We start from the raw sequence: 72089 nt of genomic DNA, 5'->3' as shown, positions 1-72089 counted from the left end.
AAAGCTCAAGACTAGTCTGCATCCTCCTCTGATCATAAGAGAAAGAGATAAGGTCATGTAAGACAATGAAATATGTGGGCTCAAAAGATGTAAGGCTCTGATAAGATGGGTGCAAGTATAACGATGTCCAATGTAGGATGGATGGGTGTGTAACAAAGATAAGTGAATGTCCAAATCAAACTAGGTATGCTGAGAAGACTGAGCCCAGGGTGCCAATGACTCCATGATCTATCGAGAGCAGCAATCATAAACAGGAAGTGGAGTCTCAATGTCAAAATCAACAAGGTGGCTATGCCCCAGTATGAATGCATCATCTCAGAATGGGTAAGCTCTCAGTGCAGAATGATCTTTGGGAAGTATGTGTCTGGCAAAAACTGTCATCTCACAAAATCATCATCGAGACGAGTGGGCTATGCCCCAGTGTAAGCATCTCCAAATCAACCGTCCATGAGAAGAGTACAACCAATCATGCATCATTTGATCAAAATGAATCTCCACTCCTCAAAGTCATCGTGGTAATGTGAAGAGAGTATCTGACCTCCTCTAAAGAAAGAGCATGTCCCAATGTGTACTGGCATCTCTAAGATCAACCGCCAATGAAAGGGTTATGCCCTAGTATAGGGCAAACCCTGAGATGACTAAACTCCACTATATGCTCTCATAAGTGTCTGTCCTGATCCAATCATCTCAAAAATACGTCAACAATGATGAGAAGGCTATGCTCGTGTGATCACATCAAAGAAAACATCCGGTCATATCTCGTACTCTAATGTGAAATGAATCTAATCGCCTCCAAGGAACAGCTATGCCTAAAAACCATCATCGACCGAAAGGGGTATGCCCCTGTGTAAAATACACCAGATGAAATGCACCAATCATGTCTCATGCTCCAATGTGAAAAAGAACATCTGATACCCTCCGAGGAATGGACATGGCTCAAAAATCCGTCATCGACTGAGAAGAGTATGTCTCGACATAATGGTCATCCGATAAAAAACTCTCTAAGATGGCTATGCCCCAGTGTAGGGATCATACCATAACTCCGGGTCCATCACAATCAGAATGCTCTCGAACCAATCCCAAGTATCGCTCACATAAGAGCTATCAAACACAATGTGTGATGTCATGGCCTCAGGGTGGTCTTCAGACTCAGGACGTAACGAAGGCTAGGGTGATAGGGTGATAGAAATGAAGGGAAACTAGGCCCAAATACCCAATGATCAAAACCCGTGCCCTCATGTATAAAAGCAACATGTATAAAAAATCTCATGAGCCATGGACCTGAGGATGCCTAACGTGAATATGATGTCGATAAGGAGACAAATGAAGCAAAATGAACTGATAGTGATATGTGGAATGATGATGCGAAGTGAGTATCAAACCCGAGATGGGTTGCTGTAAGAAGAGAATAAGACGTGAAGTGAATGAGATGGATCACAAGCAATGATAAGAATGACAGCGAAATAATGAATATGTGAAGAAAGATAGTGATCGACTCAGATCAAACATGGAGTGAAGTCACATCAATAATGAATGTGATGATGGAAAGGACAATGACTCAGAGTCTTCAGGAGAAGGTCACTCATCTCTCTCACAAAATAGATATGACAAAGTAATAGAAATAATCATGGGATCCCAGAGAGCTCATATACGAACTCCCAATAACGAACATACTCGATAAAAATGACCCCCAACATCAATATACATACTCAATGATCGAGAACACTATGCACATACACACATGTGCTAATAATAATAATAATTTTTTTTTTTTTTTTTTACATATATACAAATACACGTACCCTGAATGTGAACAAATGAACCCCAAAGATGATATCAATAACAAATGGACACACTCCCAAGTGCTAAGGTAACAAACAAACTCTCTCTAACAAGATGACCTTCTCAAACTAAGGATCTCTAAACTAGTGTCTGCGAGATAGATGGTGGAAATGATGTGACTATCCTCCATGTGATGAACTGAGGAGGATCAACACTCAAGGTGAAGAGAAATATGAAACAAACAAGTAGTAGATAGGATAAGGAAGAAGAGATGAGGAACACAACCAACGAGATGAGATGAAAATGCAGAGGTACAGTGACAGGAAAAGATAATGAGAAAAACGTGCCTCTAGGTCCGAGGCTCATGAAACTCCCAAACAATGCATGCATACATTAAAAGGCCCCTATCCCGGTGTGAAAATGTGAGCAAGGCGATAAGAAAGAAAGGCTATAATGCGCATACGAGGCTCAATGGGCTAGAAACGGACTATGATGTCAATAAAGGTAATAAGGTATGAGCTAACCGAAATGAAGGCCACCCATCCTGCAACCACGGTCTCAAACATCATGCTCTCAAGCCCTCAGATGATCGATACCTAAGATCGATGTCCATATGATATAACCATGTCAACCCTCTAGAATCATGCACCAACCGTACTCCAAATGCTCCATAATAATCTCAAGGACGATCCTCTCAAAGCAAAGTAAACAGTGATCTCATCAGGCACGGCCGCCCATCACAAGCCATCTCTCATCATACAAGATCAATCTCTATACTCACGACAAAATAAGTGACAATCTCATCAAGCAATCGATCAATCCTCACATCGTAAACCACCCAAAGATCATAAGTTAACCCTCATCATGCAAGATCAACCCTGGGCTCAAACTCCTCGCACTCTACCTGGTCGAATTAGAGAAGGGATGTGAAAAGCTAGAAAAGTCGAGGATGGGAAGGTCATATAATGGTCTCAAAGGTGATGTTGTGCAAAGCTCACAATGGATGGATGTAGGTCAAAACAAAGGCAAGGTGTGGGAAGTGAGCAAGGTACTGCTATGATCATAAAAAGATGTGTCACAGTCTTGAACTCCCTAGGTCAAATCTCTGATCCTAGGCTAATAGGCTCAATATCCTCCATGATAGGTCAAGCCTCGAGACCACAATGCGCAAGTGAAGAGATGCCTCAAGTAAAAAAATACAACACATCATATCACAAAATACAAGCATATGTCCATAAAGAAAATGCATCCAATGGGATAACCCGATGAGTACATCATGCAAAAGAAGGATAACAAAGACAATACTCAAGAATCGATTTATAGTCTCTAAAAGTAAAAAGCAAAACAAGACTAAACAAACAAAACAAAAACAGTGACTGGTCCTGTCATCACATCTCTGGCCACAGAAGGAACAAAATCTAAGCACCACTGTACCAAGGAAAGCCAATCATGATACAATAAAACCCAATACATGACAGGGTGTGATACACAATCGTATGGTGACAATCAGAATTTGGATATACAATAGAATCTCTAGAGTCACATGAGTGTCTAGTGTGAGACAACTACAAATATGACTAAAGAAACTCTATCGATGATCCAGAAAAATGATCGAGGTGTGAAAGAAATGAATGGGGTGTGGGGAACAACACTATCACGAGATCGATACTCAATCTAGACCAAAATATCCTTGAAACCTTCAACTCGAGCTCCATAAGAGAGAAAATGATAAGGTGATTGATTCGTTCCCAATTGGTGTCTCAGCTGATTCATGTCCAGTTGGTGCTCTTTGATTGAGAGAGTAATCAACAAAATTTATGACCTATATCACCATGCATTAGGATAGCTTAGCTAATATAGCATAGTGGCTCTAGGATCGTTCACTGGGAAAGGTTTTCAACTCTCAACTGATACCAATTCAAAGTTAAATTGGTGTTTTTTCATTTCAAGGTTAGCTTAAGAAATAAAACACAAACTTTGTTTAAATGAGGTTTTGTTTAAAGCTAACTAAAAAGAAAGTAATGGAAATTTCTTATGAAGAAAAACATTCCTTGGAGGTTTAGGTTCACAAGGGAGGTTCCTTATGCAAAAACAGAGCCCTGGTCATTTGGTTCATTTCCTCGCATTAGAGAATTCACATATAGTCAATTCTCTAACCGGTGCTGTACAGATGTATCCTTTAAATGGATTTCAACTCTAATTCCCTCTAACTGATGCAACTTGTAATGGCTCGTGCCTCTCACTTAGCATTTGCCATTCAAGGTGATCTTTAACTTTGGACTTCCCTTCTCAAGCTCGCAAGAGATAACTAATGGATGTTTCCTTGGAGTCCAAAAGCTTACCTAGTGTTGGCAATTCTAGAAAATCCTACCTCCAAGTTACTTCCCAAAAGCTCGCAAGAGATAAACAAGTGCATCTCCATGGACGGAGATCACGTGCCTTACCAAATGTTGGCTCAAGTGACTTGAAGGTGTTTTAAGTTAACTAAAAACATAGAAATCATTAAAGGATCACACTTTCTCTTCATTAATGATTGAAACCACAAAGCTACTAATTTTTTCACTTGGAACCTTTCCCTGCAACCTTAACTCCAAGGAACTAAAAGTCTAGCCACTCATTCTCTGAGGAAACTTCCTCAGAGCTTGTTTGGCTAGTAAGAAAACTAATCGAGAAAACAAATATATGCAGGAAAAACAGAGCAAGTGCTCTGTGAAATATATTTCTTTCTTCCGCTGATTACATAATCGATCCATCCCCTTGTAAAGAAAATTACAAACTATATATATGAGGTTATTCACCCTTTTTTACTTACTTAAAGACTAAGGAATCCTATGATAAGTGGATTACAAGGAGAGTTTGGGGATTTAGACAACAAATATCTAAAGCAAAATATCACAAAATGTCGGTCGGAAATATCAAGAAGCTTCAGGAAAACACTGTCACACTGTATACTGAGAGAAAAACTCTCCTGGTAAGCGCTATCAGTGGATCCGGGTATGCCTGACCGGAGAAGTTGAAGCATCCTCCTCTCTCATCCGGTTGTGAGATATCCGGATGTAAAATGTCGACGCATGGAATTCCGGATGTGAAATGTCGGCGCACGGAATTCTTCCCCGGGTGGACTGAGCTATGCTGCGCAAGAGGGACCGTCTGCGTGTGCAAGGTGTAGGGACCCCTCTCCCGGATGACACGGAGTGCGCAAAGCTATCCGGATCAACTCCATCCAGATTTCCCAAGAGGACATGCGGCGCTCGTGAACATCACACCCGGACGATAGCATATCCTATCCGGATATGTTGTCCGGATCATTGACTTCCGCCGCCATCCTGTCCGGACGCCCTGTCCAGACATCTTTTACTCCTTGCATTCCGGATTTGCTTATGGCAAAGGACTTCAAAGCTTTGGTTCTTCATGTTTCTGAGCTTTCCATTGCTTTGCCATGGATTCCAAAGAACTCTCCTCAATCATGGATTGCTTTGGTGATCAAAAAGCTATCAAAACACCAAAACTTAACACAATTTGATTAGAATTGATTGCAAGGGTCCTTAATATGTTAATTGGGTTAAAAGGTGATAACTACTACTCAAAAGTGTTTAAAAGAGTTTATTACAAGCTATCAAATAGTACTTTTTGAGTAGTAATCAGTGATCAAGGCGAATCTCTCGAAAAATGTGTGAATATGAAAATGTGTCTTTCACCTTTCTATAATGAAAATACGAGCATCGAGTCGAAAATCAAACTAAGGATCAAACAAAGAATGAGGTACTGAGCCCGTGATAGGTGTGTAGTGTAAAAAGATGGTCAATGAACATATCCCAAAGTATCGAGTAAGTGACAACAAAGTGAAGGGGTGTGTCGAGCCAAGAAATGAGAACGAAAACCCTAGGGAGAAAACATGCTAAACTCATCAAGTGAAAAACACAAACTAAGGCAATAAGACGAAAGATGATCCAACCGATACTCAAACTCAAACTGATCTCCGAGCACTCAACTGAAGACTAAAAAGAGGGAGTGTCGAATCCAAACTATGACCTCAGAGGCTTTGAAAGCCCTCAGATGCACCCACGTGTAGGGAGGAAGTCATAATCGAAGGATCTACGACTCAACCTATGAGGTCAAGGTGGCTCTAAATGGATATGGGTGGACTTTAAAGATACCTAGCAGAAGCGATCATACCCTCCGACGGTATGCAACCCTCTGCACGCCTCCAAAGAGACGAGGCGCTTCCATGCAAGGTGGTCATCACCTCCACACATGCACTACCTCGCATCCCAGGGGGCTCCTATAGTGAAAGCTCTCACACTCTCAACACTCAATAGTCAACTAAAGTGCACAGTGGACGGTGTGGGTGCATCCGAAAACCCTAAGAATCTATAGCAGAAAAGGAAACACACTGGTCGCACAAATATCCATGAAACCTAGCTCGGGGCTATACAGGTCTTCAATGATCGGACTCCAATCGACATCGATATGTCGGTCTCCTCCAGAATGCTCCCGTACATCGATATAGCCTGTCGCTAGACCCTACTCCTAATCTCTGGCTCGGTCAGAGAGCAAGCACACAGAAGGTCTCACACTTGCAATAGTGAGAACCGAGATGAAAGGAATGACTGAAACCAAGAGATTTGGAGGTAGGGGGATAGAAGTGCGACCCACATAGACAAGCAGCATGCAATCAAGCAGAAGAAGGGTAGTCATGCAACACGCAATCAGGCAAAACTCAGATATATCATCATGTACACACAAGATAAGCGAGAATACGACAATCAAGATGAATAGTGATACGAACATCATGCACAAAGACGGTCAAGATAATATACAATCCAGACAATTGACATGTCAAATCAAACGATGTATAACAATGAATCCATATGTGCAAGGCGATCAAAACAATCATGGCAAATACCAAAATCACTATGCTAAGCGAATCAAGATAGGCAATCAATGCAATCAACATGTCAATATCTCCAACGAATATGGCAATGAAGCATAGAGAAAATACCTATCTCAAAATCCTCTATCAAGACGAATCAATCATCATAATCAGCATGTCAAATATCTCAAACAAATATATCAATGAAGCATGAAGAAACGGGCTATATCAGAATCCCCAACCAAAATAATCAATCAACATGATCAACCAACATGATCAGCATGTCAAATGTCCCAAAGTGAAAACTCGGGAACTCTCAATGTGCAATCAAGAGATGAGTACCCACTGATCGACTCACCAAATGCCACGTTTGCTTCACTTTAAGTTCAAGCTTGACCCTCTAAAAGATCCCCAGCGGAGTCGCCATTTTGTGGACCCCGCATTTCGGCTCAATGCGTTTCCCACTCAATGGCGAGCTCGATTTTCATTTAAAAATGATTTTTATTGATTAAGAAAAATGACTTGGAGTCGCCACTTATTTTTGTTTTATTTTTAAACGGTAAACAAAATAAGAAAGAAAAACCCTAAGTGTGACTCCTTATTTTGGAAAAGGTGGTCTACGAAAAACCGGATCAGGGTCGGGGGTCAGGTTGCTTATCGGGAAGGTACGGTAAAGACCGTAGCACCCTTCTAAGTCCCTAAAGTCAGGTCTCTACTAATAAAATGAAGTAATCATGGCAATGAGTGAGTAAATCAATGAGTACCTGGAACTATCATGCACATATGAGAATCAAAGCATACATATAGAAAGACCAGAATGGGATTAGATGCGTTCCTGGGCAACAAGCCGTTATGCGCTATCAAGAGAGGGGGTTAGTGCACAATTAAGAAATAATTTCGAGCATGTCATAGAGCAGAATAAGATCAATCATGCATGGCAATTTGATTACTACCCAAAAAGTGCTATTTTGCACCTTTAATTCATTATGTTTTAAGCACTTTTGTGTAGTAGTTCTCCATCTTTATTCCAATTGGCATGTTAAGGACCTAGCAATGACTTCTAATCATTTTTGTGGCTAGTTTTAGTGTTTTGACAGCTTTTTGGATCATTAAGACAAGCCAAGTAAAGGAGGGAAGCAAAGAGGAAAAACAAACAGAATGAAGAAAACAGAGGACAGCAGCTGCAGTCTTCCTTCACACTTTTGGAGCACTTCCCGAAGTCCATTTTCTACATGCTATATACCATTTCAAAGCTCAGGAAGTCAAGAATCCAACACTTCAAACCGTGTACAATTTGGAGCTGAAATGAGGAAGATATGGCCTTCGAAAGACAACTGCTCCAAGCTTGTGCGAAATTCGCACAACACCTTCCGGTTGTGCGAAATTCACACAACACCTCTCCTTGTGCGAATTTCGCACAACACCTCTCCTTGTGCGAATTTCACACCAGCCCATGCTTGGTGCGAATTCTCCTCTGTTCTGCCGATTCCACTTTAGATCTTTTCTTTTGTATTTTTTGATGTAAATTCCTTTCTTATCCTTGTATTTAGCCAATCACAGGCTTTGCTTTTGTAAAGACTATATAAGGGGTGGAAATCACCTCTCGAAGAGGACAGGCACATTGTATATTTGACACTTAGTGAAATACAGGGCTCTCTTTGCTTTCCTTTTCTCTCTACTATTTTCTTTTTCTTGGAAGCCAAACAACCTCTGAGGATGTTTTCCCAGAGGATGAGAGGCTAAACTTTTGGTTTCTTGGAGTGAAGGAAGCTAGGTGAAAAGTCCAAATGCAAAGGTGGAAAACTCTCGTGCATTAAATACAGGTAGTTGGAGTTCATAAATGGCTTTTAAATCTAAAGTTTTGCTTTAAATCCCTTAGAATCACTTTGAATGGCCAATACATGGTAAGCTTCAGGTCTTTGTGGATACTTATTGCTAGATCTATATCAGTCCATTAGTTATCATGTACGAGCCATTGGAAAGTGGCTCAAGGTGAAGACCCACAGTGTCTAAAGCCATTAATGGAACTTGACTACCATTTCTATTGACTTTTTATGGATTAAATCTTCATTGTTAAACCTATACCGGTTCGGGAAACAACCATCCTTTATGTTGTTGTCCCCAATGCGAGAAGAAAAATCCAGAATTTCCCACTTTGCATTCTGAATTTGACCCTAGCAACCCTTAGCTCCGGGAAACTTTCTTTCTTCCATTTTTACTTAGTTTTATGTTAGTTTAGTTTCAAACACCTTTCAAAACAAATTTTATTTTCTTTTAAACTTTAAGTTTTTGACAAAGGAACTCATCAGACTCAATTTCTAATCTTGAGTATATCACTGGTAGAATGAAAACCCATCCCAGAGTTCGACCCTAGAGCCACTATGCTATAGTAGCTTTGCAATGCTAGTATGAGGTCATAGGTTTTATAAATGTCTTTTATTAAAAGACCCGACTGGATTAAAATGGATCACAATTAAATTAATTAATCAATTAATTATAAAGTCACTTATGTGGGGCCCCCACCAAAGCCTGTTTATTTTTGCATGAATTAATTCCATAAACTCCATTATTCGGAATTACGGGATTGAATCTATGCTTATTTTAAAACATTTAAAAAAAAACAGGAGAGTTGTGAAAATTGCTTGGAAGAAAGAAAGATGACAGCAAAATTTCATTGGAAATGGGACTCTTGGGTGATCTTAAAAATTCTAAGGATGAAAGATAGGATGCTTTGAAATGGTTTAAAAAAGGAAGTTATAAAACAAGGATCCGGACATGTCTGACGGGGGAAGTTGAATCGCCCCCCTCTCCCATCCGGCGTCATGCGTCGGATGTGAGATATCCAGAGAAGGTGGAACGTCGGTCGGATAGAATTCCAGATGTGAGATATCCGGGTGGAATGTCGGCGGAGAAGAATTCCGGATGTGATATACCAGGATGGAATGTCGACGGAGAAGAATTCCGGATGTGAGACATCCGGAGAAGGTGGGACTTTGGCGGACAGAATTCCGGATGTGAGACATCCGGGGAAAATGGAACGTCGGCGGACAGAATTCCGGATGTGAGACATCCGGAGAAGATGGGACTTTGGCCGGATAGAATTCCGGATGTGAGACATCCGGAGAAGGTGGGACTTTGGCCGGATAGAATTCCGAATGTGAGACATCCGGAGAAGGTGGGACGCGCTTGCATGAGAATAGAGATAGGGGTCATGCAGAGTGAAGACATGTGCATGGACATAAACACAATGGGCAGGCCACCAGCAGACGTGCCTCCACGTCTAGCCGACGAATATGCCTGGTAGCATGCAACCTTGGGTGTTTGCTGACTGTGAAAGCTTGGAGAAAACTGAAAAGACCTATTCTCATCATCATTGAAGACCCAGATTCTAGTCACAAGGTTAAAAGCCTTGAAGCTTCACGGAAAGCAGCTGAGACTTTGGAGCCTTGAGTATGCACTCAAGGAGGAAAAGAAAACAAGGGGATAACAGGATAGCAACAAGAAGAAGAACATGAAGACTTTGACCCGCATATCGGACCCATTTCATCGTATCATCCATGGTCCAACATCCAGTGAGTTAAGATGGAAAAATACTCGTCAGAATAAGGTATAAAACACAGCAGACTCTTCCAATACTTAATCAGCAGTCACCAAAACAGAACAACCCAACAAGTAGATATGAAAAATCATTGAGAACCCGACCTGGACAGTCTGAAAAAAACGGAAAATATACAAAAAAAAAAACAAATGGACATACCTAGAAATCTCCCTTCTCAGCTCGGTGTCTTGATCCCCCAGCAACTCCACACTCCTCCGTTCTTAGCCCTCCCTTCAAGTTCCCACCAATACTCATTCCCTTCTTACTCTTCCCCCCTTTCTTTTCTCTTTTTCTCTAAACCACTCTTCTGCACCTCTCTTCACCGGTCAGCAAGCATGGCTTTTTCAACCACTCTCCCTCTATTCCTCTACAATGCTGTCCCCTTAAACGATTTCTACAACAGCCACCTTTCCTGCCACACTCCTTCTACAGCCACCTTTCCTTCTCTCTCATCTGCGCCCCTTGACAGCCTACGGGACCCCCTTTCTAGAGAGTTCCTCCACGTGTCAAAGTTCTACTGCAGCTTCAAAAAGCGAGGTCGATTCCTTATGGCCACTAAGGATGTGACACGTGGCCCGTTGGAATAGTGACACCTGGCTAAAAATGAGTTGTTGAAAAACGAGCCCCAAATGGGGGTCTACAGATATATATATATATATTATTTCAACATTTTACAACAAAAATTAAGAAAAAAATAAAATGTTAAAAATAATAATTGTAAGAAAAATTCCATGGTACCGGTTCGATTATCATAGTAAATTCTAAATTCAATCTTTCATGTGTATAGTTAAATCTAGATTCTTAAACAAAAATATGACCAAGATACTAAGAAATAGGACCTAAATGCAAAGAAATTGTATCTAGGTATAAAGAAATAAGACTTGTATAAGCTTATAAAATAAAATAAAATAAATAAAAGCTCTTTGTTATCACATGGTCATTTTTTATTAGAGTTTTTCAATACCCAAGAATAACATAGGAACAGTTTTCAACAAGTGAAGGCTTTTAAGTGTTCATCATTGACCTTGGATCTACAAAGTAACACTGTCAAAGGGTCTAGAGTTGATTGTAGTCATAGTGATTTTGGTTTCACCACAATTACCAATCAAAACCCTTTATTGCCATCACCAAAAAGATCCAAAAACTGATCATTGTTCCCTCAACCAATCACTATTGTTGCCTTTATCATGAATCAATATTTTCACTAGCTCACCAAAATTTGAAGTCAACACAACTATGAAGACCTAATGGAATTACAGTACTACTACCATAAACCATCTTTTGTCACATCTATACAAAGAGGATTTTTTTTTTCTACTCTTTATCATTTCTCTACAATGTAGTCTAAATGTAGGGTGATAAAAAATAGAGGAGATTATGAGATTATAGGTTAAAGAGAAAATGTTAGGCCTTATGTGCTTAGTATTTGTCCAATTATGTGTCAAATATAGGTTTGGGCTTAGGCTTGTGGACTACATGGTGTGTTAGGCCCCTTGTTTCTTAGAGCCTTGATTTGTATGTAATCTATATTGATTGAAGCTAAAATGATATTTTCTTAAGGAAAAAGCATATAGATTACCTTCTTTAGCCTCTATTTATTTTAGTTCCTCTTTTGGATTTGATATTGGGAATTAGTAAGTAAACGTGTAGTGTTGAGATATTTTCAAGTCCTAACATCAAATCAAGGGAAGTAAGCAACAAAAAATGAAGATCAATGAGCAACTAGTAAGGATTTGCGCTTGAAATAAGGCATTTCGATACCTCATTTGGCATAAAAATGAGGAATTGATACTTTTTGATAGAGTGGAGGAGGCATCTTTGTTGAAATTCATTTCAATATAGGAGATGTTGTATCAAAATATTGAAGCTTGATGACAAATCAATACACCTGTGAAGTACCGAATTACCATTCCGATATCTATTCTTGATGTAGATAAGATACCAAATTTATTAGTGATCTAAGAAGCAATAGGTTCCTTATCAAAAGCTCATTTTGATACTTAGCGGTGGAAAAGTATGGTGTCAAGCTTTATTGAATGCTATCGGATGTTAATTTGATATGTCTACAAAGTCACTAGAAGAGATTAGGCATTAATTCGATATAAGAAGATATACCAATTTTGGCACCAAGAGCTATTGAGATGTATCAAATTGGTATTTTTAAGATTTAAAGTACTAAAAACGCTCCTCAAAATCACTGTGAAATATTGCACTCTTAGAGTTCGTTTGATAGTAATTTTAGGAAACGTTTTTAATATTTTTAATACTTAATTTTTTATTTTTTATTTTTTTGTCATTGAAGTGTTAAAAATTGTAAAAACACTTTCTAGAATCACTTTCAAGCGCATTTTTAAAATCCTAAGACAGTCATGGAAGGCCCAATAAGATGTGACACTTATTGAGGATTTATTAATCTATGGCCTTCATATGTAATAAAAGTTTTATATATTTTGTTTTGCTTTTGAAAATTATAATTTTGACATCATCTACAACTTTGAAAGAAGTAAAGAAGAGAAGAATGACTGAAGAAAAAGAAAAATCAGTCCAAATGGGCCATATAGTAAATTGAAGAATCATGTGTGAGAATTTACCTAAGAAAGCAAAAAGTAAATTGAAGAATCATGTGTGACCAAAATGGGGGAAAATTCCAGAGCACAAGGGTGATTAAAATGAGGACATATCTGTTATATGGTTGATGATATTTGGAAGATAGTATTAACTCTAGCTCCAACATTCTTTTAAAATATATATAGAGAGAGGATAAGTAAAAGAAAATAAAAAATGAAGGAAAATAAAAAATAGATTCAAATACAATGAATTATTTTTAAATACTTCTTCAAACTCATTTAACTCACCTTCCTCTATTATATAAAGATTAAATAATTTTAAAACATACAAATTTTTAATTAATTTTAATTATATTTTATTTTCTTTTATATTTTCAATAATAAAACCAAACATGAAAAAACTATTTTTCTTTCTTTCCTTAGTACTTTCTGTAAACTAAATATAGCCTAAACGGTTTCTTTGTCTAGTTATCCTTTCTTTATCTAATATGAATATCACCAATTATTTTTATTTAAATAATATACTATAATTTTTAAAATTTTTAATATTAAATTTATAATTTTATAATTTTATTTAGATATATAATTAGTTGTGATATCAAAAAAAAAAAAAAAACTATTAGCACACACTTCACAGGTTCCACAAAATTTAATTGTTCTTATGAAAATTTTGTTAAAATGTTGAAAGAATTACTGATTTTGAGATTACTTTTTCCAAAATGAATTAATTCCTTTTGTATATCCAACTTCAAAAAAATGAGATTAAATAATTATGATATGTTTGATAACTATTTTCAAAAGCAATTCTAAAAAATAGTTTTTGGAGATGTTTTATAAAATAAAAATCTGTTTGGAAATTTAAAATATTTTTAACTTATTTTTAATATTTTAAAATATATTTAAAAAATAATTTATATATGTAGTGTTTTACTTTTTAATATATTTATATAATTATTGTTTAAAATAGCTTTCAAAAAACTGAGTGAAAATAACAGAAAAAAGTAAAAGATGTTCTATAAAAACATCATATTTGTTTGTTATTAAGAACAAAAAATAGAAAACATATGAAGGTTAGGACATGGGTAAATAAAAGAAAAATACATGCCTCCATTTTTGTGTATTTATATTCCTTTTAAACATCCTTTCTACCTATATATTCTTGAATTGTTTTTTTTTTTTAAAAAAACCAAAAATTGTACATCCCCACCCGCACATGCTATACTCTCCGGATAAATAAATACCAAGAACCTATTTGGTAATTATTTTAAAAAATAGTACTTAAAAATGTCTTTTGAGAATAATTTTTGAAAACTGTTTTCTAATATTTTATAAAACAAAAATTCATTTGAAAATCAAAAATACTTTTAACATGTTTTTAATATTTTTAAATATATTTTAGAAATAAATTTTATGTCTAGTGTCTTATTTTTAATAATTATACGTGTTTACATAATTATTTTTTTAAAACAATTATTAGAAACAAATAAAAATAATTAAAAACAATTAAATTTATTTTTAGAAAACACTCTGTTATTATTTTTTTTTTTTGTTCTAAAAAAACTGAAAACTGTTATAAAAAACAGTTTGCAATCAGCCTCAAACTCTTGTTTCCGTCCTTGGAAAACCGGATCGGGAGTTGCGATTGTTTTTGTATTTTTATTGATATATTTTAGAACTCTAATTGGGCCAAGGACGGAGTAAGATGAGGCCTCCGGACGAGGATCAAGGCTTGGCCTGGAGGTTATAGACCGTTAATAACGGTCAATTCTCCATAAAAGAATCATTTCCACCTCTTTTTCTCCGGAATTTCCCCCAATCACTATCACCCCTCTCAATTAAACAAAAAAAAAAAAAAAATGAAATCAATGGAATTAAATTAAAGGAACTTTTCTCTCATATATCAAAAAAAAATCTTCATACATATACGTACATTTTTTTTTTTTTTAATTCTTGGAGAATATTGGTGAAGAATTAACCAGAAAGCTGAAGGAGATCTCAGTAAGTTCATTCTATTTTTCTTTATCTTTTTCCTTTTAATTGAATGCATATTATAAAAATCATACATTGTTCTTAATCGAGAAGCGTTTGCATGTGATTTTTTCTTATATTTTCTATGTCTATCTCATCAATTGTTGGGTTCAAATTCTTTTGTTTTGGGTGTTTCTTGAAAGAGATGTTTTTATTTGACGATGGAAAGGAATGGATTAGGGTTTATGAAGGTCTGAATGTATTTAAAGAGGCACATTGTGATTAATGTTTTGAATGATGTTACTGTGAGCCAAATTGTGTGAAAGAAGATAGAATCAATTTCCTGGTTTGGAAAATACAGCAGTATTATTGAAAAAAAAAAAAAAAGGGTTTTGTTGCCCTAATGATGCATTTCTCTTAGGCTATGTTTGGTTCCGGAAAATTTGAGGGAAAATGTGAGGGAAAGAAAATAGAAAGGAAAAGTGGAAGGGAAAAAAAATGAAGGAAAATATAAAATAGATTAAAAATTATTTTTATATGCCGCTTTAAACTCATTTAACTTTTTTTTTCCATTGTATTAAGATTAAATAATTTCAAATTGCATAAATTTCTAATTAATTTTAATTACATTTGTTTTTTTTTTTTTCGTATTTTTCATAGTAAAACCAAATATAAGAAAAGTATTCCGGAAACCAAACCTAACCTTAGAAAACCCAAAACATAATGCTTTGTTAGGGAAGAATGAATGTTAAGTATTATAAGAATTTTGGTGAAAATATAGGGTTTAGGTCAAATTTACAAAAAAAAAAAAAAATCTGAGTATGATCTTGGTGAAAATATCGGGTTTTAACAGGATATATATTGGTAAAATGGGAATGGATAATTTTGATATTGAGTGTGTAATGAACTTTAGCCCTTGTTTGCTTGCTGTTATTTAATTATCACAGTGAAATTTTTAGTCATTATTAGTAATTTACGTATATATATCATATTTAAATGTTATTGGGATATAAATTTTGTTGATTCTTATGATATTTCATTACAATTAATTATTTAAAAATTAAATTATTTCTTCCATTTTTCTTATAGTGATTGTAATGAGGTTCACAATATTAAATAAATAAATAAAAACACAACCCTTTTTGAAACTCAGAGAGTGCCTGTCTCCTGGACTTGGAATTGCATGGCTAAACTCTGCTCCAAGAACATGAATAAAATATCTGTCATTTCTTTAATGGCCTTCTTTGTCTTTGCTCCTCATATTAAGGCTATTAGATATTACGCTACATTTTTGCTTTCCTCAAGGATGTATGATTAGTTTAACAACCATAGTAGTTCAAGTATTATCATATATTTTGCTAGGGAATTCTGGTGGTATTACCGGATATGTTTCATTTGCATTGCTGGAACTCTTACTGATGATAATTTATGTTCAGACAAGCCGGTTCAAGTCTTGACTAGATTCTTAACTTCAAATTGTGCAGAGTATCCCAGCTTTGTCATTTAACCTCAAGTCTATTATCTATGTTCTCAATTTCACAAAATGTTCGATTGTGGTTACAAGTCACAGTATATTGGTGGCCAAAGAGAGAAATTTGTAAGGTATAAAAATGTGTTGTATTTTGGTCATTATTTGCTACCAAATTATTTGTTTTCCATTTATCTTTTTCTTGTATTTACATTTATAGAGTGGACTGTGATATTAAAATCAGCTGTGACGTTGACTCAAAAAATTTGGTGATCTCATATGAGTGACTTTAAAGTTATTGTAAATCTCTATATACCACATAGAGAGACTGACAGACAATGTGCCAAGAACTCGAATGAGTCCTCTTGTTAATCAGAGCCCTGATACCATTTTGAGCAACCAATCTTCCTAAAAGATTAAGTTGTTAAATAATGTGTATGTCGTGCTCTAATTGGGTTATTGGATTCCATCACTCTGTGTTTCTCAGGATTGGTCATTGGATTAGATGTTTGCTGTTACAAAACTGGAGAGTTCCTGCTTTCTTCGCAGATCAACTTTTAGTTTCAATTGATGAATTTCTTATCTATATACTAATTAACAGAGTTATGCATTTTTGGGCTACGTTCTTTTAAGGAAATGGTGGTTGAACCATCTCCAAGTTGCATTATTCCTTATTTCCTTTTGGACACTATCCTGTTAAGAGTAGTAGAAAAGTTGAAATTTTTATCAACATTCGTTTTATTCATTTAATTTACAAACTTGAAATTATGATTAATCTTTTTAATTGCTTCCTATTTTTGTAAGAAAAATGGAAGAGGTGAATGGACAAGAGGTGAATGGACGTGTGCTCGAGATAAGAACAATATCATGGCAATATATTTTTAGGATTTAATGGTGAGTCATTTAATTGACTTCTCCCATGTGTTTTAGAATAAAGCGTTGCTTTATTGTGTATGCATAGCAAGACTGGACTTAAGATGAAATTGTTTGAGTTTTGTTTCACTGTCAATATTTTCTTTATACTAAACCTCCTGTAATTTGACAAAGCTCCCGTATTTTGTTTCAGTTTAGATTAAAAATAAAATGTGTGGTTCAGTATCTCAGATTGGATTGACACTCAAATATGTACCTAAGATTTACCAAAAATTATAGAGAAAGATATTTGTTGGCATTTGAAACCTATCAAGTTATATACAGCTAGTTCCACAATGAGCCAGTAGAGTCAGTGCTGTGAATGCAAGAAAACTGCTCCATATTCTGTGGCATTATGTCGATAATAAACTTTCTAGTGTATGTGTTTGTTATCTCAATGGCATTGTTTGTTAATCTTCTAAATTCCAACTGATGGAAATACTGCAAGATGCCTAGTTTTATTTTTGAATACTGCTTCCATTTTAGAATGTTTTGGAGTGAAATGGCACCTAATTTTGGTATATACTGGCTTCTGTTTATATTATAGGTTGGATGACCTGGATTCAACATTGTCAGTGCCGTCTGACGGTATGAATAGATGTGCATTTAGTTTAGCAGGACTGACCCCTTGGGGTCGTCCTAACCGCCATTCCTCCAAATCCTTCAGAATAGGAGTGAAAAGGGGTTCTGAAGGGCTCAGGCATATTGGTCGACAACTTAGATCTGAAATAACGAAGGCAATGTTCCCGGAAGATCTTAAAGTATCTGAGAAAAAGATATTTGACCCTCAAGACAAATCCCTCCTACTCTGGAATAGGCTTTTCGTCATATCATGTATTCTTGCTGTATCTGTGGATCCTTTGTTCTTTTATCTTCCTATTGTCGATCACCAATCAAGTTGCCTTGGCATAGATCCCAACTTAGCTGTCACAACTACAACTGTTCGTACGATAATTGATGCTTTCTACCTTATTCGCATGGCTTTCCAATTTCGCACAGCTTATATTGCACCATCATCTAGAGTTTTTGGAAGGGGAGAACTTGTGATAGATCCTGCGGAAATAGCTAAGCGATATTTACAGCGGTTTTTCTTCATTGATTTTCTTGCTGTGTTTCCCCTGCCACAGGTTTGACAAACTATACTTGTATTTTTTGCTTTACTTGTCACATGCCTTTTTGGTTCCTCATACTGTTTTACTCAAATATGAAATTATGTTGCATTTTGAGCTTTTCCTTATATCATCTCATTTGCTTTAGAATTGTTTTCTATTAACTGCAACAATCATATGCTTGAACATGCCTCCTATTTTGCTGCATTGTTTTCCATGGTTCTAGAACAGATTTCATATTTTCCCTAATTTTTTTTGGGCTTTATTTGATTTCTTTGTTCCCTGAATTTCACATGCTTTTGTTGTTGAATATTCTGCTTTTGCAAGAATATTTAGCCACAACAATTGAAAAACTTTATGATATTTAAATGGGCATATAGTACACCCTATCAGTAAGATTTACCAATTGCATTGGACATTGAAATTTTGATGGGATGATAAAGTAATTCATTCTAAGTTATAATAACCTATAATTATTTAAGATAAAAGCTCATTGCCTTATGATGCACTTACTAAGAGGTGAAATCAATTTTTAGGTTTGAAGAAAGTTGAAGAAAGCTTTTGAATTTTTCTTCAACTTTTCTAAATAAGTACAATACTTTAAATAGTACAATATAGTTTGACTCAGTAGAGTTAAATGAAGAAAAAAACTAGTCTATCCTAATTATATTATGATTTCTAGGAGTACATTACAAAAATATATACATTTAATTCTCATTTATAGTCGTAATTAGCATAATTTTCTTAATAGAATTAGCATAATATCCTCCACAAGGTTGGTGGAAACTTCAAAATATTTGAAATATACCCACAAATAAAATAGATGCCTATAGGGCCTATTGTGCATCATTAGGGATTTTTTTAAAAAAGCCCGATGCAGGTTTGGGTATTTGAGAATTAATTTTCTATTATTTTATATGCGTTAACGAGGGCATTTTCTCCTATTTAACACATATAAAATAATAAAAAATTAATTCTCAAACAAAATAAGTTACATAAATTTATAATATTTATTCATAATATATTTATTTTAATATAACTAAAAAAATTAAATAGAAAATTTTAAAATTTTAAAAAATAAATAGGGCAGAGAGGTTTGGGAAATTCTCATACCTACCCTACCCCTCCCTGTTTAAATTCTTTATTGGGACGAGGATGGGAATAGGTTTATACAATGGGACAAGGTCGTGATGGGGGCAACCATCACGAACCTACCCCGTTGCCATCCTTTTGCATCAAAAAATGCCGTTACATTGAAGTTCAGAATTTATTGCTTCTCTCCAACTTTAGGCATCTGTTCTTGGCTTCAGAGCTGGTTGATTAGAGCTTAGTTAATCTTAGACAGTGTTGTAGCTAGTCAACTAGGGTTTGCTTTTTGCACTATCACTCCTCATACAAGAAAAAGGAATCTGAACAGAAACATCATCAGATGTTCCACTACATGACAACCAAAATGAGATTAATCAGGTGGTGAGACAAGTTGGGAACTTGACCCAATGATAAGCCCCTACTTTAAAATCCAGTTCATAATGAAATCTTTGAATTGGGTGATGTATTTGACATTCCATTTCATAATCAGGTGTCCAATCTTTTGGATGATTGATAGTATGGGTGGTCAAATCTAAAAATTAAATTCCAAAATTCCATGGTAAAGAGAAGTTTCAACTAAGAGGAAATTCCCATTGACAATAGTGTTAATAATTGTCAAAGCTTGGTAGGAGCAATCAAACTTAACAAGGCAATGAAGTGGAGAGGCAAGCATTAAAAATTGGGAAAAGATGAAGATAAAGCTGAGAGATAACTTCTTCCCCTTCAATTATGTTCAAACAATGTACAATCAAGGAAACAAGTTGGTTTATGAGCAAGCAAATGAGTTTCATCAACGGGTGGCTTAAATATGATTTCTTAGAGTAATATTAACTAGTAGAACATTTTCCTGGGCATATTGCAAGGTATTCATGAGGTCCTGCTTTTGTCTCTGGTTATTTTCAAAGGCTTTTTAGAAGTTTTCTTTGTTGAAAACCAGTAAAACTTAACTATTTAGACAGCTATAAATGTTTCTAGCTGGACACACTTCAATTTTGGAGATGATCATGAAGCACCAAGTGTTGAAACTGATACCTGAGAAACTGGGCAGCATATTACTCAAAACTTTGAGAGGACCAGCAGCCAAAGCTGGAAATAGCTCAGCAGTAACTAGGAATCAAAGTAATATTGGCTTTAGGTTCTTTAAGTGTGCAAAACAGGACTTCAGAGTATTAATGGATCACACTCTAGTGGATGGGATGCCAAGGTTGTTGTTAGTGTTAGAACCTCAACTAGCTATTTTGTAGTTTTCTTTAAGAAGGTACACCCAACATACATCATCTATAAAAGTAAGAAACAACTTCATCTCTGACGCATTAATTTCACATGAAAGACCCAAAATATCACTATGTACAAGTGAAAAAGGTTGAAATTTTTTATAGGTTTAGACAGGAACATGGGCATGATGGTATTTGGACAATTCACACACTTCACATTGAAAATTAGAAAACTTTTGTTCTTAAATAAATTCAGGTGCAAAACTTTCAAATGCGAAGAAATTGGATGTCCTAATCCATGATATCACAATTCAATTTCATTCTCATGAGTCAAAAATGTACTAACATGAGTAGTCTGAGACAAACATCCCCAAACAGCAAGGCCATTCTCAAAGTAATAGAGTCCATCCACCTCGCTAGCACTGCTAATGTTCTTCCCTATACAAAGGCCTTGAAATTCAGAATGAGTAGGAAAAAAATTAAGCCACACAGTTAAGATCCTTAGTCAATTTGCTAATTGGAAGAAAATTACAAGCTAGCTCAGGAACATGCAACACTGAATTTAGGACTGCATGCTCAAAAATAGTAATAGAACTCTTTCTACTGACTAAAGAAAAGACTCATCAACAATCTTAACTTTTTACGTACTTAAAAAGTGAAACAAGTAGGAAACAAACTTGATATACAAGTTGTAATTAGTTGCCCCTAAATATATGAACTAAGGGACGGAATTTCTTTACGTAGCATTAAAATCAATTAAAAAGCTACTTATTTAGGCTAGGTTAGATGGGGAAGAAAGGTTAGAATGAAAGTGTTTTTGACTGATAAATCTACTTTGTTGGTCCATTGTTCTTTGGTAAAGAGATTTGATCCAAGTTTTCTTGTATTAGCAGTAGAAACATTTTGAGAATATTTTATTGCAGCACGCAATCTGCTACTATTATGTCCAGCAAAATTGTTGCATTTCCCTCAATTCTATGGCTTGCCATGAAGTTTTTAGCATGTAACCTTTGTTTATCTTAGCTTACGGCAGTATTCACACAACAGTTTATGTTTCTCATCTCTCTTTTTATCGGTATTTTTGTTGCCCACTTGCCAAGGAACTGAAGCAGAAGAAGTCAAGGTTGGATTCTCAAAATTCAATCCTCCCATCATCACCCCTTCTCTACTTTCCTCCTTTCTAACAATAGTACAAACGTCCCTCAGCATCGAAGAGGCTCTTTGCTAAGAACTTGTCGACATACTTGACTAGCTAGAAATTCAAAAACACTTCTGTTTCCCACATCTCCTTGAATTTGGTGGCATCTCACTACTGCATTTCTAAGCTTCATCATAATAGGAATCCATTTCTTGCAATAACTGATTCATCTCATTATGGTATACAATCACCATATTTCCAACTTGTTTGGTCTCGTGTTCGACATTTACTATCATACAACCAAGTTACATTCCCAGATTCGAATAGGTCTCAGTAATAGCCATCCATACTTCTTGAGCAGTGGACAAAAAGAGAACCCTGACAAATGTCTGGCTCAATTAAATTAATATGCCAAGAGATAAATCACATAACCTTAGCTTTCTTAGCATTTGAAGCTTTGTATGCAAGATCATCAGTCTTTGGTGCACTCATTAAGGTATACAGATACCCAACCTTTCCTTTACTGTCATAGAAAGCTTCATAGATTATGACCACTACAAGACATTTTGGTCATTCAGTTTATATGTGGTTATCTGTAGCAAAGGATTGTCTGTAACACCCTGAGTCTATAATTGACTGGTGGGCAGGCCAGAGCTAACATTGTGAGTGATCTCTGACATTTCTCTATTAAATAATTAATCAAGGATACAGAAATATCAAGGTTAACAATGACCTATGTTAGCAACGAAGGCCAATTAATAAGGTCAACAATGATGGTAGAAGATAACACAGAATTATACCTGTGATTTACTCTAAAAAAAGTTTCTGATAAGAGAATACCGAAAAATCTTGAGTGGGTTTTGGTACCATTTCCAAATTCTGAATATATTTCTATTTCATCTTTCAAAACTGTATAATATGTTACAATGTGCAATGGGATCAACCTGGGAAAGGACGATTTACAGCTATAAAATTTTTAAACTAAAATCAGGAAATCTAGGATAAATAGCTACACAAAAACAAGAAAATGGGCATACTAGAAGACAATCTAAATATATCTACCAATTAGTCCAGAATCAAATAAACAGACCAAAATCTAAAGGTTGACTTTCTGTAAGCCCAATGCACAAAGTTTGACACGGGCAATGCCCTTGAGACATGGCTCAAGTGGTAAAGGGTTGAGGAGGGTTTGTGGGAGGTTCCAGGTTCAAGTCCCAATGGGAAAAAAATTTACCTATTAAAAAAAAGGCTGGAGAGGGGCAACAAAATCTAAACTTCATTACTGTTTAAATTAAATAAGCTCTACTCCATCCAACCACAAACCCTAGAGAGATAGAATGTAATTGGCCTGGCAAGACCTAAGACACCTCTTTGCGGACTATCGTCCATTTTCAAGAAAATTTGTTAGAAAAGTTAGTATAAATTATCAATAAAAATTTATGTGTATCCATTAGATAAGTAAATCCCACCATCAAGGTGTCCCAATGTAATTAAATCCCTTATTAGAATAAGACTTACATAACAGGAACATGTAGTGCGAACAAACAAGAGCCGCCATACCGAATCCCCCAATGCCATCAGGGACTGTGTGGTAAGCCCATAATCTGCAGGGGAAGGGATAACTCATTCTTCTATTGGGATTCCACCTCCTACCTACTGTTTAGGAGGCACCAGCAAGTTCCAGCTAAAGTAAGGAACTTCATGTCATAGTTGCTCCTGCTTTAAGCCCTTTGCAACAGCATGTGTAGGCCATCATATTTATCTTTGTATCATTGGCCTGAAGGGCATGTTGAATCATAAGTTACCCATATGTTATTAAATGATCATCTCAACAGCGTAGCTTACAGTAGATATTTCCAAAGTATTTCAAATGTTTAGTTCTGTTTCCTTAGAAGCATGGTAATAACTGATATCAAGAGTATATCATTATATGCAGATTATAGTTTGGAAATTTCTCCGCAAGGGAGAAGGCTTGGAGGTGTTGGAAACTAAACAGCAGCTACTTGTTGTTGTCTTTCTTCAATATATTCCCAGATTTGTCCGGTTTATACCTCTAACTTCAGAACTAAAAAGGACTGCAGGTGTCTTTGCTGAAACTGCTTGGGCTGGTGCTGCATACTACTTGCTGTGGTACATGCTTGCCAGTCATGTAAGTAGCTATATGATCCTATTAACATATAAATTATTAGAAACCGAGTGATGATTTTAAGTGCTAGCAATATCATGATTAACTCATTTTTAATCCTACTTAGAAACAAAATGGAATGATCTAAATCCCATGCCATTAACATACAAATGTCAAATCTTTTTCCTACACATCTCTTTCCCAGCAACATTAGCCAAAATATTTAAAGATGTCCTTGGAACAATTTTTTGACCAATATTAGATGGAATATTTCAGATTCTTGGAGCTTTTTGGTACTTATTTGCTGTAGAACGCTATGATGCATGCTGGCATAAAGCCTGTGTTGAGAGTGGGAAATGTGAGGTTAATTTTTTGTACTGTGGGAATCAGCATATGAAAGGTTATGGTGCTTGGCAAAATATCAGCAAGACTGTTATTGGTATGATGTGTTCCCTTAATGATGACAATCCACCATTCAATTATGGAATCTACACCCAGGCTCTAAGTTCCGATATTATTGCCTCTGAGAGTTTCTTTACTAAATATTGTTACTGTTTATGGTGGGGCCTACAAAATTTGAGGTAAACTTCTTCTTCTTGTTTGATACAGGTTTTCAATAGCATATGTTCTACCTTTCTTTTTTTCCTTCTGTTGGCTTAGATTGGTTACCACAGTTATAGTATGCCAAGTCATTGGGAAGCTGCTACTGCCATTTCAAATTGATGCTAATTTCTGGAGTAAGAGAAAACATAACCCAACTGACATTGGCTTTTCTCCAACATTATGATTGGAAAAAAAAAAAAAAAAATTCCCTCATACAAAAGACTTAGGTTATGTTTAGTTCCCAAAAAATACTAAAAAAGGAAAAAAAATGTAAATGAAAATAATTTTCTCATATTTGGTTGTTTATGAAAAATATCAAATATAATTAAAACTAGTTAGAAACTTATATAATTTTAAATTATTTAATCTTTCTATCGATGAATTGAAATAGGTAAAATGAGTTTGAAGAAACAAGTAAAAATAATTTATCAACTTTTAATCTATTTTTTCTTTCACTTTTTCTTTCCTTTTACTTTTCCTTTATGTTTTCTTTCCCTTGTATTTTTTGCAGGAACCAAACATAACCTTAGAAATACTTACTCTTCTCAGTATTTAATGATATATTAAATTAAAATAGATGAAAGTATAGCAGTATTTTCGAACCATATAAAATATATGATGAGGTATCTTAATAGGGGTTTGGATAGAACTATTAAGAGAGAATTACCATAGCAGGGTGTGATAATGACCATGAAAGGTCATCTAATTTCATAAGTATTCAAAAGTCTCAAAATACAAAAAATCAAATGTACCCTCACACTTTTCATTTAAAGTCAAGCATATCTCTACTTTGTCCTTTCTCTATTATTATTATTATTATTATTATTATTATTATTGTTATTATTATCAATAACCTATCAAATAAGAATAATATTAATACTAATACATATAAATAATATAATTATTAATCATAAATTATTTCCATTATAATAATATAATATTATTATTATTAATCATAAATAATATACTAATACATATGAATACTTTATATTTTTATTAAATAGACTTTAGAAATTTTAAGTTATTTAACATTATAATATAACTATTAAGAAAATATTATAATTAAAAAATGTTTTTATAATTGTTAAAAAATGAAATTAAGGTATGTTGTAATGTATTTAGTATACTTGTGTTGTAAGTTCAATACATAAGTGACACCTACCATTCATGTCTTTTTCTTTTCTAATCATCATTAACATCATCGTCATCAATAACATATCAAATAAGAATAATATTAATAATAATACATATAAGTAATATAATAATTTATTATAAATTATTATCTCATTAATTATTATTTTAAAAATATTATAAATGATTTATCCTAAATAATAATAATAATAATAATATATAATAGAATAATTCTACAAATTATTTTTACATTCCAATAATTAAAAATATAAAATTATTATATTATTTATTATGCAGATTTCATTAATTTTGCAATATAACTATTGAGAAAATGTTACAATAAAAAATTATGTTTATAATTATTAAAAAGCGAAATTAAGGCATGTCGTAATGTATCGTACTTTTAATGTATTTATATTGTAAGTTCAATACATGTCCATATTTCAGCATGAAACTGGGTATCGATCTCTTGCTTGTTTCTTGTTTTGTTTGGCATCAGCAATTGCTCTTTCTTCTTTTGTAGTTTTTCCCTCCTTAACAAATGATGTTTCCTATCAAAAAAGAACCTGAAGTCAACTCATGCTTGTTCAATAGAGCTTCATCAGATGCATTAAGCATGGCCTCCATTATAATGATAGGACAATTTTAATTTGAACAGTTTGTCCTAATTTTTTCAACCAATAATACCTAAAAAGTCAGTTTGGTTTGGTTGGTGCATCATGCAGTTCTTTTCACCTCTGCAATAAGCTCTTCCTGAGCTTTCTCTTCATTGCTAGCTAAGATGTTAAGTCATCTAAGCGCCTTTGAGTTCTGAGAGTTTCATTGATTAATTACATTGGTATTTTACTCTCTACAGTACACTTGGACAGGGGCTACAAACCAGTACTTATGCTGGAGAGGTTTTGTTTTCAATAACACTAGCTATTTTGGGGCTTATCCTTATGGCACTACTGATTGGAAACATGCAGGTAGTTTCAAAAACTTCAACCATGCATATTGATTTGAGTTTAGGGTCTGAGTGGGCCTTTTAAGGTTAATTTTGGTTTTGGTAAATTCTGGTATGCATCCTGTGAAATGGGTTGCCTTGCAACTGAAACAGACCTATCTTCAATCCCTGACTGTTCGGCTGGAGGAGATGAGGATTAAAAGGCGCGACTCGGAGCAGTGGATGCATCATCGCATGCTTCCTCAAGGGTTGAGGGAACGAGTAAGACGGTATGATCAATACAAGTGGTTGGAAACAAGGGGAGTGGATGAGGAGAGCTTGGTCCAGACTCTACCCAAAGACCTCAGGAGGGATATTAAACGCCATCTCTGTCTCAACTTGGTTAGAAGGGTACGTAGTCTATACTTTGGATGCCTATGGATTCATTCCTTCCTTTGATAAAAAATCTTATTAGTATATACATATGCAAGGTTCCTCTGTTTGCAAATATGGATGAAAGATTGCTTGATGCCATTTGTGAGAGGCTGCAACCGAGTTTATTCACGGAAAAAACTTACATAGTGCGGGAAGGGGACCCAGTAGACGAGATGCTCTTCATCATACGCGGTCGCCTTGAGAGTGTGACTACAGATGGTGGGAGGAGTGGGTTTTTTAACCGAGGCCTACTGAAAGAAGGGGACTTCTGCGGAGAGGAGCTTCTAACTTGGGCTCTGGACCCTAAATCTTCTTCCAACTTACCATCATCCACCCGCACGGTGAAGGCTTTGACTGAGGTCGAGGCTTTTGCCTTAACAGCAGAGGAGTTGAAGTTTGTTGCAGGTCAGTTTAGGCGTCTCCATAGTAGACAGGTTCAACAGACCTTCCGTTTCTACTCACAGCAATGGAGGACTTGGGCTGCCTGCTTTATCCAAGCTGCATGGCGTAGGTATTCCCGCAGGAAAATGGCAGAACTCCGGCGTAAAGAAGAAGTGGAGGAATATGAAGAAGAAGAAGAATATGGTGAAGAAGACAAAGAAGCAAGGAGGTTAGTTGGGGATGGTGGTGGTTCATCCACCCTTGGTGCAACCATCTTAGCTTCCCGGTTTGCAGCTAATGCTCTTCGTGGCATCCAGAGGTTCCGGAGCAGCAGTTCTACAGAGTTGTTTAAACTGCAGAAGCCTCCAGAACCTGACTTCACCATTGAAGACACTGACTGATTAATCACGCTTTATATCAGCCCTCATTTTACCTACTTACCTTCCCATGCCTCTACCCAATGTTTATGCATATATATACCATCCATCCCAACCCCCAATTGTAAATTCTGTGTTTTAGTCACAACGGTTTATCTAATTTCGTTAAGTCTATCTATAAAAACCCAACTCTGTTTGGCAGACAGGAAACTGTACTCCCCTTCTAGCCACTTTGTTTAGGAGGAAAAATATCTGAGGCTCCACTCCACATCATGAAAAAGAGGGAACTAAACTTGAAGGATGCAAATTTTTCGTTCCTTGTATATTTATTACTTTTACCACATCTGTAAACCTTTGCCAAGAGATATAATTGCAATCAATTTACCAGTATCTTCTCAATTGTTGCTGCTCAGAAAAAAAAAACAAACTATTTTTAGTTCTAACAAACAGGCCTACTGTTTTCAATAACAAATACCAAACAGGCCTCAAGTCTTTTGCAATCTGTTTTAGCATAGATTTTCAATTCTGTTGGATTTATTTTTCCTGCTTAAACATTTTCTAATATGCCATTAACATGTTGTGACCTCAGCCATGAGAAGGAAAGTCGGAAGAGGAGGTTGAGGGAAAAGGTGAAGATTCTTATCATTCAATCAGCATTAAGGCTGCGGATATACAACATCATCAATCAATAAACTGCATTGGAGTAAGGGAAAAGGATTACATTACAGTGGGAACTTGCACCAAAAAAATTTGTTGCATGCTAAGCCTTTACTTTCTTTGAGGCTGAATAGCCCCAGTGATAGGGGTGAAGGAGAGTTGTCTAGTTGGTAGTCCAAATCAATTGGAACTGCTAACCCTCTCTTTAACTGTTTTGCTGCTGCTGCTCAGCTCCGCCATGCAGAAGATGATTCCAATTCAACATCTTCTTCCCACCAAGTGGAGGACTGCAAATATTATGTCACAAAAATTAGTACACTGGCTTTTCAACTCATTCATCATCATTAATAAAAACATTTTGCATTTAACTTATGATTTAAGGATCAACCTGATACTCTGCCACTATCCTATAAGGCTATAGCGACATTTGATTCACCAATTCATGTGAACTGAACAATAATGTGGTTAGTGTGAGTCATTCTCTATCAACAGGCTTTAGATTGTTATCCTAATTAAAAATAATAATAGTACAAGTCATCTATTCACAGGCCATTATAACTCGAGCCAAAATGGTTTTCCTGGTCATTTGTCAAAAACAATGCAGGACAGCTGTTCAAAAATGAAAGCAGAAACCTTGTAGCCCCTTCGAAGAAATTCCAGTGAGCTTCCTTCTTCCTCTTGTAGTCCCAGGACTCTCAACAGTTCTTCCTTGGTCTGAAGTACGAAAGAATCCAGATAATGAGTCTAATGGTAACAAATTATCAGATAAAACCAAACCAATAGGAGGAAGCAACTGGTTTTGAGAACTAAGAAAAACTATTTACTTCACCCAGCGTGAAGCGGGTTGCACTCTCAGCTACACAAGCATAAGAACCATCCGCTTGTTTAAGCATCACCTGCCAGGGCCCTGAACGAACACCAAGTAGGATAAGGGCACATGAGTAAAATGTTTCCCCAATCTACCAGTTATATATTGATATTGTGAAGAAATCAGTGAATTTTTTTGGAATAAGAACCAAACACCCAAAGAAGAGATCAGTGATACATCAGTAGGAGAATTTTAATGTGTCAAAGGAGCTGTTTGGATGTCTTGCAAAAATGACATTATTTTATAGCATTTTACAAATCATAGTTCATGATGGAATTAGGACAAGATGTTACTAGTTCATTTTAATGGGGCTTCCAACCAGTCTCTAAAAGGACAATCTAAAGGTCAAGCCAGACAAGGATCCATCCTTGTTTCCTGTGCTCAACCCCCTTGGACAGCCATCAGCATCACCAATACCACCACCACCCCATCCATTCTGTAGGTAGGGGAACACTACTACATATTTCCAGCTCTAATGGGAACCGACACACAGAATAAGAAATAGTGATTGATGACAAAGTAGAATCCTAGGACATGGATGGTGATTTAACTGTTAATGAAGATTGCTCCTTCCCAATTAAAGACACCAAAAGCAAAAGAATAATCTGAGACAATTCAACTAATGGCAGTTGAACGTGAACCATGAAAAAGTAGTATCCTCTCCTGTTTTCAAACAATTGAAACTGTTGGTATTTGAACACAAATTGTGAATGGAAGTTTCTCTATTGTAACCACCACCTTCCCACAGTAACTACCTTCTCTCCCACTCATCAGCCAGCAACCATCACTGCCATACAGTATCTACCTTCCCTCCCCTACTTATCAGCATGCCACCCTCAAGTTAATCATACAACAGAAGCTGCCAAGCGACAACTTACAATTGGTTTTCCAAATACCCAATTAAAAGCAAATGAATGTCTGGTCCCATTTATTATTTATCTAGTACTATAAGACTCCTCAATCATCCCACACCATAAGAGATCTAGTTTCTAGCACTTAATGACAGGATAATTGTTGCTTCCAAGAACATGCCCATCGACAACCGTACCATTGAACTGATTTAACTCTATATTCTTTTCTCCTCATTCTTTGAGGATGCTGTGATAGACATCCAGTGCGTTTGACATATGCTAGGCAAGCCAAAAATAATCAGTGAACAGCCTTTATCTTTCTTTTATGGTAATTTTGTTGCTTTTTGTTAGTTGTGCTGAGCTGGATTTGGTTAGACTGCATTGGGGTCTTTTGGGCTGAGTTAGTGAGGATGGAGAATAAAAAAAAAAAAAGAGGAAGAAAGAGAAACAGGGAGGAGAACAGGGAAAAAGTTACTAAGTTGGGCTGTGGGGAGAGTTTGCAGACGTCACGAATGTCTGCTACCCAATCTTTGTAATTTTTTCTTTCGATCAATGCAATTTTCTTGATTGTTGGCTCTTTCTTCCATTGCTAATAGAATTCTGTTGTGAGTGTGTGGTGTGAATCCTAACATGTTGCTGGATGGGAAGTTGAAGGATTCTGACTGGAAAACTTAAAAAGTTTTTTGAAGAAACTGAGAATCATTCAATTGTATATTCAATTGTATGGTTTTTACATAATAAGGTCCATGTTTAACATATACATAGAGAGCAAAATATGGAAAAAATAAAAATATGAAAAAATAAAATCACACAAATCACCACAATATCTACCACAATTGTGGCCTCAATCTTAATCTTTTACCACAATATCCTACAAATCACCCCTCAAATCATACTTGATTTCCACACTCCCCCTCAAGTTGGATCATAGATATTAATCATGTCCAACTTGCAAATAAAATTTTCAAAGCTTGATTTCTGTAACCCCTTGGTGAATATATCTGTCAATTGTTCCCTTGTAGGGATATAAGTCATGCAAATAGTCCCCTTCTCAATTTTCTCCTTTATGAAGTGTCTATCCACTTCTATATGTTTGGTCTTGTCGTGCTAAACAAGATTATGAGAAATACTAATGGCAGCTTTGTTGTCGCAATAGAGTTTGATGGGGAACTCTACTGTAATGTGTAGTTCTTCCAACAGTTTCTGCAGTCATAGTCCTTCACACATACCTTGTGCAACTGCTCTGAATTCAGTATCAGCACTGCTTTTGGCTACTACACTCTGCTTCTTACTTCTCCATGTTACTAGATTCCCCCAGACATAGGTACAGTAGCCGGTAGTAAACTTTTTGTCTTCTGTTGATCCTGCCCAATCCGCATCTGTATAGATCTCTACCTTCTTACTGTCACCCTTCTTAAATAATAGTCCTCTCCCTAGAGAACCCTTTAGATATCTGAGGATCTTATATACTGCTTACAGGTGACATTGCTTTGGTGAATGCATGTACTGACTAACCACGCTTACGGCAAAAGTAATGTCTGGTCTAGTGTGAGAAAGGTAGATTAGTCTACCTACTAGTCGTTGATATCTCTCTCTATCCACGGGTTTTCCGTCGCTTTCCGTCCTTTTTCTTGCCTTGATAGGGGTATCGCTTAGCTTGCAACCAAGCATGCCAATCTCAGTCAACAAGTCAAGTACATACTTTCTCTGGGAAATACTAATTCCCTTCCTTGATCTGGCGACCTCCATTCCTAGGAAATACTGCATTTGACCCAGATCTTTTACATCAAACTCTATGGCTAAGACCTTCTTCAACCTCTCCACTTCTCCTGTGTTATCTCCAGTGAGAATGATGTCATCGACATACACGATTAGGATGGTCATCCTTCCATCGTTGGACTGTTTGAAGAACATAGTATGATCCGACTATCCCTGTCGGTATCCTTGGTTCTTAATCACCTTTGCAAATCTATTGAACCATGCTCTCGGTGATTGCTTGAGACCATACAGAGATTTCTTCAATTTGCATACCTTGGTTTCTTCTTCTTCCTTACAAAACCCTGGTGGTAGCGTCATAAACACTTCTTTTTCCAGCTCACCATTCAGAAAGGCATTCTTGATATCAAACTGATGGAGTGGCCAGTCTAGGTTTGCTGCCAAGGATAAAAGAACTCGTATAGTGTTCAGCTTTGCCACTGGTGCAAATGTCTCAGTATAGTCGATGTCGTAGGTCTGAGTGAACCCCTTTGCAACCAGGCAAGCTTTGTATCATTCTACAGTGTCATCCACCTTATATTTCACTATGAATACCCATTTATAGTCCACTGGTTTCTTCCCTCTTGGCAAAGTCATCACTTCCCAACTCCCATTTTTTTCCAATGCCCTTATTTCTTCCATCACTACCTCTTTCCATTCTGGAATCTCCAAGGCTTCTTGAATGTTTTTAGGAATCTGGATTCTATCAAGGTTAGTCGTAAAAGCACGACACTTTGCAGAAAGAGCATTATAAGACACAAATTTTGAGATAAGATGGAGAGTACATGAACGAGGTTGCTTCCTAAGAGCAATGGGTAAGTCATCTGTTACCTGATCAAGATTGGAGCCAGACTCCGGAGGGGTTGGAACTATCATCGGTTCTGACTCTTTTAGTGCTTCGAAAGTGAGTGTCTCATTGGACTTTGATTTTGGCCTCCTTGAGTAGACGAGTGTTTCCCTATTTGTCTGTATTTTCGTATCTCCCCCTGAGTTCAAGTATCGTTTTGTATTAGGCGAAGGGATAGATATAAGGCACGGAGTGGATTCGAACACAACAACATTGAGGTAGTCTAAGGTTAAGGGTGGTCTAGCTTCACTCACAGACTCCCCCTGAAGCGAGTAGTAGGGAGTATGCTCAAAGAATGTGACATCTAGGCTAACATATAGCTTCTGTGAAATTGGGTCATAGCATTTGTAGCCCTTTTGTGTGGAAGAGTAGCCAAGAAAGACACATTTAAGCACTTTGTGATCCAATTTGTTCCGCTTAGGTGTGAATGTGGACAAACACAGTGGACCCAAAGACATGAAGTGGAAGATGTGCACCGAGTCTAGAATGGGGAAAAAACTCTTGGAATTTCTGGAGAGGTGTGACAAAAGATAGGACTCGACTAGGCATTCGGTTAATAAGGTATGTGGCTAACAAAATGGAGTCACCCTAAAATTGTGAGGGCATGTGAGAGTTAAACAGCAAGGCACAAGCAACTGCAATAATATGTTTATTTTTCCGTTCTGCAACCCCATTTTGGTGAGGGCTGTCAACGCAAGAACTTTGACGGATAATACCATTTTCTTGTAGATAAGTGCTCAAGGAGTGATTGAAATACTTAGTACCATTATCAGTACGAAGAATTTGAATTTTGGTGTGAAACTGAGTTTGTATCATAGAGTGAAAGTTCATAAAGACTGATCAAACCTCAGTTTTATCAGTCAACAAATATACCCAACACAGGCGAGTGTGATCATCAATAAAAGTAATAAACCATTTTTTATGGGTCCTATTAGGGGTACGTGAGGGTCCCCATAAATCACTATGAATTAGAGTAAATTGTATGAATGGTTTATACTTAGATTTAGGAAAAGACGCACGATGGTGTTTGGCAAGTTCACACACTTCACACTGAAAATCCCATGAAGCTTTATTTGAACATAGTGAAGGAGATAAATGTTGCAAGTACTGAAAACTAGGACGACCCATCCTTTTATGCCATAACAAACGTTCACTTTCCCTAGGACGAGATGCAGAATTACAAACAGTAGGAGGACACTGTCCATGCACATCAGTTTCGTTGAAGTAATATAGACCCTCACGTTCCTTAGCACTACCAATTGTCTTCCCCGATGATAGGTCCTAAAAAACACAATGAGAGGGTAGGAATTTAGCTGAGCAATTAGATTGTTTGGTTAATTGGCTAATAGATAGCAAATTACAAGATGAATTAGGAACATGTAGGACAGGGTTGAGAGTAATAAACTCAGAAATACGAATACTCCCTTTGCCAGCAACTGGGGATAAAGTACCATCTGCAATTTTTACTTTTAAATTACCAGCACAAGGAGAGTATGTAGAAAACAAATGATAAGCATCAATCATATGATCAAATGCACTAGAGTCAATAATCCAGGGAGTAATATGAGACATGGTGTTAAGTGCTGTTAGAAAGGTACCTTTGTGGGCTAAAGAACCAGAGGGCAGAGTAGTAAAAGATTGACCAGAGGCTTGGAAATTAGAAAAAAGCTCATATAATTTCGCAAGCTGGTTGGAATTAAACCCCACACTAGAAGTTGACTAATGAATTTCTGTGGGTGTTTTGTTTGCCTGGGTTTCGGTGGAGGCCTGATGATTATGGGCTTTATTGGGCTGTCTGGGCTTCCAATCCGCGGGCTTGCCATGTAAAGTCCAACAAGTGTCTTTAGTGCGGCCCATTTTCTTACAATGCTCACAATAAGTCCTCTTAGACTGTCTTGGGCTGATCCAGCATGAGGCCCACCAAATCTAGCGTGAGGCCCACGGGTTACAAGGGCTGAAGCCTCGGGCCCAGACGTGAGATGTTCCCTCAACATCACTCTCCTTCTGCTTTCCTCTCGTCACACCTCAGAGAAGACCTCTCGGATGGAGGGCAGTGGCCGGCGATTGAGAACTCTACTCCTAACGTCATCAAGCTCGCGGTTCATCCCCGCTAGAAACTTGAAGACTTTCTCGTTCTCCATCTTCTTCTTGAAGCGCACATTGTCACTCATGCACTCCCATTCCTCTTCGCAGTTGAGATCGAGATCTTGCCACAAACCTAACATCTTGGTGTAGTATTTCATGACTTCCCGATCTCTTTGCTTCATCTGCCAGAGCCGCATCTTGAGTTCAAAGATTTGGGAAGCATTCTCGGCATCGGAGTATGTTTCCCGTATCGCATCCCACACATCCTTTGCCGTCAAGAGGAACATATACGTTTTGCCAATGGTTGGCTTCGTGGAGTTAATCAAGCATGAGGTGATGAAGGAGTTTTCGGACCGCCATTTCTGGGATGTTGTTGCATCGGTCGGAGGTGGTCGCCGAGTCTCGCTGGTAAGAAACCCTAGCTTTCCCTTTCCATCAATAACAAGCTTGATTGTCTATGCCCACTCTCTGTAATTCTTACCGTTCAATTTTTCAACAGTAAGATGGAGTGGGGAGTTGTCGAATGCACCGGCCGAACCCATTGAGGAGTTTATCTCCGACTCTCTTTCATGGGTTGCCGATTGGCTGTACTCATGGTTGTCTCCTTTTTGGGCAGCCATGGATTGATTAGGGTTTTAGAGCAATCCAAGCTCTAATACCATGAAGAAATTGAGAATCATTCAATTGTATGTTTTTTACATAATCGAGTCCCTATTTAACATATACAGAGAGCAAAATATGGAAAAAATAAAACCACACAAATCACCACAATATCTGCCACAATTGTGGCCTCAATCTCTTACCACAATATCCTACAAATCGCCCCTCAAATCATATCAGATTTCCACATTTTTTGAAGCAAATTCCACTGTTTGGCATAGCAGAGGAAGGAATTTCCCCATTCAGGTGAGAAATTGCAGAGAATCAAGGATTCATGTCCTCTCTTAGAATTCCACCTAAATAGGCATCACTTCTAATCCACTCTTCAAATCCCCCCACCACAACCTTACCACCATAGCAAGTTCCATTCACCAACACTGCAACTTCGTTGCTACTAATAATCCACCATCATTGCTTTGTTATAACACCACTACTTCCAAAGCCACAACCCACCATCACTGCTGGCCCACTGCCACCAACTTCACACACACACACACCTCATTCCCCCAGCCACCAGCTCCATCCCCATGGGACCATCCAATCACCATCCCTCCCACATTTATTGGAACTTAATATACTTATCCAAGAAATGAATTTCAAAGATCAGGGATTTTAAATCACAGGTTTTCAGTCCATGATGTTCAAAATCCTATTCAAATGCACCTTTAGTGTTGTTACCAAGGAAGTTATCCAGCTAAAATGGATTTTTTCAGGTTCATACATAAGATAAGTACGGAACTAGACACTAAATAAACACAACAGATTGGCCAACTGTTTTAATTCTAAGAAAATTCTTACCAGGATATTGACGAAACAGTGCCCCACTGTAGTTCACAATGTAAGGTGCTACTGCTACTGTCTTATTAAAGGGAAAAAAGACAGTTACTCAAACTGGACTGAGAACAAAAAACAAAAAAATATTGAACAAAGAAGTACCTTAGAATACTCTCTTATTCGAATGTAGAATACAGGGACAAATTGAGAAAGAAACCGATAATGCAAATCTTTGGTAGGAAATCCCAGGAGACCTAAGTCAGCCCTGCAAATTTAATTTTCTATTTTCCTCAGGGAAAAAAATGAATGAAATTCGAACTGATTACAGTAAAATATCAGGCAAGGCATACCGCAATGTGTCAAGTTCCAAATTAAAAAGAAGTGTAGGGGTGGATGGAGCAAATTTTTCCTGCACAGCCAAATATGGAGCATAAGCAGTAAGAGAATTATTTGGAATGATCACAAGAGGATATGTTAGAAAATGAAACTACCCACAGTTAAATTCCAACATTTTATTGCATTTATTTTCCTTTTACAGAAAATAGAACTCTTTAGTCTTTATTAAACAATGAGGACTTAGAGGGTTAAGGATAAGAACTCTAATTTTTTAAACTTTAAAAAACAAAATAAAATAAAAATTAAAAATTAAAAAAAAAAAAAAAAAAAAAACCCATTATACAAAACAATGGCAAACAGACTAGAAGAACCAAAACCATAAAATCTTGTTCAATTATTAGGGATCATATCTGGACCATATTTCATCCCTCTGAATTGATCACAAATTCGTTTTTGACAAATTGGTGGCAAGAAGAGGTTCAAGCATGAAACTTGACCAGAACCAGCTAGCTGGTAGGGAAACAAAAGCATCCACAATTCTCCATTCATTTGGCAAAGTTACACCAATGCAACATTATTAAGAAGGACCTAGAGAACCATATTATCAAGAAGACATAAATCAAGGCAACCAGGTAATTCCACGTCCTACTGAACCATATATGAAGGCAACACAACAGTTTGAAGTCCTACCAGAATATGAATTGAGCCAAGCAACAATTGTGGTGAATTGCAGTTTGCACTTCTATAAAAATATGTATTAAGGAAACATGGAAATCCTACCATAACATATTTATTAAGACAACAACACATGTCAGATATATTATGTATCAAGGCAAGGTGGTCGTTAAAGGTCCTAACAGACCTATCGAGAAAACCATGTGCCACAGTAACAAGATTGTTTAAGTTCCTACCCAACCAAATATCCAGGCAGTCAAGTATCAAAGGAGCATGGTAGAATAAAGTCCTCCCAGAAACTGAGGATGGAAATGATCCCTAAAACTTATGTCCATCATGTCCTTAGATAGAAATCAGCCTCATGATATGTTAAGCAAAAAAACCCACCTGCACCTTGAAGGCCTTCCACCCACCCCACATCCCTTTGCAAAAGATGTCAGAGTAAAATCTACTTTAGGAAATAGATGTTCCCAATAGCCTCATCTCCTTGATCATATCCAATTAACCACCAATAAAGAATTCCCTTCAAGATGGCCTTGCTTAGCCCTAGGGCTCTAGCTTCTCTAAAACCCTCCCATAATGTCAGAATCTCTGCTTTTATAAGATCCCTTTCTCACCTGTTTCAGAAACTATGACTGTCTTCCTGCTCTCCCCGTGGAAAAATATCCCCTAATGCCATTTACCCTGGATACCTGAACAAGCTCTCCAAACACTAACAATTATGTTCTTCCTACTCTTCAAGCAATTGATGAGTTCCAATCTAATAAAGTAATGCACAGTAGATTTCCTTCCAATCTAACAAAGTAATGCACAGTGGAATTCCTTCATAAGTGTACAAATAATGCCTAAAGGGAGAGGAAAAAAATATGTTGTAGGTTCCCTACACAAGAGTCAATAATCTCAGAGTGCCACAATATTTCCTGCTTCCTAGGGAATCTCCAATGAAGGCTTAATTTCTTAAAGCCATGTTGCCTTAGGCCTAGATCCCCCTCGTTATTGGGCAACATACAATCTCCTAAGATGATCTAAATCAATCTCAACCATCCAAAACTAAACAAAATCCCTTTAGTTAAACCAAATCTTACTGGTTACACCAATAAAGATTCTCAAAACAGACGAGAAAAGGTATATAATAGGGCAAGACTGCTTCTATGTGAATGATCTTACCATCTAAGGAGAGAGGCATTTTTCCAACCATCTAATTTCCTCCTCTAGAACTATATCCCAAACTACAAGAGATCTCTTGCTTCTTAACTAAAGATAGATCAAATACTTGAACATCCCATTACTAATTCAAAGCAAAGGACCCTGGCTAGCCCATTTACAATCACTCAACTGACGTGAATGCTAACCATAGAAGATTTAAGTTGATTTAGGCTTAGGATCTTCATTTCCTACCTAGTCATAAGCAAACTAGAGATGAGAGATCCTAAGGCTCTCCCTTTCCACCTCAAACCCCTTGGACTGAAACTAAGGCTTCAACTCTCCATAACATTCTATAAGTATGGCCACTGCCAAAGCGAAAGTCAGCCTGTTTCAGACTTCTAATCGCATCAAGCCACCCCTTAACCAACCTATTGATAAGAATTACCAAAAGAGAGGCGTTCTCTTATCCATCTCCTCCATCAATACAAAAACCTCCCCTTGCTTCCTAAGACATGATCCAACAAATTCTAATCCATATGTCATCTACTTCTCTTACACTTTACACATGGAATTGCAAACTGTAATAGTATGCTCCCTCCCATGTAGATTTTGTCCGTTCTAATCCCAATGGGTTCTCACAGGTTTAAAGCGTGTCTACATGGATTAGAGAAACCTGCTACATATATAGTGTCAAGAACCTCTTCCCTAACCAATATGGGATATCACAATTACACCCACGTGCAAATACAACGTCCTCGTCGTGTCCCATAGGATTGTAGGGCTAAATGGACAAACACCCTTTACAAGGTCAAACAGATAAAGACCAACATTGGGGTTAGAGATTGACTTCAATACCATTTCTAACAACCCACTCCTTCCCATGTGTATATTGTTTCCTCTGAGCCTAATACACCCTCTTTATTTTAAAATGTGTCTACATAATTAAGGGAAGCTCATGCCATATATAGTGGCAGGAATTTCTTCTCTTAACCAATGTGGGGTATCAATCCACTTCGGTTTGGGAAGAAATTCTTGGCACTATATATATGTAGTGGCCTTCTTTCACTTATATAATGCATTTCAAAGTCATGAGGGCCCATGGGAAGAGGGAGTGGGTCATTACACAAACTATGTTACATGGACACTTCAAAAGGAATGAAATACCTCTATCAAACATGGTCCAATCATGTGGAGGTCATACCAAGGCCTAATAGAGGGGTGAGCCAATAGTGAATAACATTTTCTACCCCGCTCACTTGCCTTTATTTCCATTCCCCCGAGTTGAGGCCGCCATTGCATTCTATCTAACCATGGTGTAGCAAATCCATGTGGGGATCATGAGTAAAGAACCCAATCATTTTGTACATTCACATGCGCAGGTCTACATACGCAATGCACAAAAGCAAAGGACAATCATATGAAAACATACTCCTTTCCACATATATTGACAAATGAGGGGGAACAGTGGCTAGTTTATCAAATATTGGAACCCACTTTAAAGCATAGGTTTTTGGGGATAATCTCATTGTGAGAAGTCAGCTACAGGAGGAAATTTGAGCCTCCATCAATAAGTAACCTACATGAGAATGGAATTAAATAAATTCTAAATCTTTATGGCTAGTGTCTCTTTGAAAGGAGGATCTGATATTGATCCTACTTTATATTGACATCATCACCATTGGAGGCAATCTTTCAAGCAACTTGATAACAAACAACCCAGATGGCAGTATTTATGACCAAGAAAGATTTGAAAACGCACAAAATTCTGTTGTCTTTAAAGACATTCTAAGAAATTATAATGAGGTGACAAGAAGAGAAACTTTAGCTGCCTGAAAATCTGCTTTAACTAAACAGCAGGATGCCAAAGTAGATTGACCCAACATGCAGAAAGGCTCTACTTAACTTCACCCTCCAAGATCAGAGCTAAAAATGAACTCTGAAAGTGCATAGAATAACCTGCTAAAAAGGAGGTTTAAGTGTTAAATTACGGAATTGTGAAGGGCTTTCATGGCAGCTTAGCCAGTGAGACTGCTGTTCCAAATGTTAAAGAAGTAAAAGCTTTGGCAAACCAAGAGTGAGATCATATGAGTTGGGCTTCAAGTACTTTATAGTTGAAGGAGAGTAAAAGAAAAAAAATAAATTGATCAAGAACACCAAAGACCAAATCATGATCCACCAAATGATTAAATTATTGTTCACAACACCTCTCTTTCAGAAAGATGAGAAGTAGTTAGCTTTTACAATGAATGAAGGGCACTCAGATGCTAGAAAGAGGGTTTTTTTGAGTGGAACACTGTAAAGTTTACATCAAATACCATCCAGACTGGCTAATTGATGGCCCAGGCAAGCAGTACTCTTCAACCAGTTAGTACTCATTTTTAAAATTCATTTGTAACAGAGAAGTGAAAGTACAGAATAATTTTGCAGACACCATAAAATCAGACAATTGCCTGATTAGCTTCACAAAAGATGAACTATTTGCAGAATCTACAGTTTTTAAATATTAGACACAGACACAGCATCCAATCAAGTTTCTGGATTACCTTTTTGAAAGATGAACTATTTAATTTACAGAAAGCTCTAATTTCTAAAACAATCACTGAACGGTAAAGGCTGCCTATGCTCTTTAAACAAAATAGCCCAATGATGGAAAGAGTTACTGAATCTGCACAGCAAGAAATATTGCAACTGCATGTTTTTTAATAGTTCACAATTCATGAGTTTGGAAAAGAAGTGGAGGACAAGGTTGAAATGGATATATTCTGCACTTTCTAGATCTAACATATGACACAGTGTGCGATTGTGAGTGCCCAACAAGTGTAATGGAAGCAATTCCAGAGATTGTCAAATCAAATAAATGGAGAGGCAGCAGTATGGTGCCACAAAATCAATACAGAACTTCCGGTATGTACCACCATTATTAATATGGAAGGCAATCAAACATGCATGAATACACAACGCAATCCTAGAAGGGCAGGTGAATGGCAGTACATGTTCTCAGTAACTGATAGACAAAAATTTTGCATGTCAAGGATTTAAAAATAGGTGAGAGACCCCATACCACAAACTTCTCTATAGCTGCAAGTTCTCGAGTGCTACAGTTGATAAATATGTAGAGGGAAGGTGCTTCCTTGGACTCCCAACGTCCTACATTTGTAAACAACTGTAGAATGTCAAAATTAAACTGCCTTCTATACAAATGGTTGAAAAGAAGAGCATGAACATGACAAAGGATATAGTGGGTATACTCTACTTTGATCAAGTTTTGTATGTGTGTGAGAAGGACCCCTCATCCTTCTCTTTTTATTATATCAATAAAATTTATCTTTGTTTCTAATAAAAAAAAAATGACAGAATATACATTTTTTTTTTTTGATAGGCAAAATGAGAAAAAAATATAAGCGCTTGAAATAGGGCACACCAAAGTACAAATGATATGACAAAGGCTATACATGGCTTTCTCAAAATCTTCTTGACCCTAATATGTTCAGAATATGAGTTAAGAGAAATGTGATCATTCAATGTAGGTTGATTAAAGGGAAAGTAATCCACAATTTTAGCATTCTTGCATTTCTTTGCACGAATCAACCCATGGTTGATTTCCCATGTCATCATGTAACTCAAAAAATATATGGGTATTTGTATTTACATGATATAGAATTAGAATTACGATACATAATAAGTACCAGCTTACCTATAAGATCTAGTCTTACAATACAAAATAATAATAATGCCTCAAATTCAATATCTCAATATTTTTTCTCTTCTTTAAATTCCCATTTTTGGCTTATCATGTTTGAATAATCATTTATTATCTATTAAGTTTGATCTAATATTATTTTTCTCATAGGAATAAATTCAAATTTAAACCTTTCTAAATAATTTATTTTAGGATTTTAATAGAAGGCAGTGAAAATTCTTTACTAATTTTGCACAATTTGTCCAAAATTTTAAAATTTGACAATAATTAGTGATATTTCAGGAGAAAATGTAAATATCAAACTCCTCATCCTACATTGACACTTCCCTAATAAGAAAAATGTGAACATAAAAAGCAAGAGGGGGAACTAGAATTACTCGTATTTTTAGTATGTTTTAGTTTAAGTGTTCTAAAAAAACGCAATAGGACAATTAATTATTTAGTATGATGAAAATCATGGTTATATGTCATATCACATCACATGATTCTCTTATTTTAGGGATTTTAAAGAACCATTATAAAATTTAAATTGGCATATATGTCATGACGCATAGTGATAGGGTAAATGTTGAATCAAAATCATGGTTTCAGATCCTTCTGAACCTTTTCAATTTTCAATTCTACACATTTAGGTGTAAAGACATTATTAAGAATTAAATCAAACTTTAATTTCTACACAAACTAAACATAAAAGTGGGAATATAAACAATTTCCTAGTCAGATTACCATGCTTGACTCTTGAGATATGAACTCTTGAAACTTAGGCTTGAATATATCCTATTTCTATTTCCTTACATTCTGTGAACCAAAAGACATCTCAAGGGCTTCTTCAAATAAGTAGACTCCATTAAGGATTTTACAAACATTCACCTGATGGTAATATCCCTTACCCCCACCCCTCCCCCCTGGTTAACTTCTCAAGCATGAAAACTTTGAGGCTTTCAGCAATGTTTCCCTCACCTGATAATGCCATGCCTGAAATATATTAATGATGGTACAAAAAACCATTAACTTGAAACATTGTAAACCTAACTTCTGAAGCATAAGAAGTTTCAACAACTTTTGCCTCAACCAACAGTGCCTAAAATCTATTGATGATGGTACAAAGAATTAACATTAATTAGAAATAGTGTAAAAAAAGAAAAAAAAAATGTTTATTATTTTTGACATGCCAATTGAACAAAAAATGCATTCACAAGAATCTAGAAAGATGTACAGACTGCATGTATCAGTAGAAACATGTACATAATATATTTCTTACTTTTTTTCTTTTTCTTTATTAGAAACAAATATATTCATTCATTGAATAGTAAATACAAGAAGGACGAGCAATTCTTCCAATATGTACAACTGCAAATTCAAAAAACAAATACTTATATTGCTCCACAGAAACTAAAACATTCTGCACAAAAAAGCAGAAAAGGGAATGTACACACAATACAAACTTCATACACTCAGGCGTAAAACAGCCTCCAACAAAGGAAACTTTAGATGAGATGGCTATGTCCTCGATCCTAACAAGTGGTGTTAGAGACAGGTCATAGGTTCAAGTCTCAAGAGGCACTATTTTAGGGGAGGGATTTGTTTGTTGGCAATAGTGTCACTCTCCGAGAAAATGATGGCTCAAAAAGTAAGGATGGAGATTTTGTGTGCTTAGGACTTGGTGTTGATTTAGGAAGTATACCCAAGGTTATTGGCTTAGGATTTGGTGTGAATTAAACCACATAAAGAGAATTAGCTTGACCTCACTAATGACACATTGGTCAACTTGATTAGCTAAAGAAGAAAATCAAGAGCCTGCTGCCTCACTATCAACATCTAGAGTTTTGTGGATTTAGTTTAGCTGAATGAGGAAATCAAAAGGAGGAGCACCCTACCTCACCAGCAACATCTAGAATTCTGTGGATTCAATTGTTGAACTTCAATGAGTCTCTCTTCCTACTAGACACCCAAGATATCACAATGGCAGAGTCTCCTTCTCTAGTGGGATTCAATAGGCACAAAGCTTTAGCTTACAACAAGTCTACCAATAATACTAGTATCTCTACCTTACTACTTAAACCTACTCCTATAATTTTGGAGCAAGCTCTCAATACTACATCTAAATAATCTTTGATCGATCCTCCTATAACTAATTGTGAAGAATTATCCAAAGAACACCCATCGATGTTTTAGCTTTTAACAAACCTACTAAAGGGGTAACCAATCAAGCATAGCCTTCTTATGCGATTTTTTGAGTAGCAAACATTCTTCCAATCTTATTCAAAAGAAAACTGACAAAGGGCTCAATGACTAAGGTCTAAAGGAAAGAGAAAAGTAAGTCAAATCCCAAATAGTAACCATAAATCTCCATCTATCCTCAAATGCCATGAGGATGCTAATGACCAAATCCTTTCATTTAGGAAGGAAGGTGAGAGACATATGTGTAAGGAGGAAAAAAGGCTAGTAAGTTCTTCTATTTCTAGATTAGAAAAGAATTAAAAGAAAATGAAATTCCAAGAGACATAGTTAAACAAGAAACTAGAAGAAAGGAAAAAGGAAAATTTCTAGTCCTTACAACCTCAAAAAGATTTGGAAATTGAAGTTTGAGAGGTCAATCAACCAACCAAATATCCTCCCAAAATGGCTTTTTTAACCATCTTCTATATCCTCCCAAAAATCGCTTTTTTAACCATCTTCCATTGAGAAACATGTAAAATTAGAGAAATATAAAAACTTGAGCAATAGCTTCAAAGGAAAACATTGTTACCACCTAACTAGAGTGTTTTTATCCCAACCTTTTTTTTTTTGATAAGTGTTTGTATCCCAACCATTATAGTGTGGCCCATAAATACTTAAGATGACCTATGCCATAAAGCTTTGCTCTCCCTTAGAAACCCCCACAACCACTTACTTAGAAGGGCTCCATTCCTTAAGAAGATCCCTCCTAACCCTAAACCTCTATCCCTTTTTTATCTACACACATGTTCCCAACAAACAAGGTGATCTCGTCCCTTTCTCAAATCCTAACCAAAGAAAATCTCATTGCAATTTCTCAACCTTAGTAGTCACTTTTACTGAGATCTTAAAAAAGATGGAAAGGAAATAAATGAGGATAAGTGATAAGCAGGATTGCACAAGGGTTGTTCTACAAGGACAAAATTACTTTCTTCCATTGCTATAAGAAATCCTATGTAATGCTAGTTTAGAATGAAATAACCCTAGGGATTCTGCACCACAACACCCCTCCCTCCCTCTCTAAAGGAAGACCCAAATGGGTTAGGAGCCAATTAGAAACTTTGCATTCTAAGAGGAAGCTAAATCATGGACAAGGTCCTCTGTAGCATTAATTACTATTCATGATCTTTTTTCTAGATTAATCTTGAGGCTTGATATGTGTCCAAAAGACATTAAGATGAACTTAAAGTTTTACAACTCCTTGAGGTTAACTAGAGAAAAATATTGTATCGTCTACAAACTAAAGGGGAGATATCATATCATATGTTTACCCACCAAAAGCCTTCCAACAAACCACAGTCCTTAGTTCTCAGTACCATCCTACTCAACACATCAGCAACAATGGTAAAAAGAAAAGGGAAGCAAAGAGAGGGTCACCTTGTCTTAAACCTCTAGAAACTTTAACACAACCTTTAGCACACTTATTCACTAAAACAGAAAAACGAGCTAATGATAAACACCCTTAGATCCACCTCCTCCACTTCGGACTAAAACCTTTCCTCCCTAAGGCATGAACCATAAGTCTTGTCAAAATCTATTTTGAAAAAAATTCCTAAGTTACTGGATACCTTTTGTCTACTACTTCATTCACCACTAGGATAGTATCAGGGATATGTCTACCCTCAACATAAGCACCTTGAGATACTGGAATGGTCTCATGCAAAATCCCTTGGATGGTTGAGATAACACTTTAGCTATGACATTGTAAAGGCTAATAATCAAACTAATGGGTCTAAAATCAGAGACTTTGGTTGTATGAGTTCTTTTGGGAATTAGAGCAATGAAAGTGGTATTGGAGCTTTTACTTATGACACTATTGTTGTAGAATTCTAAGAAAACCCTCTACATATCCTCCTTGAATGTGCCCCAACATTCTTTATTATGGTAAAATCATCTATGCCTAGAGCTTTTTCTCTATCCATTCGAAAATAGTTCCTCGAATTTCCAACTCTATAAAACAATTTTGTAGCCATCTAGCATTCTCCTCAAAAATTAGGAACCAATCCAACTCTTCTAATCTCTAAGAATCCTAATTTGGTTTGTTGTATAGTCGCTCGAAAAATTCAAATCTTCTCTATTATACCTCACTAGTCTTTTGAAAACACCCCATCTTCAATTACCAAAGACTTGATAAACATGTACATCATACCTACCAATATTGTCAATATCTCCAATATCAAGGCCATTTATATATGGTTCAACATTGCTATTTTCCTTGATATCCATAAAAAGATAATTTTATAAAATGTTTAAAATGTCAAAACTTTCATCATATCTACATTTTTACCAATATCAATCTTTTCCTCAATGTTATAATTGACATCAACATTTTATCTGTTAGTATAAATTTGGGATGGAATTGAAAGTAGAAAGTAAACTATGGAGAGACAAAAAAAAAAAAAGGTATATTTTAGGGTGATAAATCCACCATCTACCATAGATATCCACCAAATGACTCATTCCGGCCATCTAATAGGTAGAAACACCATTATGTATTGGTTAAATCAATATTGGCTCTATATCGCTTGGATTATGTTGCCTTCTTCCAACAAACAACTAAAAACACTCATGAACTCATAACTTTTGGGATGGATGCAAAGAAGCCACATGATTGTGTTATTCAATAAAACTGAATCTATTCAGACCATGTAGATAGTCAGCTAGATGCAAAAACAACATAATCCAATACCAAAAACCAAATTCTTGCACAAGTATAAAATTGATCGGACTATATAGAGCATTCAAAACCCATGGAATTCTAGAAATTATTGATTAAATTATCATTATGCTTGCCATGTTTACCAGAATTGAACTCATAAGTAGCAGACTAATTACCCAAATTCTTTCTGACATCTGAGGTTTCTTCCAACTAACCACAATGATATATTTGAAAGCACATGAGTTAAAACTTTTCCTCTTAAAGATGCTCCAGCATTTCTTTCCTATACTACCTTGTTGCCAGAAATACAAATTAATCAGGTGTCCCACTGTGGCAACTTTGTGCACATCACAGACAGGTTCTTATTTTTAGTTTCTTCTACTTTCTGTTTGCATCATCACTGAAGGAACCAAGAGCAATCCATGTGTATAAGCACTCTTAAAAATGGGGAAAATATGTGAAATTTTTAGTAAATTTTAAAAATAAAATAAAAATTACAGCAGTAGAATAAACCTTCATTGTCATCTTCAAAATCAAAATCCAAGGTGTCCCGGATAGATCTGAAGAATGTTGCAACAGGACCACTGGGAACATCATCCAGAGAACCGATGGATATACCATCAATCTGAAAGGAAAAAAGGGGTGAAATCCAAATAACTATTCAATGACTTGAGTATCAAAGGCTTTGCTATTCCTGAAAAGTTTTCATCTGAAGAAAAAAATGCATGAATACAAGTGAACTAAAAGATGGAATTTTGCCATTTCATTTTTTCTTTTTTTTCTTTTTTTTTTTTTTATCAGAAACAAAGATAAATTTTTTGATAAAAGAAAGAAAGAAGAATGAGAAATCCTTCTCCCATAATACAAAACTTGATCAAAGTAAGAGTAGACTACTCCACTATACAAGGAGAACTAAACACATGGACATACACAAAATAACTTAGAAACCGAGATCAACTCCTCTCAATGTTGCCATTTCATAACATTGGCAATTCAATTTGGAAGGTTTTTCCTTTTTTTTTTTCTTTTTTTCTTTTGCTTCTTTGGTTTTCTGTTAGTGGCTTCCAAGACCCATTCCTACTCATCCAACCCTTAAACCAGCCACTGCGATGGAGAGTCGGGTGTCGCAGTTGGGGTCCTCTTTGGTGACCTCTCATTTTGTGATCTCCTATGAGGCCCTTTTGGCAGAAGCGTCCAGATACCCTAACTCGTTCCCTTCTTCTTCGGATTCTCTAGGGATTGGGTTTCTTTCTTCTTCTCCTACTTCTAATTTGGTTCGGGTGGTTGAAGTGTGGAGTAACACTATTTTTTGTGGTGGTTTGGAGAGGGAAGGGGAGGAAACTCACAGGCTGTTGAGGATTGTTTTGGCAGATGGGAGGTCAGTGGGGTGTTTGGCGCATGAGGAGTTGGAGCTGGTCAAGACAAGGGGCGGGCAAGAGGGCTAAACTGAGGAAGAGGGGACGTTTAGTGAGAGCAGGTCCTCTAATTGTTTGGCACAGTTCAGCAATTTTTTAGGCTTGCCTATAGAAGGGTTTAAAGGGGAAATTTTAACCCTATTTAGAAAATTGAAGCTCAAAAAGGAGCTGAAAGCACAGATGGCTGGTAAAAGGAGTAAGAATGGTGCTTCTAAGGGAGATGAGGAAGTTAGAGTGTTATGCAATTTACAAAAGAAAAGGTTTTGAACATAGTCAAAAGAGAGAGGGTCCTATATTTAGTGGGTAAATGAAGCCAAAAATTCTTTCTTGGAATGTGAGGGGGGCTAATGACAATGACAAAAGGAAGCTTATTAAGTCATTGATTAAATCTTAGAGAGTGGACTTGGTCTATTTACAGGAAACTAAAATCTATGAAATGTCTATGGGTCTAGTCCGAAATCTTAGAGTAGGAAGGTTCTTGGATTAGGGTGTTTAAAATTCACAAGGTGTTGCAAGGGGGGGTCTTGGTTTTTTGGGATAACCACATGCTTGAGTTAGTGGGTCTAGAGATAGGGGCATTTTCAATGTCCTATCGTTTCAAAAATTGTGATGACAACTTCGTGTGGGTCTTTATGGGGGTCTATAACCCAACAGCGAGAAGGAATAGAGAAGGCCTTTGGGCAGAATTCGGGGCTATCAAGGGGTTTATGGAGTGACCCTTGGTGTATTGGTGGAGATTTTAACACGGTCAAATTTCCAAGAGAATGGAGCTGAGATATAAGTTGACCTCAACTATGAGAAGATTCTCTAAGGTCATCGAGATCTGGAACTGAGGGATCTTGCTTTGTAGGGGGGCCTTTCCACCTGGAGGGGTGGTTTAAACAATCTTTCTCAATCTAAGCTTGATAGGTTCCTAGTGTCTAAAAGGGTGGATCACTTATTTTAGTGGGGTTGTATAAAGCATCCCACTTATACCTATTTCTAATCACAATCCCATATTGTTAGATGGGGGAGGATTGAGAATCCCCATTTAGGTTTGAGAACATGTAGTTGAAGGAGGAAGGCTTCAAAGACTTATTGCATTCCTGGTGGATGGGATTCAACTTCAATGGGTCCTACCATTTCATTTTGGTAGAAAAATTGAAAGCCTTGAAGGCTAAGTTGAAGGTTTGGAACAAAGAGGTCTTTGACAATGCCTTGATTAGAGAGAAGATGGCTTTAAACCAAGTAGGTTTTTAAGACTCCAAGGAAGGGATCTATGCCTTGACTATGGAGGAGCAAAATGCCAAAAAGCAAGCTAGGGAGGAGTACAAGAATTGGGCTCTTTTCAAAGAAACCTGTTGGAGGCAAAAATCAATGAAGTTGTGGTTAAAGGAGGGTGATAGGAATACTAACTTTTTCCACAAAATGACTAACGCTCACAAGAGAAGGAATTCCTTGGTGAAGATTAAAATTAATGGAACCTAGTTTTCAGAGGAAAATGAGATTTAGGAGGGGGTGATTCTAGCTTTTTAGTTTCTCTTGTCTAATTTAGGGGGTTGGAGACCTAGGTGGTGTTTGTTTTTTTGCTACATAGAAAAGGCCAAAATATTTTATTTTTTCTATTCAGTTAAAAGTAACGTGCTGATATCAACCAACATAACTAAAGTGAACTTGTTATCAATAGGTTCAATTTAGTTATGTTGGTTAATATTAACAGGTTACTTTTAACTTAATAGAAAAAACCAAATATTTTAACTTTTTCTATTCAACCAAAAAACAAACACCACTCTAGTAGTAATGGGCTGACTTTTGATGTTTTAGGTGCTCAAGATAGAAGCCCTTGAAACCCTTTTCTCTGAGGAAAAGGTGCTTTCTGCACTCTCAAATCCCATGGGGACAAAGCACCAGGCCCTAACGGCTTTTCTATGGCTTTCTAGAAGTTTAGTTGGGATTTTGTGAGAGAAGAGGTGTTGAATTGTTTTACGAAATCCCATGAGCAAGGAAGATTCATAAAAAACTTGAATGCAACTTTTTTGGTTTTAATTCATAAGAAAGAGGGAGCTAAAGATCTTAAGGACTTTAGGTCAATCAGCTTAGTAGGTGATCTCTACAAATTGTTGGTTAAAGTGCTAGCCAATAGAATTAAGAATTTGATGGGCAAGGTGGTGTCTAATTCTCAAAACACCTTTGTAAAGGGAAGACAAATTTTAGATGCAAAGCTTATTGCTAATAAGGTCATTGACTCGTTGAAAACTAATAACAGTGGTTTGTTATGCAAACTAGATATTGCGAAAGCCTATGATCAAGTTAATTGGGAATTCTTGCTTGTAGTTTTAAAAAATATGGGCTTTGAGGAGAAGTGAATCTTTTGGATTAAATGATATATCTCTACAATAAGGTTTTCAATCCTTGTTAATATACTATGTTGGGCTTCTTTCAAAGCTCTAGGGGTCTAAGAAAAGGGGATCCTCTCTCGCCTTACATGTTTGTTATTGCCATGGAGGCCCTCAGTTATCTTCTTAAGAGGGCTAGGTTTGGAGGCTTCTTACCAAGTTGGCATTCAATTGTTAGGGCTAAAGAAGGGGTAAAAATATCTAACTTGTTGTTTGCTAATGATATTGTAGCTTCTTGTAAGTCGTCCCAATATCGATTAGCTTTTCTAAGATGATTGCTCATGTGGTTTGAAGCCATGTCTGAGTTGAGTATTAATTTGGATAAGAGCAAATTAATTCCAATAGAGAGGGTGGAAAACTTAGAAGAGTTGGCTCTAGAGTTTGGGTGCAAGGTGGGAGCACTTCCATCATCTTATATGGGTTTTCCTCTTGGTGCTTCTTTTACATTTGTGGTAACATGGGACAAGGTGGAGAAGAGGTTTCATAAAAAACTAGTATATGTGGAAAAGGTAGTATATTTTCAAAGGTGGGAGGCTTACAGTAAATCAGAGCACTCTTTCTATTATACCCATCTATTTCATGTCCTTGTTTTACATTCCAAGGACAGTCAAGTTGAGGTTAGAATAGATTCAAAGGAATTTTCTTTGGGAAGGGCAGGCCTTACAGCGGAAACCTCATTTGATAAAGTGGGTCATTTTCTCTGGGGGTAAGGAATCTTCTAGTGCTTAACAAAGCCCTCCTTTATAAATGGAGTTAGCGATTTGTTGAGGAGAGGGAAGCTTTGCAAAAGCATGTGATATGTGGCAAATAAGGGGTAGAGGAGAGTGGGTGGCAATCCAAGGAAGTAAGAGAAAGTTATGGGATAGGGTTATGGAAAGCAATTAGAAAGGATTGGGATCTCATGGCTAGTAGAGTTGCCTTCTCAGTTGGGAATGAGTGGAGCGTTAGATTTTAAAAGAATAGGTGGTGTGGTGATGAGCCGCTATGTAATTCATTCCCTTCTCTTTTTGTTATTGCTAATTCTAAGAAGGCTTGGGTGGCAGATGTGATAGAGACAAGTGGCAGCCACCTTTAAAAGTTTATCAGATGCGCAAAGGAGTGGGCTCCAAGGCCCAAGCTTTAATTTGGCACTCTCTAGATGATAATGGGCTTAGTTGGGATCTTATATAAGTTAATATGGGTTCAACTTAAGTTATGGACTTAGTTAATGGTTAAAGTTACCATTTTCAGTCATTATTGTTGTCATTTTCCAACAATCTTTAATGTGGTCAGTAATCAGTCCAAGTTTGTCATTTTCAAGTTGCATTTATGGTGTCTAGTTCCAAGGAGTTATAAGTCCCTAGAAAAGTCTTATATAGTAGTTGATTAGTCTTTTGGAAGGAATCAATCAATGAATGAACTTTCAGCAACCAGTTTTTCCTTTGTCAGATGCGAAGAGTACTTGGGTGTGAAGCCTAAGGTTTCTAGGAGTGATTCCTAAGGTCCTTTCAATTATACTCTCCTTTCATTTTATTTCCTGTACTGCATCAGGATGTTTGGAACCTGTCAAAAGAAGGGGTTGTTGGGCCCCTTGCTTTTCGAGGATCCAAAATCATTGGGAGATTAATATTATGGAGTGGTTCCTTTAGAGCTTGCATAGGAAGAGAGTGAGCAAAAAAGAGGAAGATAAGGTGATTTGGACACGGTCGAAAATGGTAAATTCTTTATTAAATCTCTTTATATGGATTTAGAATGGTAAGTACAACTTTGTTTCCAAAATGTGTGATATGGAACCCTTAGGCGCTGCTGAAGGTAAGCTTTTTTACTTGAGAGGCTACTTGGTCTAAGGTTTTAACTTAAGATCATTTGAAAATGAGAGGCTGGTCCTTGGTAAATAGATATTTTCTTTGTCAAGAAAAGGAAGAGTCCATTGATCACTTACTTATCCACTATGTCAACACAAGGGTGATATGGCATCTTTTGTTCTCCCTCTTTGGAGTGGAGTGGTTGCTTCTTTACTCGATCAAAAACACACTTTTAGGTTGGCACAGTTCTTTCGTGGGTAAAAAGTGGAAAAAAAGAGTGGCGAGCTACTCCCTTATGTTTACCATGAACAATTTGGAAAGAAAGAAATAACAAATCTTTTGAGAATGAAGAGCACTCTATTCATAGACTAAAACATTCCTTTCTTTGTGTAATCTTTGGACTTGAGTCTAAGTTGTTTTTACTTTCTAGTCCCTCGTTTGTAATAGATTTTGTGGACTGGTTAGGCTCGTTTTGAAGAGGGCACTGTTTTTTGTTGCCCTCTTTTTTGGAGGCACCTTAGAGGCCATCATTGTATACATCCTATGTACTTTGGGACACTTTGTAGCGTCTTGTGTTTATAATATTCTCTTGCTTTACTCATCAAAAGGAAAAAAATCAAGTAATGGAAGTTGAAGCCCAAGCTCCCACTATGAAGAACAGCCCCCATTACCAATGGAGCCTACATTAGTACTACAGCAGAAAGAAATAAAAATTGTTTATTATGAGTTATGTCCTTACTGAGTCAAGTGCTGTTTTGAAAATCTGAGAGGCCCTGCGCTTTTCTGGCTTATCAGGAAAAACCTGAAATTAGGATGCCTTGTTAGACCTCACTGCTTCAAATGGAAAGTTACAAAAATCCATATGAAAGAGGGTGAACCTCTTCTTACAATGCAAGCTTTGGTTTCCTTCCTTTCTTGGAGCTTCCTCACAACAGCCAAGACAAGCTGAATGTTGGCATCGATGAACTCATCTGAAGATCCCTTTACATGTATAAGAGTTTGACAAAATCATGAATCTGGTTTAATATGTCATGTCCACAAGCCAAACCACTCACTGACAATATTTCATCAATACTGGCAAACTATTCAGTATGATTGCAGGAGTCCATCCACTCCCAAATTACAAATAAAGATACTGAAACACAATGAATAAAAAATAGTCGGGCCACGAAGAACGAGCACAGGAACAATATTATAAATTAGTGCAGAGAAAAATAAATCACAGATTATTCCAAAAATAATAATAACAATCAATCATGAGTGTGCAATGCATGTAGGCCCATTCAAGTAGCCACCTATGAAAAATGACTAGGAAGAATGTACCTTATAAGAAGACATGTTGCTTGGCAAAGGTCTGGTGTCACAATTCAAAGAAAAACAACTATCAGAAGATAAAATGACAACCAAGAAAAATATATTAACAAACATTTTTTTAAAATTAAACAAAACAGAAAAAGAAATTCACGGTCCCAAAGAGAAGGATGGAGCATCCTGAAAAATTCCTGCTGAGAGTTCAAAATTTGTTAATTGTATGACTTTTCCTATAGCTCATGTAACCTGACTATAAGATACCAAATAATACCCAGAAAAATTTTAATCAATATCATGTGATTCCTAAAGTTATTCATAATCCTGCATATTCTCAAATTATTTTAAATAATTAATTAACATATGTTTTGCCACCATATAACCAAATTTCTATATTTCCAATAAAAAGAAATAACATATGCTTTACTGTGATTTGATTTTCACCACTCAAGCTTGCTCTTAATTTTTTTCCTCCCAATCTACCCCTGAAATTCTTGCCAAATTCAGTAAATGCCACAACCATTTCAAATTTTTTCCATAATATTTTCCAACTAATTCCTGAATCCAATATTTCTTAGGAAACTAAATTTTTGCAAATTTCTAACTTTTTGCACCAGAATGTAGAAGAGGTTAAGTTTTATGAAAAGAATCGGAGAGTGGTAACCAAGTCAATGCAGCAATTTTTAGCAATAGAATAATATTCAAAAATTATGGATAATGACAAATTTCGATGCATGCTAGGCTCACATACAATTGGAATTTGAGCGAAGAGGTAAAATGATATTTCCATGTCAAATGAATGATGCTCATCAATTTGTGTTAAAGATGTTTTTCATCCAGAAGGTGTTAAAGAAAATACAGCCCCCTCCATCCCCAACTAAAAGTTGTTCCTTTTTCATTTCCTTTTTTCTTTTCCCTACTAGGCAGTTACGGCTTCAAGGTACCTTCCCTAAGGAGGAGGTCATGGTCCAGAAAACATTATGGGTTTGGCCATGCTAGCGACCTCTTTCCTTTGCTTCTATATGAAACAGGGGAGCTATCCCCCTGTTTTAGCTTTAATCTCACCTTCCCCTTCCAATCAACAGTGAATGGGACTTTTGGTGCAAGGAGATGTTACATGTTTCAAAGTACATAACAATCCCAAGCCATTTAGCCATGAGCAAACATATCTTACAGGCTAGGATTGACTAACTTTAATTTGTTCCTACAGGAGTTCCAATGACCAATACCTTTAGTAATCTCTTGAGAGGACTTGCCCTCATATTAAAGCATCGGATATCTTACTTTAGCTTCTAAGCTTACATCACTTATGAGTCATGATTTTGCCAGATTTATGTCCTCCAATGTGCCATACTCTAAAGAAACTTTAGTCTCATTTCATTGGAGCAAGAAGGAAGGCGGGAAACTGCATTTGGAAGTTCAAGCTCAACTAGCTAGAGCACCAACAAGTTTGGCCTAGGAACAGAGACCTTCTTTAGGTACAAAGTGAAATGGATAACAGCCCTAGGAACATAGTCAAGTTGAAGTCAAAAGAGGATGGGCAAGTTTCCTTTTCTCTCGAATGCATCAAGACGATAGCAAAATATATGGGGGGTCAAAACCTCCATAAGCTCATGAAACTATGATCCTCAAACCATCACAAGGCCAGCAACACAGCAAGACACACACACTCAATGGTATAAACCCAAGATAGAACTCCCCAGGCCTGTTTTTTCAACCAAAGCTGGCATCATGGTGATTTCAAGGAACCTGAAGGAAGTTTGTTCTTGGCATCAAGCATCGGTCTATCATCTGTGGTAATGCATGCAGGCAGGCCATCAGCATCAAACCACTTTCAGGGCTGTGGGACCTCTCAAAGAGCAATCACTAGTCTTGCTAATCAACATATGACATTAGACACACATCATTCACATTTTGGGTGGGGTATGCTCAGCATTATTTAAATCATATCACAAGTTGCTTTCCAAATTAATGTGCACGAAAGGACAATTTGCAAGAGTTACGGTTTGATAAAGGTTTAGGCAATCATGGAGCTCTTTCTCGAGATATTCTCTTGGTTAAAACTCATGCAGTCCTCTTTAAGACGCCATCATTGTGCACGAAAGGATAATTTGCAAGAGTTACGGTTTTATAAAGGTTTAAGCAATCATGGAGCTCTTTCTCAAGATATTCTCTTGGTTGAAACTCATGCAGTCCTCTTTAAGACGCCATCATTGAAAAGCCTATTTTAAAGCCCTGTTGTTAGAAGCATGATGAAGTGCAAAGTTGAAAATTTTGAAGTGGAGAAAAAGTCTTTTCAGGTAAAGTTTGAAGGATCGAATGGCGGAACTTGGGTATCAGTAACAGAAAGGAGCCGAGGTTTTGTTGTATCAGTAGGATTTGGAAAGGAGGCGTTGGATTAGTTGACGGGGCATTTGAAGAAAGCTGTGGAGTTGGAGGCTTCCAGGGGATTTATACGAAAGATTAGGAGCAAGACTAAGACTCACTTGATGGAGATTTGTTTCAATAATAGAGGGCGTTTCATGAAGATCACAGAGATTGCTACAAAAAGGAAACCTTTACTTCTTGTCGTCCCCGAGGGTGTTGAAGGCAATGGGTGGGAAGACCTTAGGAAGGCGATTCTTTCAGTGCAAGACTATTCTGATCAAGTCGGAGGAGATTCGAAGGAGACGTTTGGAGATACTCAGATGAGTAAGGGCATATATAGAGGTGGTCGATCATACACAGAAGTGGTTGCAGAGGATGGAATTAGGACTGGAGTCCCGTTGTCAACTGGAAAATGGGCCAGAGCTGTAATATGCGAATGCAAAGAAAAAGTCCAAGACTGGACTCACGAAGGCAAAGCCATTGTGAGGATGATGGGCGTGAAAGGAATGGTGTCTATAAATCCCATTTCTGCTTTCAAGGGGTGTTTCTTTGTGAGTTCAGCAAGGAGAGAGCAGAATGGTTCCAAGAGCAGGAAAAACTTTTAGTGAAAGGAAGGCCTGTTTTTCTAAGAAGATGGTCGCCAAGAGAAAATATGGTTATTCCCGGAAAATTCAGAAAGGGCTAGTTAGAATTGAAAGGTCTTCCTTTTCACTTGTGGGATGAAGACCAGCTGAAATTCATTTTGAAGAAGTGGGGGAGGGTAACGAAGGTGGCAAGGGAAGCTATGAAGCTGTTGGACTTGACGAAGGTGAAGCTGTTGGACTTGACGAAGGTGAAGCTGTGGGTGGAGATGCTTCCTAATGTCGTGCTACCAGCGTTGCTTGAGGTGGAAGACAAGGCCTGGACATATACAGTAGCAGTTTCAGTCACCGAAGAAGATGATGAAGACGACACTGTCACGTCTGAGATAACCCATAGCAGGAACAAGTGGTAGAAAGCTGGAGGTTGCGTCTCTCAGTCGACAAAATTTGCAGCGGGGCTACGAGGTAGCATTAGGGGCAATGAGAGCTACAGTAGGTGGCTTCTTCCCCGAGCACGTTATCGGTGCTCAAGTACAAGTTTGGCGGCCAAAAGGGAGAATGGATGGGGAGGGAGCAGTCTGGGCCCAGCAGAAGTAAATGTTCTTGGGCCCATAGATTGGAAACGACACAAAGATTTATTGATAGATAAAAATAAGTACAAAAGAAGGATGAGGAATCCTCCTGCCAAAGAAATCTAAACTATAGAAAAATACATTGAAAAACAAGCAAACACTCTAAAAAGACCACTCCTTATGGAGTACACACTGCTATCCAATCAAGTTGTATCACATTAAGGGGAGTCCCCTTAAAAACCTTGGAACAATAAGCTCAAAGAGAAGCAAGGAAAACAATAGAGTCCCAAAGAAACTCTGAATTCCTTGCTTTATCCTCAAAAATCCTCGCATTTCTTTCCCTCCACACAATCCGAATAAGAGCGATGTTTGCAGCTTGCCACAAGGCTATCCCCCTCTTAGACGAACCAAATCCATTAAATTTGATATACATCATGTCAAGGATGCTCCTCGGGGGGACCCAATCCATCTTAGCTAACTGAAATAACCTGTGTCATAACCCAATCGTCAAGGAGCAATGAAGAAAAATATGATCAGCTGATTCCCCATGCTTCATGCACAGAATACAAATATCCGGACTAAGGGCTTTGTAGGGTCTTCTCACTTGTAGCATGTCATTAGTATTCACCTTCTTGTGTGCCACTAACCAGATGAAGGACTGCACTTTGAAAGGAATTTGAGAATTCCAAATGAACTTAGAAAGAAAAACCTGAGGAGATCCAGAAAATTAGGATAAAGCTAGAAAGAAAGATTTAACTGAAAAAAACCCTGAAGAAGATAAGGGTCACAATCTGGCATCTGGAACCGAAGGAGATAAATGCAATCCATCGAGAGATCGCATGAGGCCTTCTAAGTCCTCTATCTCAGAATCTGATAGGTTACGACAGAAATTTAAATTCCAAGAGAAAGGACGAGTAGGACCGAGAACTGAAGAAATAGGTATGTTTTTATCCAAGACTACTCTAAATAGACTTGGATATTGGGATCCCAAAGGTTGGTCCCCCCACCACAAATCTTTCTAGAACCGAATTCTTTCCCCATTTCCTACCACAAACCGAGTAAACGAGGAAAACTCCTGAAAGACTTGAGTAATAGCCTTCCAAGGACAGCGATGTGACCATCTAACTATTGTGTTGGCATCCCAACCATTGGAGTGTGAACCATAAATGCTTAGTATGACCTGATGCCATAGAGCTGAGAAGAGGGTGAAGACAACACTGTCACGTCCGAGACTTCCCACTGCAGGTACGAGTGGTTGAAAGAAGGGGGTTGCGTCTCTTAGACGACAAAATTTGCAAAGGGGCTACGAGGTAGTATCAGGGATAATGAGTGCTACAGTAGGGAGCTTCTTCCCCGGGCACGTTTTCGGTGCTCAAGTACAAGCATGGTGGCCAAAAGGGAGAAAGGATGGGAAGGGAGCAGATTGGGCTTAGTAGAAGAAAACATTCTTGGGCCCATAGTGCCTGAGACTTCTATTAAAGCCCATCCAGTAAGGGCCCAAAGAGGGAGAAGGAGTCGTGGGCTTCACGTTGGCCCAGACGCCCCTCAAGCCCATGACGCAGCGGCATCCCCTTCTTCTCTCCAGCGAGTGGGCTCCTCTGCAAAAGCGACCACACAGCCTCGTTCAGGCGATGAGAGGGCCGGCGTCGAGGTAATTCATGGAGAGGATGGTCGGGCCGATGAGTTACAAGCCCAGACTTCATCCAACCCTAGCCCACCTTCAGAGACAGAAGATGTGAGTTACGAGCGTCGGACTGTGGGCTGTAAGTCAATAGGCCCGTCGGGGTTGGGCCAAGTTCTAGGAGGATCGATGTCGTCTGGCATGAGAGGTAGGTCTCAAGAGGAAGAAAGCGCAGCGAGAAAGGGGAAAGCTCCAATGGTTCAGATGGAAGACTTCACGCAAGGGGAATAGACGATGGATTCAAGGAAGATGTGGTCCAAACTCTTCCTTCCAAGCACGGCTCGCCGTCATGGACAATGGAGTAGCAGCGAGCCTCTTCCCCTACGGAGCGCAGCGTCACTTAGCGAAGTCCGCAATCTGGAAGTGGATGGCGGGATGGGATCTCAACAGATACGAGGTATCAGAGAGAGTCCCATCTTCCGTTGTCTTCTGCCAAGGAAATGCAACAGCTGGTCGAATGAAGAGACCTCGACGTCAAGAGGAGAGATGGAATCGCGAAAATCCCAACTCAAAGATGACAAAGGAGGATTTACGGGCCGAGCGGGGTACGATCCTTGTGGTTCTTCAGTCATGGTGTCACCTTCTATTCCAAGAACCAGAGGTAAAGAAATCATTTTAGGAGGAAATTTTGAAATTCCGGGAGTGGAAAACTTGGAGGAAAGTCAGTCTTTTTCTTCTCAGCCACCCGAGCCTTATTCCTATCCTTTCTGTAATCTGGAAATGAATCTTCCGAGTCCCTCCGGTCCTTATCTCCCAAATTCAGAATTTCTTTCCCAGTCTCCTTCGGTAAATCAAGGTAAATTTAAAATTTTTCCTGAAATAGGCGATGTTGGCCCCTTAAATTTTGTTGGCATCCCAGTCCATGTTGAGGAGGAGAATCAGAGAGCTGTTTCTAACCAGATGTCCGAGAGATCTACCCCTGGGAAGTCTTCTAACCTGATGCCAGGCAGTCCGGGGGATAATGAGGCATCCCCACCGGAAGACTTTCTTATCGATGGCCTGTCCCCTAGGAAAATGGCTAAAGTGCGAGAGGTTCTAGGCTCTCTGGACATTAAGGTGTACTCTAGGAGGAAGAATAGAGGTCCTTAGGCGTTTGAATCCAGGTGGATTTGGTTTGGAGGGTTAGGGCCTAAGTGTTTTTCCATGAAAATTATTAGTTGGAATGTTAGGGGTTTGGGTTCAAGTAATAAGCGAAGGGTGATTAAAGATTTCCTTAGGTTAGAGAATCCGGATGTTGTGATGATTCAGGAAACAAAAAAGAAGTGTGACAGAAGGCTAGTGGGCAGTGTCTAGACGGTTAGAAATAAGGATTGGGTTATTCTCCCGGCGTGTGGGGCTTCAGGAGGGATTTTGTTCATTTGGGACTCAAAAAAGTTGTGCAAGGAGGAGGTGGTATTAGGCTCTTTCTCAATATCGGTCAAGTTCGCCTTAGAGGGCTGTGGACCTCTTTGGATTTCTGCAGTTTATGGTCCAAATAGTCCCTCACTTAGGAAGGATTTTTGGGTGGAACTTTATGACATTTATGGTCTAACTTTTCCATTGTGGTGTGTGGGCGGTGATTTTAATGTCATAAGGAGAAGTTCAGAAAAATTGAGGGGCTCTAGGCTAACTTCAAGCATGAGGGACTTTGATAGTTTTATTAGAGAATGTGAATTGCTTGATCCACCTCTTCGAAACGCATCATTTATTTGGTCAAATATGCAAGAGTCTCCCGTGTGTAAGAGATTAGACCGTTTTCTTTACTCAAATGAGTGGGGCCAGCTCTTTCCCCAAGGCATTCAAGAAACCCTTATCAGAAGGACCTCGGATCATTGGCCAATTTCTTTGGATACCAACCCGTTCATGTGAGGCCCAACACTTTTTAGATTTGAGAACATGTGGCTGCAACATCCTAGTTTCAAGGAGAACTTTAGAAATTGGTGGAGGGGTTTTCAAGGAAACGGATGGGAAGGCCACAAGTTCACGAGGAGATTACAATTTGTTAAAGCCAAATTGAAGGAATGGAATAAGCTTTCTTTTGGAGAGCTTAATGAAAAGAAAAAAAGTATCCTCAAGGATTTAGCTAACTTTGACGCCATTAAGCAGGATGGGGGTCTCACCTCTGAATTGTTAGATCAAAGAGCCTTAAGAAAAGGGAAGCTAGAGGAATTAATTTTGAGGGAGGAAATCCATTGGAGACAAAAAGTTAGGGTGAAATGGGTTAAGGAAGGGGATTGTAACTCTAAGTTTTTTCATAAAGTGGCTAATGGCAGGCGAAATAGGAAGTATATCAAGACATTGGAAAATGAAAGGGGCTTAGTGTTGAATAATGCCGAGAGAATCACAGAGGAGATCTTACTTTACTTTGAAAAACTCTACGCGAGTCCTACAAGAGAGTCTTGGAGTGTTGAAGGATTAGATTAGTCCCCTATTTCGGAAGAGAGCGCATTAAGATTAGATTCCCCTTTCACTGAAGAAGAGATTTCTAAGGCCATTTTTCAGTTGGATAGGGACAAGGCTCCGGGGCCTGATGGTTTTACTATTGCAGAATTCCAAGACTGTTGGGATGTGATTAAGGAGGATTTAGTGAGAGTGTTCGCAGAATTTCATAGGAGCGGAATTGTCAATCAAAGCACTAATGCCTCTTTCATTGTTCTATTACCCAAAAAGAGTTTGACAAAGAAAATCTCAGATTTTAGACCCATAAGTTTAATCACTAGTCTTTACAAGATAATAGTCAAAGTGCTCTCAGGGCGTCTAAAAGGGATTCTACATGAAACCATCCACTCTACTCAAGGCACTTTTGTTCAAGGGAGACAAATATTGGATGTGGTTCTCATAGCAAATGAGATAGTGGATGAGAGAAGACGATCAGGGGAGGAAGGCGTTGTCTTCCTGCATATATTTATGATCTTTGTTTTCAACTCATAAACTTGTGAGGAATTGCCCAAATCTGAGTATGTCTCACTCATTGCATCCCACAGTTGTTTGACGGTGCTGAGACACACATATGTTTGGTTGATCTTTGGTTCCATACAGTTAACGAGCCATGATAAAATTATAGAATTCTTTACATCCTAGACATGGTATATAGGGTCATCACATTTTGAGGCCTATTGAATTTACAAAGTACAAGTTGTAAAGTTTGGAAAACTAGACACTATACTTTTGAAAGGGGATGATGAAGTGCAAAGTTGAAAGGATTGTTGTGGAGAAAAAGTCCTTTCAAGTAGAGTTTGAAGGATTGAATGGCGGAACTTGGGTATCAGTAACAGAAAGGAGTCGAGGTTTCGTAGTTTCAGTAGGATTTGGTATGAAGGAGCTGGAGTGGTTGACGGAGCATCTAAAGAAAGCTGTGGAGTTGAAGGCTTCCAGGGGTTTTATACGAAAGATTAGGAGCAAGACTAAGACCCTCTTGATGGAGATATGTTTCAATAACAGAGGGCGGTTCATGAAAATCACAGAAATTGTTACAAAAAGGAAACCTTTATTTCTTATCGTCCCCGAGGGCGTTAAAGGGAATGGGTGGGAAGATCTTAGGAAGGCGATCCTATCAGTGCAAGAGTATCCTGATCAAGTCGGAGGAGCTTCGAAGGAGAAGAATGGAGATATCCAGATGAAGAAGGACATTTACAGAGGAGGACGGTCATATGCAGAAGTGGTGGCAGAGGCTGGTTTTAGGACTGGAGGTATGCTGCCAACTGGAAAATGGGCCAGAGCTGTAATATGTGAAAGCCAAGAAAAAGTCCAAGATTGGACTCACGAAGGAAAAGCCATCGAGAGGATGATGGGTATGAAAGGAATGGTGTCCATAAATCCCATTTCCGCTTTCAAGGGGTGTTTCTTTGTGAGTTCAACAAGGAGAGCGGAACGGGTGCACGATCAAGGAAGAATTTTAGTGAAAGAAAGGATTATTCTACTAAGGAAATGATTGCCTAAGGAAAATATGGTGGTTCACGGAAAATTCAGGAGGGGCTGGTTAGTATTGAAAGGTCTCCCTTTCCATTTGTGGGATGAAGTTCAGCTGAATTTCATTTTGAAGAAATAGGGGAGGGTAACGAAGGCGGCAAAGGAAACTTTGAAGCTGGTGGACTTGACGAAGGCGAAGCTATGGGTGGAGATGCTTCCAAATGTCGTGTTACCAGCGTTGCTTAAGGTGGAAGATGGGGTCTGGACCTATACAGTAGCAATTTCAGTCACCGGAGAAGATGACAAAGCCGACGCTGTCACGTCAAAGACAACCCGTAGCAGGAACGAGTGGGTGAAAGCGGGAGGTTGCGTCTCTCAGTCGTCAAAAGTTGCAGAAGGGCTACGAGGTAGAATTAGGGGCAATGAGTGCTACAGAAGGAGGCTTCTTCCCCGGGCACGTTATCGGCACTCAAGGACAAGTTTGGCGGACAAAGAGGAGAATGGTAGGGGAAGGAGCAGCCTGGGCCCAGTAGAGGAAAACTTTATTGGGCCCTCAATGCCTGAGATCTCTATTAAAGCCCACACGGAAAGGGCCCAAAGTGGGATGAGGATTCGTGGGCTTCAAGCTGGCCCAGAAGCTCCTCAAGCCCACCAAACTGTAGCGGCTTCATCTCCTTCTCTTCCCAACCCTAGCCCACTGTCAGACACCACCGTGGGCTATAAGTTAATTGGCCCGTCGGGGTTGGGCCAAAACTTAGGAGGAACGAAGCCCTCTGGTATGGAAGTCTGGTCGCAAAGGGAAGAAAACGAAGCGAGAAAGGGGAAAGCTCCCGCGGTGCAGATGAGAGATTCTACACAAGAGAAAGAGACGACAATTTCAAAGAAGACGTGGTCCATCCTCTTTCCTCCACGCGTTGATCGACGACAGGGACATCGGAGTAGCAGCGACCCTATTTTCCTATGGGGTTCATCGTCGTCAAGTGAAGTTCGCAACATGGAAGAGGAATTTGGGACGGGATTTCAGATGGAGCGAGGAATCAGAGAGAATCCTTTCTTTCGATCTCCACTGTCTAGCAATTTTTCGAAGGAAGATACCTCGGCGATCCACGTAGAAGACAAAAAAGGGCTAACAGGACGAGTGGGGTTTGATCCTCGTGGCTCTTCAAACATGGTTTCACCTTCTAATTCAATAATCAAATAAAGGACTCATCTTTAAGGGGATTTACGAAATACCGGGAGCGAGACACTTGGAGGTAAGTCAGTCCTCTCCTTCTCAGCCACCCGAGTCTTCTTCTTTTCCTTCTTGCAGTATGAATTCTCCCTTATCGAGTCCCTCTGGTCCACATCTCCCCAATTTAGTCTCTCTTTCTCAGTCTCCTACAGAAAATCAAGTTATCTCAAAAAAAAAATTTTGACAAAGGTGTTGTTGACTCTTTAAATTATGGTGACATCCCTATCCGTGTTGAGGAGGAGAACCAGTGTGCTTTATCAAACCAGATGACCAAGAGTTGTACCCATAGGGAGTCTAATGTCAGGTCGTATAAGGAAGACTCGGGTGATCTCCTTATTCTAGGAAAATGGCTAAAGTACGAGAGGTTTTATGCTCTCTGGACATTAAGGTGTATTCCAGGAGGAAGAACAGAGGCCCCACAGGTTATTGAGACTTGGTGGTTTTGGCTTGGAAGGTTAGGGTCTTTGTGTTTTTCCATGAAAATTATCAACTGGAACGTTAGGGGTTTGGGTTCAAGGAATAAGCGTAGGATGGTTAAAGATTTCCTTAGGTCAGAGAATCCGGATGTTGTGATGATTCAGGAAACAAAAAAAGAGAAATGTGATAGAAGGTTTGTGGGCAGTGTCTAGATGGTCAGAAATAAGGATTGGGTTGCTTTTCCGGCGTCTGGGGCTTCAGGCGGGATTTTGATCATTTGGGATTCAAAAAATCTGCGTAGTGAGGAGGTTGTATTAAGATCTTTCTCGGTCTCAGTCAAGTTTGCTATGGACGGTTGTGGACCTCTTTGGATTTCCGCTGTTTATGGTCCAAACAGTCCCTCACTTAGGAAGGATTTTTGGGTGGAGCTTTTCGACATATATGGACTAACTTATCCGTTATGGTGTGTGGGCGGTGATTTTAATGTCATAAGGAGAAGCTCAGAAAAATTGGGGGGTTCTAGTCTAACATCAAGCATGAGGGACTTTGATAGTTTTATTAGAGAATGTGAATTGCTTGACCCACCTCTTCGGAATGCTTCATTCACTTGGTCAAATTTGCAAGAGTCTCCCGTGTGTAAGAGACTGGACCGATTTCTCTACTCAAATGAGTGGGGGCTGCTCTTTCCCCAAGGCCTTCAAGAAGCCCTAATTAGAAGGACCTCGGATCACTGGCCAATTGTTATGGATACCAACCCGTTCATGTAGGATCCAACACCTTTTAGGTTTGAGAATATGTGGTTACAACACCCTAATTTCAAAGAGAACTTTAGAAATTGGTGGAGCCGGTTTCAAGGAAACGGATGGGAAGGTCACAAGTTCATGAGGAGACTACAATACGTTAAAGCTAAATTGAAGGAGTGGAATAAGTTTTCTTTTGGAGAGCTTAAAGAAAAGAAAAAAAGTATCCTCAATGATTTAGCTAACTTTGATGCCATTGAGTAGGTAGGGGGTCTCACTTCTGATTTGTTAAGTCAAAAAGCCTCAAGAAAAGGGGAGCTAGAGGAATTAATTTTGAGGGAGGAAATCCATTGGAGACAAAAAGTTAGGGTGAAATGGGTCAAGGAAGGGGATTGCAACTCTAAGTTTTATCATAAAGTGGCTAATGGCAGGCGAAATAGAAAATATATCAAGGAGTTGGAGAATGAGAGGGGCTTAGTGTTGAAGAATGCCGAGAGTATCACAGAGGAGATCTTACTTTACTTTGAAAAGCTTTACACGAGCCCTACAGGAGAGTCTTGGGGTGTTGAAGGATTAGATTGGTCCCCTATCTCGGAAGAGAGCGCGTTAAGGTTGGACTCCCCTTTCACTGAAGAAGAGATTTATAAGGCCATTTTTCAGATGGATAGGGACAAGGCTCCGGGGCCTGATGGCTTTACTATTGCAATATTCCAAGATTGTTAGGATGTGATTAAGGAGGATTTGGTGAGAGTGTTCGCAGAATTTCATAGGAGTAGAATTATCAATCAAAGCACTAATGCCTCTTTCATTGTTCTATTACCCAAAAAGAGTTTGACAAAGAAAATATCAGACTTTAGACCCATTAGTTTGATCACTAGTCTCTACAAGATAATAGCCAAAGCTCTCAGGGCGTCTAAGAGGGGTTCTACATGAGACCATCCACTATACTCAAGGCGCCTTTGTTCAAGGGAGACAAATATTGGATGCGGTTCTTATAGCAAATGAGATAGTGGACGAGAGAAGACGGTCAAGGGAGGAAGGCGTCGTATTCAAAATAGACTTTGAAAAGGCCTACGATCACGTGAAGTGGGATTTTTTGGATCATGTGTTAGAAGAGAAGGGGTTCAGTCCTAGATGGAGGAAATGGATGAGTGGATGTTTATCCTCGGTATCTTATGCAATCTTGGTGAATGGTAGTGCTAAAGGGTAGGTTAAGGCATCGAGAGGATTAAGACAAGGCGACCCATTATCCCCTTTTTTGTTTACTTTAGTCGCAGATGCACTGAGTAAGATGCTTATGAGAGCTGAGGAAAGAAATATGTTGGAGGGTTTCAGGGTGGGCAGAAATAAAACTAGGGTGTCCCATTTGCAATTTGATGATGATACCATCTTCTTTTCTAACACAAGGGAGGAAGAGCTGCAGACTCTCAAGAGTCTTTTGTTAGTGTTTGGGCACATTTCTGGGCTCAAGGTCAACCTTGACAAGAGTAGTATTTATGGCATCAATATTGATCAGGCTCATCTTTCAAGATTGGCTGAGATGCTTGATTGCAAGGCGTCCGGATGACCTATACTTCATCTGGGTCTCCCTTTGGGAGGGAACCCTAAGGCGGGTGGCTTTTGGGATCCAGTGATTGAGAGAATCTCAAGTAGATTAGATGGGTGGCAAAAGGCCTACTTATCCTTCGGGGAGAGGATAACTCTTATCCAATCTTGCCTTACCCATTTGCCATGTTACTTCCTTTCCTTATTTAAGATTTCCGCGTCAGTGGCTGCAAAAATCGAGAGGTTGCAAAGGGATTTTTTATGGTCAGGGATTGGGGAAGGCAAAAGAGATCATTTAGTGAGGTGGGATGTTGTGTGCAAACCGAAGGCAATATGGGGTTTGGGTTTTGGGAATATTTCTTGGAGAAATCTCGCTCTTCTAGGGAAATGGCTATGGAGATATCCTAGAGAGGGTTCAACTCTTTGGCATCAGGTCATTTTAAGCATGTATGGTTCACACTCCAATGGTTGGGACGCTAACACTTTAGTCAGATGGTCACATCGCTGTCCTTGGAAGGCTATTGCACAAATCTTTCAGGAGTTTTCCTTGTTTACTCGGTATGTGGTAGGAAACAGGGAAAGAATTCGGTTCTGGGAAGATTTGTGGTGGGGGGACCAACCTTTGGGAACCCAATATCCAAGACTATTTAGAGTAGTTGTGGATAAAAACATTCCTATTTCTTCATTTCTCGGTCCTACTCGTCCTTTCTCTTGGAATTTAAATTTCCGCTGTAACCTGTCAGATTCTGAGATAGAGGACTTAGAAGGCCTCATGCGGGCATTGGATGAATTGCATCTATCTCCTTCGGTCCCAGATGCCAGATTCTGGCCATTATCCTCTTCAGGGCTTTTTTCAGTCAAATCCTTTTTTCTAGCATTATCTCAATCTTCTGGATCTCCTCAGGACTTTCCTTCAAAGTTCGTTTGGAATTCTCAAGTTCCTTGCAAAGTGAAGTCCTTTGTCTGGTTAGTGGCACACAAGAAGGTGAATACTAAGGACATATTATAAGTGAGAAGACCCTACAAAGCCCTTAGTCTTGATATTTGTATTCTGTGCATGAAGCATGGGGAATCAGCAGATCATCTTTTTCTTCATTGTTCCTTGACAATTGAGTTGTGGCACAGGTTATTTCAGTTAGCTAAGATGGATTGGGTTCCCCCGAGGAGCATATCTGACATGATGTCCATCAAATTTAAAGGCTTTAGTACTTCTAAAAGGGGGATAGTTTTGTGGCAAGCTGCAAGCATTGCTCTAATTCAGGTTGTGTGGTGGGAGAAAAACACGAGGATTTTCGAGGATAAAGCAAGGAATTCAGAGTTTCTTTGGGACTCTATTGTTTTCCTTGCTTCTCTTTGGGCTTTCTGTTCCAAGGCATTTAAGGGAACTCCCCTTAATGTGATTCAACTTGATTGGATAGCGGTGTGTACTTCATAAGGATTGGTCCTTAAAGGGAGTTCGTTTGTTTTCTATGTATTTTCCTGTAATTTAGTTGTCTTTGGCGGAAGGATTTCTCATCCTTCTTCTTGTACTTCTTTTTTTATCAATATATCTTTGTGTCGTTTCCAATCAAAAAAAAAGGAAGGCGTTGTCTTCAAAATTAACTTTGAAAAGGCCTACGATCACGTGAAATGGGATTTTTTGGATCAAGTGTTGGAGAAGAAGGGGTTTAATCCTAGATGGAGGAAATGGATGAATGGATGCTTTTCCTCGGTATCTTATGCAGCATTGGTGAATGGTAGCGCTAAAGGGTGGGTTAAGGCTTCGAGAGGATTAAGACAAGGTAACCCTTTATCCCCTTTTTTGTTTACTTTAGTAGCAGATGTACTGAGTAGGATGCTTTTGAGAGCAGAGGAGAGAAATATGTTGGAGCGTTTCAAGGTGGGTAGAAACAGAACTAGGGTATCTCATTTGCAATTTGCTGATGATACCATCTTCTTTTCTAACACTAGGGAGGAAGATCTGCAAACTCTCAAGAGTCTTTTGTTAGTGTTTAGGCATATTTTTGGGCTCAAGGTCAACCTTGACAAGAGTAATATTTATGGCATGAATCTTGATCAAGCTCATCTTTCAAGATTGGCTGAGATGCTTGACTGCAAGGCTTCTGGCTGGCCTATACTCTATCTGGGTCTTCCTTTGGGTGGGAACCGCAAGGGGTGTGGCTTTTGGGATCCAGTGATTGAGAGAATCTCAAGAAGATTAGATGGGTGGCAAAAGGCATACTTATCCTTCGGGGAGAGAATAACTCTTATCCAATCTTGCCTTACCCATATGCCCTGTTACTTTCTTTCCTTATTTAAGCTACCCGCTCAATAGCTGCAAAAATCGAGAGGTTGCAAAGGGATTTTTTATGGTCAGGGATTGGGGAAGGCAAAAGAGATCATTTAGTGAGGTGGGATGTTGTGTGTCAACCGAAGGAAATAGGGGGTTTGGGTTTTGGGAATATTTCTCTGAGGAATCTCGCTCTTTTAGGGAAATGGTTGTGAAGGTACCCTAGAGAGGGTTCAGCTCTATGGCATCAGGTCATATTAAGCATTTATGGTTCACACTCTGATGGTTGGGATGTTAACACTTTAGTCAGATGGTCACATCGTTGTCCTTGGAAGACTATTGCACAAGTCTTTCAAGAGTTTTCCTTGTTTACTCGATTTGTGGTAGGAAATGGGGAAAGAATTTTGTTCTGGGAAGATTTGTGGTGGGGGGGCCAACCTTTGGGAACCCAATATCCAAGACTATTTAGAGTAGTCTTGGATAAAAACATCCTTATTTCTTCAGTTCTTGGTCCTCCTTCGGTTCCAGATGCCAGATTTTGGTCATTATCTTCTTCAGGACTTTTTTCAGTCAAATCCTTCTTTCTAGCTTTATCTCAATTTTCTGAATCTCCTCAGGTTTTCCCTTCTAAGTTCGTTTGGAATTCTCAAGTTCCTTTCAAAGTGAAGTCCTTTGTTTGGTTAGTGGCACACAAGAAGGTGAATACTAATGACATGCTACAAGTGAGAAGACCCTACAAAGCCCTTAGTTCTGATATTTGTATTATGTGCATGAAGCATGAGGAATCAGCAGATCATCTTTTTCTTCATTATTCCTTGACAATTGGGTTGTGGCACAGGTTATTTCAGTTAGCTAAGATGGATTAAGTCCCCCCGAGGAGCATCTTTGACATGATGTCCATCAAATTTAATGGTTTTGGTTCTTCTAAGAGGGGGTTAGTTTTGTGGCAAGTTGCAAGCATCGCTCTTATTCGGGTTGTGTGGTGGGAAAGAAACGCGAGGATTTTTTAGGATAAAGTAAGGAATTCAGAGTTTCTTTGGGACTCTATTGTTTTCCTTGCTTCTCTTTGGGCTTTCTGTTCCAAGGATTTTAAGGGGACTCCCCTTAATGTGCTACAACTTGATTGGTTAGCGGTGTATACTCCATAAGGAATGGTCCTTTATGGAGTGTTCGCTTGTTTTACAGTGTAATTTCCTGTAGTTGAGTTTTCTTTGGTGAGAGGATTTCTCATCCTTCTATTTGTACTTCTTTTTATCTATCAATATATCTCTCTGTGTCATTTCCAATCAAATAAAAATAAAGGTTTAGGCAATCAGATATAAACCTCATTTCAGGACACAAGACATTGCTTCCTTGAATAATAAATTTCACCAGAGTGCACTAGCCTCAGGACGACTAAAAGAACACAGCTTTATCATTAACCCACAAGCTAATTTTAATAGTAATCTTTAACTTTGCAAATATAGTAGCAAAAAAAAATGTACTCTAATCTTATTGGATTTAAACTTTTCAGTTTTTCCATTTCAACCAATCAACATTCCTAGGAAAAACTTATTTCAGTAACAATAATTTACATATCTGATAATCAAAAGGAAACAGTCACCTCCATTTGGTTGCCAAGAAAAATACAGAAAAGATGACAAATTAAACAATGGGAAATGAACAAACTACTGGACTTGGTTTGGCGGCAGTAAGTTTTTTAATTTTTGTAAATCAACAAAACAGGTATTACACACGTTCTCATTTCTTTTCCTTTTTCTCCATTTTCTGAAGAACCAAACATAAAAAATATTCACCAGAAAATGGGTCCACAAAAACTCAAAAAGCAATTATCAAAACATAAAATTGACAAAATGGGTATCTCCATATGGTTGCCAGGAAAAATGTCGGGTACAGGAACACAAATAGAACAATTGAAACTGAACAAATTATTCCTACGCGGTTGCATTAAGTTTTCCAAATTTCTCAATTCAAGAAAACAACACTTTACGACAAATTGAACAATTGAAACTGAACAAACTATTCCTAGGTGGTTGCATTAAGTTTTCCAAATTTCTCAAATCAGGAAAACAACAAAAATTACACTCGCCTCATTTCTTTCCCCTTTTCCTCCATTTTCTCATCAGTCAAACATCAATAAAAACTCACCACCAAATGGGTTCCCAAAAAACTCCAACAAAAATAATGGAAGCGGCCGAAAAAAAAAAAAAAAGCTGCCAGAAACTCAAAATCAAATACAATGAGAAAGGGGATTACGGAAAATCAATCTCCAAACGGGTTTTCCCATCATCAAGAGCATAAGCAAGAGAATTCGCAGCGTCAGTGACGAGTACTTCGTAGGACTTGGGCTTGTAAACTGAAACACCAACCTTGGGATCAAAGTCCGCTTTTTTGCTGCAACGAATTGGAATTGTAGTGATGGGTTGAGAGATAGAGACAGTATAGCGAGGAAGAGAATGGGTTGTGGAGAGGGAAGAGAATGCAGAGAGAGGAGAGAGTTGAGGGAGAGAGCGGAGAGAGAAGGTAGTGTAAGGCGATGAAAAGGCCATGGAAATGGCCATGTTCCTGGAGAAGCAGAAGACCGGTGAAGATGATGGTGGGATGATAAGGAATTCGAAGCTTTGCCACAAAAATCAAGCCAGCCTCTACTGTTTTTTTTTTTTTCTTCCATCGTCGAAATGTAAATGTATAGACCAATAATAATAATAATAATAATAATAATAATAAGAAAAAAAGAAAAAAAAAAAAGAAAAAAAAGAAAAAGAAAAAAGGGCAACAACAAAACTACGCTCTAAACATTTATATTTTTCTACTGGTAATTGTCCACGTTCCATACGTAAACCTAATATTATATACCAATAATCTATACTACGTAACACATTTTTAAAAAAAAAATGACCTTCTCATTTTTACTATTTACACTTATATCCTATCGTTATTATATGTAATTAATTCGGATAATATTTATAGAAAACTTTAATTTAGACCATA

The 72089-nt window shown here is 37.9% G+C and overlaps 2 protein-coding genes across 3 annotated transcripts; one reads left to right on the top strand and one right to left on the bottom strand.

The window, feature by feature from the left end:
- Positions 1-14497: 14497 nt before the first annotated feature.
- LOC100241716 (putative cyclic nucleotide-gated ion channel 8) lies at positions 14498-28094 on the top strand. Of its 2 annotated transcripts, none has more exons than XM_010656786.3 (8): positions 14498-14818; positions 16273-16390; positions 17716-18295; positions 23655-23867; positions 24120-24424; positions 26434-26545; positions 26677-26913; positions 26994-28094. In XM_010656786.3, exons 2-8 carry the CDS (start codon positions 16332-16334, stop codon positions 27717-27719), a joined length of 2232 nt encoding a protein of 743 aa, XP_010655088.1. In that variant the 5' UTR covers positions 14498-14818; positions 16273-16331; the 3' UTR covers positions 27720-28094. The 2 variants fall into 2 exon arrangements, with proteins under 2 accessions (XP_010655088.1, XP_010655090.1); XM_010656788.3 differs by lacking the exon at positions 14498-14818 and adding an exon at positions 17061-17150 and having other exon boundaries at positions 16304-16390.
- A 218-nt stretch (positions 28095-28312) lies between these two features.
- LOC100263772 (protein LPA3) lies at positions 28313-71752 on the bottom strand. Its single transcript, XM_002264316.5, has 12 exons — positions 71355-71752; positions 53823-53853; positions 53388-53480; positions 53239-53301; positions 47439-47550; positions 41411-41496; positions 36543-36601; positions 36355-36457; positions 36217-36277; positions 29177-29259; positions 28986-29066; positions 28313-28639 (listed from the first exon to the last, which is right to left on the bottom strand). Exons 1-12 carry the CDS (start codon positions 71657-71659, stop codon positions 28580-28582), a joined length of 1137 nt encoding a protein of 378 aa, XP_002264352.1. The 5' UTR covers positions 71660-71752; the 3' UTR covers positions 28313-28579.
- Between the last annotated feature and the right edge of the window lie 337 nt (positions 71753-72089).

The sequence above is a fragment of the Vitis vinifera genome, chromosome 9 (genome assembly GCF_030704535.1).
Source record: "Vitis vinifera cultivar Pinot Noir 40024 chromosome 9, ASM3070453v1".
Classification (NCBI taxonomy): Eukaryota; Viridiplantae; Streptophyta; class Magnoliopsida; order Vitales; family Vitaceae; genus Vitis; species Vitis vinifera.
Note: the sequence above shows the minus strand (reverse complement) of the source record. Positions and strands in the feature narration are given on the sequence as shown.

Coding starts and splice junctions, on each gene's coding strand:
- LOC100241716 (XM_010656786.3), top strand. CDS start 16,332: ATGTTCGATTGTGGTTACAAGTCACAGTATATTGGTGGCCAAAGAGAG. Junction 18,296..23,654: donor CTGTGTTTCCCCTGCCACAG/GTTTGACAAACT, acceptor CATTATATGCAG/ATTATAGTTTGGAAATTTCT. Junction 26,914..26,993: donor GTCTCAACTTGGTTAGAAGG/GTACGTAGTCTA, acceptor TACATATGCAAG/GTTCCTCTGTTTGCAAATAT.
- LOC100263772 (XM_002264316.5), bottom strand. CDS start 71,659: ATGGCCATTTCCATGGCCTTTTCATCGCCTTACACTACCTTCTCTCTC. Junction 53,302..53,387: donor AGGAAACCAAAGCTTGCATT/GTAAGAAGAGGT, acceptor TCCTAATTTCAG/GTTTTTCCTGATAAGCCAGA. Junction 36,458..36,542: donor TTGGAACTTGACACATTGCG/GTATGCCTTGCC, acceptor TTAAATTTGCAG/GGCTGACTTAGGTCTCCTGG.